The 57,661-nt window shown below is 40.1% G+C and overlaps 1 protein-coding gene across 2 annotated transcripts; it reads right to left on the reverse strand.

Moving 5' to 3' along the window:
* Positions 1-36,628: 36,628 nt before the first annotated feature.
* Positions 36,629-50,895, reverse strand: MCUR1 (mitochondrial calcium uniporter regulator 1). 2 transcript variants are annotated; one of them, XM_018077697.2, is made up of 8 exons: positions 50,804-50,895; positions 49,278-49,381; positions 47,721-47,822; positions 46,963-47,004; positions 44,664-44,735; positions 41,154-41,207; positions 40,007-40,121; positions 36,629-38,117 (listed from the first exon to the last, which is right to left on the reverse strand). In XM_018077697.2, the coding sequence occupies exons 2-8, from the start codon at positions 49,329-49,331 to the stop codon at positions 38,062-38,064; spliced, it is 495 nt and encodes a 164-aa protein (XP_017933186.1). In that variant the 5' UTR covers positions 49,332-49,381; positions 50,804-50,895; the 3' UTR covers positions 36,629-38,061. The 2 variants fall into 2 exon arrangements, with proteins under 2 accessions (XP_017933186.1, XP_017933187.1); XM_018077698.2 differs by lacking the exon at positions 49,278-49,381 and having other exon boundaries at positions 50,782-50,895.
* Positions 50,896-57,661: the final 6,766 nt, after the last annotated feature.

Consider the following 57,661-nt stretch of genomic DNA (forward strand, 5'->3'; position numbering starts at 1 on the left):
CCTCAACAATTCCTGGATCTCTTGATTGTTTTCATCAAACCAGTTTTTGTTCTTCTTGAAGGAGAACCCTAAGGATTCTTCAGAGGACTGCAGGATGCTATTTTTAATATGTTGCCAAAGTGTTTCAGAAGGATCTATAGAATGATTTTCAAGCCTATCCACATATATATGTGTATATATATATATATATATATACACATCTCAGTCATACAGTGTTGTTTCACTCTAATCATCCCAAGAATGTCAGTTACCCTCCCTTCGGGGGCAGGTTGAAACATTAAATTGGAGAAGAATTGAAGGAGAAGGAGGTGTCATGATGGACTCTGCCACCATTGGTGATGGTGATGGGGAAAACAGATGTCAACGGGCCAGTGTGGCACCTGGGAGGTGCCACCTCTGACAGGTGCGGCACGCCTCTGCTGCCCACACCTTAAGTCCAGTCTCACATAAGGGTAAGGAGAAGTGCCACTGAGAGCGTTCCCTAGAGGCAGGAAAGCTTGGGAATGACTCAGCTGACAAGGGCAGGAGGAGCAGTACAGTGTTCCTGGAGCAATGGCCGTAAACGAAACAAGAAGTTTCACCTCAACATGAGGAAGAACTTCTTTACATTGAGAGTAGCACAGCATTGGAACAGGCTGCCCAGGGAAGTTGTGGAATCTCCCGCTCTGGAGACATTCAAAGCCACCTGGATGTGTTCCTGTGTTACCTGCTGTCGGTTACCCTGCCTTGACAGGGAGGTTGAACTAGATGATCTCCAGAGGTCCCTTCCAACCCTAATGATTCTGTGCTTCTGTGAACCTGAAATGTTGGGCGCTTCACAAACCCATTTCCAGCTGTCAACATGTTGGAGAATAAATACAGAAGCAGGAAGTAGAGAAGGTTAATTATGCTTCACCTGTGTGAAATGGTGGGTGAGGTAATGCAGGTGTGACACTCACAAAGGCTTGTATGAAGCTAAACACTTCTCACCTATGGTTACCACAATATCCTGTCACTGCTCCGTGATGATTAGTAGCATCTATGGCTGGACAAAATGCACTTATCTAAAAACACCCTATCAAAAGGAGCTGCAAATTATACAGGAGTAGAAGTGCCTAGGATGGATGTCAAAACACATTCTAAATTGTGCCTGAGAATCAATTACCCTGGCACTGGTAGGCTATCTCCCACTATATGTAAGTTTGCTTTCTAGTGTCTAGAGGTTGTCGTAAACCATGATGCTTAATGATTTAATTTTTTTTAAAAAAATACAGTATTTGCCAACTATAGGCATTGGGAAATATATTCATTATGTTTGTAAGTGTAGATGTGTCTTAACTCTTTCTTACATTTCAATACATTTTCTGCCATATCCACTTCCTGAGTCATGGCTCACTTTTAGCATTTGTGCCTTTCTGACACTTCATGTCACCCATTTCGAGATTGCCACCACAAAGTTCCTATTTCTTGTACAGTAAGACAGGAGAGCAGGTGTTTCTGTGCTTACTTCTTGACATTATTCCCTACTTCACTACTCTGGTTGATTTTATCCCATCTTTTACCACGTTCCAAGAATAAATAATCCAAGTGTAACAAAACACTGGTTTTTATAGAAATCTTTTCCCCCAAACATACCCCCAGACAGAACCATTCACATCACTTTTTTTGAGTAAGGCTTATACTGTACACTATGCCAGAGGTTTTGTAGAGGTATTCTAACACTTGATATTCACCAGTATGTTATTTATTCCTCTTGCCTTCTATTATTTTCTGACTACAGCTTCTGAAGGATTAGAGATAGCACATAGATATTGACATAAAGGCCCAGTTTCTACTTCCCGGATGATGTAAACGAATTGGAGCTTGTCAGATTTAGAAGCAGTACTCATGTTCCTCCCTAATGTGCGTCGTTTTCCATTTTCAACATTGAACTTAATTCACCATTACATGATCCATTCCGTTTTGTTAGGACTTCCTCATCATCACAGTCCCCCTCTTGTCTTGCTTAGCTGAAATAATTATGACAGCTGCAAATGTTGCCATCTCACAATACAGCCCTCTTTCTAGATCAGTGGTAAATACAGCAGCAATATGAGACTTGCTATGGAGCTCTGAAGAAAGCTGTCCTTAACCTTCCTCCATCGCAGAAACTCACAGTTGAATTCTGCTCTTTGTTTTCCATCTCCCAGTTTTTGAGCCGTGATAGTACTTTTCTTTTTGCCCAGTGATTCCTCAGATGCTTGAGTAGTCTCTGGCTTAGGAATTTAGTCAAAGGCCTTCTGAACCACTGTAAAACATTAACTAGCCCACTAAAATCCCTTTGGGTTTTTTGGGTGGGTTTTTTTGACACTCTCAAAGAATTTCAGTAGATGGATCAACAAGAAATTATTTTGCTTTGCAGGCAAGCCTTGTTAGGCCTAATTTCATATGCAGACATTCTCTTCTGTATGCATGGGTTTTATCTATGTTTACTTTTTAGTGACCATTTCAACCAAATAAAATGCAATGCAAGTATTCCAGACACTGAGGGTATTTGTTTAGCCTCTTGTTGAGCATATTAATAGTGAGTCAATGTGTCATACATAGGTTTTGAAGTGAGTGCAGGTGATCACACCATCAATCCAGTCCTCTAGGCAGGTGAGCTGCATGGGCATCAGCTCACTGCTGTCATGCCCATCGCTCTCCTTGGGGAACCCAGAGCCAGAGGAGAGGGGAGAGCAACCCCCAACTGACACCTTACAGGCAGCATCAATAAGAATAAAGCTCTCCCAACTGCACAAACCCATCTTCTTCTCACAAGTGAGCGTTGTGCATGGCCCCAAAGTTGCAGAGGTTAATTTAGCTCCTGGATCCCGTGTTGGCTGCTCTCTGTGTTTTCATTAAGAGTGAGTAAGTGGGCTATGGCCATCTGTGCCAGTGATGCCGATAGCATTCTGTCTGTCAACAAGAAACAGAGGCGGGATTCTCTTTGGGAGTTTATTTCTGTGTGTGTCTTTTGTCCCCTCCGTGGGACAAATCCTCCTAGTTACACATGAATTTAATGTGTGTTCTATGGCTGCCAGCCTGACAACTTTCCAGTCACTTCTCTGAAATTTAATATCTCCCGTTTGTAGTTATGGTAACTGTTTACTGTTCTTTGTTTAGTACTTCTCCCAGTTAAGTTTTTCCAATGCATAGTTTCTTTGTAACTGTTTTGGAATTAATTTTCCCTGCTTCAAGAAGCTGCTTGGAAATCAGCGGTGTGCTATTTATTGTTGTGCCTATTGAGCTGAATTTCTGCTCCTAGTAAGAAAAGAAAGCTACTAAGAAGTAGGCGATGATATTTCACCAGTATGAAGGATAGATCTCTTCAAACTACCTGGAGGATTTTTTTTGCTGAGCCCTTTGCTATTTAGACTATTTTTTCCCCTGCTAATTTAATTGCTTATATATAGGATAGACTTGATGAACTGACAAATGGAAGACTTGCCAAAATGAATCATATATGAATTATAGGCAATCATCAGCTTGGTTGAATCAAATGGTTATCCGGTTGCAATTTACAGTATTACTATATTGCTGCTCACACACAACACAGTGCTCCTGCTTTTATAAAGCTGAGCAATCTGCTAATGGAAATAATTTTGTTGTATGAGTCAGCTATATGTGTGCTGTCTTAGAGCAAGAACGATTAGAAATCTCACTTGTTTGCCAATGCTTTAGGTGGTATTTATATATATAACAATATGTAGGGAGAGATATAGATATAGATATAAATCTATATATATAGTTTTGGTAGTTGAACACCAGAATGTATGGAGAGCTGGGAACAGGCTTGTTCTTTTTATTCTGTTTTACCTTTCTGGTCTGTACATGAGCACTGTGATCTACAGGCAAACCAAGTTTTACAGAAGTATGATTCACTCTTTGTACGAAATCTTACGAAATTTAATCTCTACAGTCCATTAAAAAAAATTCTTTGCATTTTGTTATTGAGTTTAGAGAGTTTATTCATAGTTAACTTCATGCTTTTCTTCCAAAGTTACTATTCATAGCTATTTACCATATCCTCTTAATACATTGAAGAACAATTATTTTTGGTCATTTTCTGGTGCATAGAGTTGAGATATTTTTTTAATATTAAAAGGTAATTTAAGGAAAAGTGAAAATCTGTTCATTGGGATAGGTCATAAACAGAAGATTTTATAGTCTCTGCTGCCTGGGCTACTGTACAAGCATCGTATGCTAATTAAATGTCAAAATATGCACAGAAATAAAATGCCCTCCAAGCTGAATAGAATCTGTTTTATTCACAACACAAATATATGTGGGGGCAGGATAGAAAATATGATGAGACACATTGATTTATTCTCTTCGTGAAAACAGATATCAAACCACAGCACTATTAGAGAAGTGATTCCCAGTTAGTGGGTCAAGATCCATTTCTGAGTCATCATGAATTTCTGCCGAGGGTGGAAGCAAATTGCATGATTTAAATGTTGAAATATAAGAAAAATTATTGAAGAGTGACTAAAAAAAACCACGGTGACCAAAATTTCTACAGGAAAAGAGTTTGTTTGGCCAGATCAACCAGGACTAAAAAATCCTATTGTGGTATGTAACCAAGTGAAGTGAGGCTGAAGGACAGGAAAAGATGAAATGAAAGAAGAGCTCACCATGCAGCCTTCTTGGACTAATGGATGGAAACACTCTGCGTTCCCTTTTCTCTTACCCTGGCTGGGAGCATCAGCAGCCTGACTCCTGCACGTGGCTGGAAGAGTTCCAGCACCCTTTTAGCTAACAGGGGGCAGGTAGGTCACAAAGCTGCCACGTTTGGAAACTGTCCTGTGACCAGGCACCATAAGACATCCTCTATATGATATTTAGGATGGAAATTTAAAAGTTATGTGCTTTTGGTAAACATTTTAAAGCTCCCCTGGCAAACCAGGCAGTGTTTTGTTTCCAGTCCGTGCATTGGTAGGGTGCCCATTACCATAGATGAGCAAGCTCAAAGACTGCAGGCTTTCAGAAACACATGGGATGTGTCAAGCTGACCCACTTCTTGAAAGCCAGGCTAGGCCTTTGTGAAATGTCCTGTACTTGTTAGATGTTAGGATGTCAAGAATGTTTAAGTCTCCACTGACGCAATAATTATTGTTATGGTGTTTATAGAGGTGGGAGGGCCCTAAGGGAAAGGAGGCCAAAAAGAAGAATAAGGAAGTGAGATGAGTAAGGCTCCAGGAATTGCATGCAGATAGAGTTTTGTCATGCTTTTTTCTTTAACTCCCTTGGCTCTTCAGTAAAATAGATGCTTATATATGAGAAACTACTTTTTTCGTCTCTGCATCTGTCACACAAATTCAAATGCTCCACGTGTTAATCTTAGTAGCAAAAGTAGGTTTTAAACGGACTTTAGCAGTGTGAAATTGTCAGGTCAAAACACAGAGTTCTAATAATTTTTAGTTATTGTAGCTCTTCCCAGTCCTACTATCAATCTGTAGTTTGCCTCTTTCACGTCTGTTCCAGGGAAACAAGTTAACATCGAATTCTGAATGTCTGCTGAAATCCTGAAAATCTGCTGCCCTTGTTAGATTGTAGTATTTTATTGTGCATGACTGATCATTATGTTATGATTTATGGAATACATTAAATATACAAGAAGCCTGTAGGATGTACACACAGTTGCCTCCTTTTGTTTTGAGAGTATAAAAACATATGTCTACAGAGCATATTGTCTGACAAAATGCAAAATATTTTTCTGACTTTAGTCATAGTAACCTTGGAGAATACTTGCATGACAAAGCAATTAAAATATTTCAAACAAGGTCATGATTTTGCAGGTGATTGTTTTTAAGATTAACTTGCCATTATGTATGCTGTCATGATTGCAATGTATATGCTCAGAGGCTTGGAGGAAGAGTAGCTTCCTGTTCCAGTACATATTATGATGATGATGATGATGATGATCAGCAATTATTGTTGTTTGCCGAGCCATGCCTATACTAACCTCTGTCATCAACAATATCATTTAATCAACTTAAAAATACCTGAATCTTATCTACTTGACAATTTCTTTTAGCTTACCTTATGAATTTACCTGTGTAAGGATGCTGTGGAGCATGATATAAAAATCTTCAGTATATAAAAGTCACAGTCTCATCACTGATTTGTTACAGCTGCATGGTACTGCTTCCCTTGGAAGCATGTCAGTAATAAAGTCAGTTTTCCTTTCTAAGATTCAAAATGCTGAGAAAGACTGACAGATTATCTGACCTCCTCTCGCCACCATGAGCATTCCTTACAGGCACTTGCTTAAACTCTTCATTAAACCTCCTGTGACGGAGACACTAAGAGCTTTCTCCTGTGTTTTGACTAGTAACAATGCCAATGACTGGAAAATACATGTTTAATTTGGATAGTCTGAAAATTAAATGGAAATACAAGCATTTCTGTTGCTTTAAAATTTTTTCAACAGTGCGTTTGGAAGCATAAAATATAAGTTTTGATTCAGATTTGCATTGCCACAGTAAGTGTTCAAAACTCATGAGTCAATGCCCACCCACAAATGAATCTGGCTTAAAAGCCCAGTTTCTTAAAAATAAGGCATTTAGAGAGGATGGGTAGGTGGTTGGTTATTTACCATCTGTTTTATGAACTTTCAGGAGACCTTCCTTTCATATTTATGAGCTTTGACATACAGAAAAATTAAAAACTTGCTTAAAAAATATGAAAGCTGGGATTCTTACTGCAGTCTCTTGACTTTGACAGCTTAAAAAACCCAAAAAAACTAAACCAACAACAGAAAACCCCCAGCATATTGAAGGATTTGCTATGAAATAATGAAAATCAGGAACAGCTAATTTGACCTGACAGCATCTTTCTCCGTGTTACAGCTTTGTAGAGAAGCAAACAGTGTATATGGGTCTCCTCATGTTTAATATATTCGGTATATTTTGAGAAAGGTTGAGGAAAAGCGTGGAGTGCAAATCTTTTCTGTCTCAAAACGCTCTCCATTGTAGATTGCTAACTTCAGTTCACCTTTCTGTTTCTTAAGGCAATTAATGTATAATAACGCTTGTTAATAGGCAAATGCTGTCTATACTCCCAACTCTTAGTAAGTTAAGTCTCATGGTAGAGAGGAATTTATTTTAAAATGTAAAGTTTGCAGTAAAACTAACAATTCAGTGTTGTCACGGATTTTTCACACTTGGCTTGTTCTTGGTAATTAAAGGAAGGTTTTGATAAACAAGTCATTTACTTAACTTTAATGGTCTGTGGCTAGGAGTTCTAAACTTGCTTGTTAGAGATTCTGCATTTCTTCCAGTGAATATATTGTGTCATTATGTTAGAGAGTCCTTACTTCTTCTAGTGAATATGTTACATTGTTGACGTGCCAAGCAACTTTGACTAAGCTCTGTGAATGCAAACACCTCCTTTTGTATTAGGCCTTGCAGTGAGTTTGCTGGACTTTCTGAGAGCACAGTTCTAGCAACTCGCAAGTTTACTGAAGTGCCGTATTAAATTCATATGACCAGTAGCATTTATTCCATGCTCTGAACTAACCCTTGTGAAAGTGCAGTCTGTAGGAGGCTGTATGTTGTGGAGAAGGTCATTCCCTCTAACACTAACCAACATCGTGAAGTTGTATTGGAGAACCAGCTCATTAGTGAGAGCAATGCAAATCCCATATGAAAATGCTATCCTTAGGTTAAGTTGGATTTTTCTTGTCTGATGCAACAACCAGCCTCGACTTTTAACTTAGGGTCCATGCTAATTAAAAAATAATGAAGTTCATTTGAGACTCTGAAGAACCTGAAAATGCATTTTCAGAAGTTGTTGCCATACTGCAGGAAGGTACAAACTGGTGCAGAGAGAGACATGTTTCCGTTCTGATTGACATAAGGTTCCTGGGTCATCCAGGCCTCTTAGCCATTGAGTGACACACTGTAGAAGCGCACCAGAAAACGTCAAGCACTGTCCAAAGGCTTGCGCTGGTCATGGATCAGCTGGTGGTGAGCTTTACTGGGAATAAATCCAGTATGCTCAGTAAGAGTGCTCTGTGTCAGTACCAGAAACATGAGTCACTTCACTGACCAGTGCCTGAAGTATCTCACCTGACTTCTCACCTCAGCTCTGTCAGCAGTTAATGGAGAAAGGCGGGTACCTGGAGACATCCTTCCATTCCAGTTCATTTGACAAAAACAGATGAACCAGTTCTGGCTTAATCAAGCATTCTATGTTCTTTAATAAGTTACATGTGATCATACAAATTAAGACTACCAGGATGCAAGTGCACTCAGAATTAAAGCTGCAAAGCTTCATCCAAATTAACATGTTTCTAAATGTTATGGGTGCTTGACTTTGAAACCTTTATAATGTCTTACAATATTTTTACAAGCATGAGATACTTACTTTAAACTCACTGTATAGGAAATTTTAATCAATGCTGTTTTAAATAGTTTATTTTGGGGGAGGGGAGGTGTTTGCTTTTAGTGATTTCTCTTAGTACATATTTGGTTTCTAGAGACAGCATATTGTTCAAACTGTGTTTTTGTTCTCCAAGTCCTCTGCCTGCAACATGTATTCCTTTATTTGATGCAATTCAACACAAGGGTCTTTACCCGGCCCCTGTAAGTCCCATATGAGGTGCCATCAAGCAGCCTGGTCAGCACAAAGACAAGCTGTGTGAGTAGACCAGCCCAGCACACATGTGACCCAGCAGAAAAAGCAGCAGTGGATATGGGCTAGCTCGCTCTCCCACTTCTCTGCCTGAGCTTTGTGTCCGAGCAAGGAGAACAGGAGGTACCACTGGCAAAAATGCTGAAGATGTAATGCAGCTGAGATGTGACTCAGTGAGATGTCAACCTTGGCTCATAGAAAGAGGTGAGACAAAGCTTAGGCAAGAGGAAATACACTGACAAAATTAAACATTTCATAAAAAAAGTAACCTTTTCTTCTCTGTTCCTAACATCCCAATTTTCACCGCTCATCCGGGAATTACTGTATGTATTATGAGACATTAATGCTGGCCCTAATTCTGTTGACTGTGCCTGATCTCTAGAATAAGATTTGACCTTTTGAAGACTTGCTACTTCTTTGCAGCATTTTCTCTCTGCCCTCCAAACCTCAGTCTGTTTTCTGCATTGAACTTTTCTGCTCTGTATCTTTTCAGCTCTTTTTATGCAGAAGTAAAAGTTCCTTGTGGGCAGAGATGCTTATTTGTCTGTTATAATTTATCTACTGTATGGGAATCACGAAGTTATATAAAGCAGTAATACTATTAATAGTAGAGAAGGCAGCAACTTCTCTTTCAAACTTCTAATACAAGTTCTCTATCAACTTAAATGGAAGCACAATCCATGATTAAAGTGGCACAGTCTAATGTACAGAAATATTGAATCACAGTGAAAAATACAGGAAAAGGAACTGTATCTACTCACAGAGAATATAAATGCAGCCCCACAAATCTTTTAAATGTTCCTTGATCAGGTATGTGCTTACAGCTTGGAATTGGCTCAGGCAGGATTAATGTGAACTGTAAAACAAAACCAGCAAACATTGTTGGAGCAACAGTGCAGGAAAAGCTTAGGCCATGCCCCCAGTGTAACAAGAAACTGACCATTCCTCATTAATGAACCGCTGGAAATAAATGTGTGTGAAAGCAGCAGTTAAAAATTGGCCAGCAAGAAGTGCCAAGCGATGGTTATCTGAGCTTATACTTTCTGATTTTGGCAACCAAGGGTTCTCTGCATTTCTGAAGAAATGAATGCTGCTGATTACATATCCAGCAGCATCTTTTCAGGAGGTATAATGAAGATGGACGTTGATGCTACATGAAGAATAACTCTTTTTGCTTTTAGTATGGATCCTAAAAGCAAGGGAAGGTGGGAAGAGGAAGAAGAGCTGTATACCATGAGAATTAGCCCTGCATTTTATCAAAACTCTTTATAGTTTCTGTGTCTGTACAAGAATGACCTTTAATTTTTAACTGAGAAGAAAGGGCCTACTGTACAGGTATAATATCTAGTCTCCAATGTTTAGTGCAGAACTTTAAAAGCATGGTAGGAAAGGGCTAGGTGTCTACTACTGTATTGAATTTAAAGACATTGTTAAATTAACAAGGCCAGAATTGCTATTCTATTTATTTACTCATCATTAAGTGAGAGAACATTCTCTTCCACATCCTGAAGGTCATTACCACAGTATATTAGTTTTGGCTCCTCAATGATGTCAAACATCCAGTACTATGCCTTTTACAAACACATACATGAAAGAAATTCACTGTATCATGCTCCTTCTGTGCTGCCAAGGACACAACAAAGTGTAACCAAGCTGCATATGATTTGACTGTGGTAAAATGTCTGCACCCTGCATACACTACAGGTGCAGCTCTACTGGAAGAAATATTCCAACTAGATTTCAAGGGTTGAATAAAATACTCCTAGAGGAACTTGAGTGCCTGGTAGAAGAGATGTCCTCAGCTGGCTCCAGTTTGATTCCTCTCTCTCATATCACGCTTAAATGAGAGTTACATTCATTGTTGTGGTGCACAATTCTGCTCCACTTACATGTTTTCCTCCCACAGTTATGAAGTTGTAGGGAAAATAATTTAACCAACAGTGCTTTAGTTACAAAATAAACAGATGCGTGACTTGACTTTGGCACTGCAAGATGATACGCTTAAAATAAACATCAAAATATTAGGCACTGCACAGTTTTGCCTTTTTTTACTAGGGTTTAGATGATGGACAAAGCATCGACTCTAATACTGAAAAAATCTTTGACCAGCAGCTCCAAAACAACAGTCCTAGTCCTGGTCCTCCAATCTCTCTTGTGGATTCTCACTGGTAAATCAAGCTTCACATTGGTGTGCGGCGTATCAGGTATCAAAGCCAGGCCCCATATCCAAAGAGGAATGGAAATGTTTGCTATGAAGGGGCACGCAATGTTTGAACTATGCAGTGTGTAACTGAGGAAATAAAGATGAGGTAACAGACAAAAGGCAAGCCAGTAGTAATCTGATTAATATCCCCCTTCAGGAGGATGGTTTTTTTTGATATGCAGTTGAACTCCAAATGTGAACTTTGGAGGTAAGATACCCTGATTGCTATATAAGACTATTACAGTATCGTGATTATATGTGTTATAAAGAACCTTTCCAGTAGTTGATGCTTTGTAAGAAAATGTATTTAGTACTAATTGACTTATTTAAAGAGAGAGTCACGCAAAAGGGCAAGAGAGGAAACATCTTTTAAAATTAACTGATGCATCTCTAGCCAAATTACTTGGCTGCTGCGCTTGCATCTCTTTAGAGACTCTGTCTGAGGACATGAAAGTCACTGTAAGACGGATTTAATCTGGCTTCTGGGTACTTTTTTGAAGGAGCAGAGAGACTACAGGAAACTTTCCTAAGTTGACACAACTTCTATGTGGACTTCAGTGAACTCTCAGGCAGGACTGAAAAGTAAGTGTCACAGAGAAGCTTTCAGATTTAAGCAGCTCTTCCCTACTATGTCCTGGTGCTGCTGCAATTTAAGCAGCATCCCTGCCTGGCTGAGCCAAGGGTGCACATAGTTACGGGTATAAGAAAGGTTGCATTTGTTCCCCTCGCCACCTTAAGAAAAAAATCCAAAACAATGAGCAAAGTCTGCACTGATTGTACATGTTCCAAATAGGCCACAAACGTCTAATTTAAAAGCTTGTCTCTATTACTGTTGTGCCTGTTTTAAGCAGGCTGAGGAAAAGAAACACTCAGTGATTGTCTGTTTTTGTCAGTTCTGTTGTATGTTAATAAGCACTTTGACAGGTGCTGGTCTTCGAGTTTTCATCTGTTAAAAACAAAACAAAATGAAAGAAAATTCTGTACATAAGTCTGCTACATCAGTGAAGTCATTGCTGTAAACAGAGATTATAAACTATATAGCATTTCATCTGCAGAACTCCATGTGCTTTCAGAAAGGGTTATTACCCCACTCTTACTCCTGGGAAAACAGTGATGAAGAGATGCAGTGACTTGGCCAGAAGTCACCCAGCTGGTCAGTGTCAAAACTGTGGATAAATCCCAGGACTAATTCTTTATCCTAGAAGCTGCCTCAGAATAAGTAATACAGAGAATTGTGCAATGGAGAGTACTCTTGGGAACAATGGCAGAACATGAAATGAAAATACATACAACAAATTGAAATACTGTGAAGTAATTAGATTTAAGACAAGAAAATAAATATGGAAGCATGGGTGAGATTAAACATTATGTGGTAAAGGAACTTTGCTTTGACCAGGCAAAATTTTTATTATTAGAACAACATATTTTCTAGATTATGTCTCTATGTCATGTCTTTTCTTTTTTTTTTCTTTTTTTTTTTTTTTTTAAATGATCAAAGGTAGCAACAAGAGCTACAGCCCTGGAAAGATAATTTCCTGAAACACAGTTTCTGAAAGTAGAATAGATATATATTTGCAGACCCTGAATGTAACTGATGGGTTTGACTTGTGTGTACTAGCTAATGAGTTCTGAATCTTGTTTCATCAAGTTTTTCCATGCTCTCACCAATGGAGCATTCAGGTGGAAGTTAACCACTGCAGCAGGCACTATGGCATACAGCCCTCTTGATCTACAGGCGCCTTGGGGCATCCACAACCCAGCTGACATCCCCAGGCCCTTGTGTTTGCAAACTACTATGTACACATGCACTTCAGCTCTTTGCTCTGCCTATGCCATGTGGATGACCACACAGTCCCAGGACTAATGTTTGATAGGTTTCTCACAAGCTTATTTTGTAGCTTTGGTATTTTGAGTACTCTCAACTTCATTCACCCCTTCAGAAAATCAGTGGAAGCAGTCAGTCCCAGAGGAGTTAGCTCCTTCAGCCCTTGCCAGTAGAAGAAATGCATGGATAAAGTAATTAACATCTACTTTCATTTGTCTCTCCTGTTTTTAATTTTTTCCTCATGCTTATCACCATAGTTTTCCATAAGATTATCTTGCAAACTCCACTGCATTTAGGCTACTGCACACAACTGCAAATCGCAGTCTCTGATGTTCATCCTGTTTCTTCTGTTTTTCTTTCAAACAGCTCTCAAGATTTTCTACTTGTCTCTTCAGGCCAGTCATACCTTTAAAATAACCTCATCATGTGGCTGAAATTCCTCAATATGGAATATGTTGCTTAGCTACCTCCAAGCTGAAGGTCAGGCTTAAAAACTACTTTGCCCTGGGTTGCAGCTGCCTACCTTTTGGGTTCTGTGTGAACAGATCATTAAGGTTTAACAACACCTCTGCACTTGGAAATCCAACCCAGTAGGAGGTTGTACGCCAAGAGCAGAGTCACTCCAAGCAGAGTCTACCTCACACACACAGAGGTATGAAGGTCTGAATACTGAAGAGACTGGGATGGATTCATCAAATCATTGCACGTGTTATCCCAGGGTGTGGAGCCAGGTCCTTCAGTGACTCTCCCCCACAGCAGCATCATTATGAAGCACAAGTCTCCCAGGGCTACACTCCCCAGCCCTGTGCTGCACAGGGACACCAGTCTCTCTCAGAGGCAGTGGGATGGCCCTGCGGCCAGCCTGGGCACTGCGAGGTTACCTGGGTGAAAGAGGGCCAGTTGCTGCCCACGTCTTGCCGAGGAAGCCAGGCCTCTCCCTTGCAGGAGAGCCAGGGATCCCACTCCAGTGCGCACGTTCCCTGGGACGCCAGATGAATTATGGATGAGTCAGCCAGAATTTTTCCATGCGCTTCCGCTGCTGCACAGCACCGATCACCAACTGAACTGTGGTTTTCAACTGCTGTCTGGTCCTAATGCTTCTAACACTAACAAAAAAAAAAGTCTCTGTTTTCTGACAGGATGCTCCATGGCGGGACACAGGGAATCCCAAAGCTTGTGCAGTGTCAGTACCCCACATGCATAACATTTTGCTGAATAGCCTCGCACGTGTTAGAAATCATTTGGTCCTTTCTGCCTGCTTTGCTCCTCTGTCCCTCCCACGAGCTAGGAGTATCGACAGAGTCAATTAGAAGAGACAGCAGCAATGCTGAAACTGATTTGAATTTCAACCAGGACCTGCTAGCAACTACGGCTTTGTACAGAGAGCTGAGGGCAGGCAGTTACCAAGGACCTGGTGACCGCCCGTAAATGCTAGAAGTTTTTTCTTTTAAATTTTATTTCAGTCATTACCTAGATTCAGATTAGTTGCTATTTAGCAAATGTTGACTTCTTTTGCTCTTCTTTGAGCACGTGATCATGGAAAAAAAGCAGTTGACTTTCAGAAATATTTTCTATGAGACAAAGCGTAAAATCCTCCTGCCACAGCATTTGACGAGTCCTCTCAGAAAGACTGTAGCTTTATAAATGCTCACAGTAATAAAGCAGCACTGATGTCAAACTACACAGCATGGGAGACTAAGCATTAATTCAAGCCTTATTATAAATTTCTATTATCTGCATTCAAGTTGCATCTAGAACTCCCAATCAAGACAGGCTTCAGCTGTGCTAAACACTACATCCATAGAAATGACAATTTGTGCTTTAAAGTACTTAGCATCTAAATAGACAACATGAAATAAATTGGTGTGAAGTCAAAGACATGAAAGAAAGATCCCCACTGGCTCTTTACCTAGGCACAATCAGTAGGCTACTTGCTTCATTCAGGGAAGACTGAACTCTGTGTCTGTCTTTCAACAGCCTGAAAACTCATTGGTTTTAATGGGAGAGAAGCATAGGAGTCTTTTTCCCTGAATACACGAATAGCCCCTGAATCCAGCACTGAGGAGGAATTTGAGGATGAATGACTTAGTGTTTTACAGGCTAACATGGCAGAGATGGCACAGGAACAAATACAAGACAATCATGCTTTTGGGAAGGCCATAAGAAGTGTCTCCTGGAGTTGTCCGTAGCAGCAAAAGAGTCCTTGATTTGCACAATCCCCCCTTAAGAGCTATTCAAATGCAGATGTCCCAGTCAGTCTTTTTGAGTTCTGGGAAGGGAAGTTTTATTTGGCCCTATTTACACAGCTTATCATCTCAATTATTAATGCACACATTTCATGACACCTTTGCCATATTAATTAAAAGGGCTCCTGTGGCTGTTAAACCAGAATATAATCCAAGAACAATACTGTGCTGACATTAACTGATCTTTACCCTGAACTACTCTATCCAGTTTATTTCTAGCTTTCACCTCCTGCCATGGGATGTGGCTGTGTCTTTGTCAGTAGGAGGACAGAGCCCCTTGCAGTTAAGAACCTGCACAGCTTGCTGTTCATCATCAGGTTCCCTCTTAGTCTTCTTTTCAATAAACTAAAGAGACTGATTGTAAGTCTTTTACAACAAATCAGCTTTGCTTAGATATCATGTAACTCTTATTGCTCCTTTGTGAAGCCTGAATTGTCAACATAATTTTTCTCAAGCGTGGGCACCAGAACAAGACACATAATTCCCTTAATGTTACTGTAATATCACCTCTTTACTCCTACGGAAGGTATTCTACATCCAGGGATCACATCAACCTCCTTAGTCACCACTTTGTTCTGGCAGCTCCTGTGCTGCGGGTTGCCCACGTGACAAAGTTTGTTGCTAATTCTTGGAATCCTGTGATTCATTCAAAGCTGTCTGTGCTACTGCGGTGAGCAGAAAGAGAAGAAGTCACTTTAAGTCACCTAGCACCTGCTGAGGTGGCCACAGGCAGAAAGGCGTGCAGCGATTCCTCTGCAGACCACTATTTAAACATTCCTGTCATCCTATTAAAAAAACCCGCACATTTAGTCACGTGCAAATAGTCACTGAGCAAATTTCTGTGTTGGTCTGAAATACATCCATTTTGCCACTCTGCGAAGGCCCCAGAGCCCAAGGTTTCCTGGGGGACACAGTAATCGCGTAACTTCCTCGTAGAGGGGGAGGATCTTTTCTTTAGAGATATGAGTATATTTCTAAGTAAATAAACAGAGTTAAAAGGTGATGATTAAAGAATAGTTGTCTATTTTCCTTTCCAAATGAATGTACAGTGCTATGTTTAGAAACCTATGTAACAGCGTATGGTTTCTGTACGCACATTTATTTACCCAGAAGATTTTGTTGTATTATTTAAAGTCTAGACAATAAACAAACAAAACAATTACAGAGGCAGTTGTGCTGTATGGTACAGGTATTACAGCACTATTATATAAGCCAATACAATAGAATGCCTTTAGTTCCACAAATTAGTTTTTAATTATCAGATTTGAAGGCAAAATAGTTGTTCTCATTTCTCAAATATTGTATCTGATTTTTCTATCTTAGTCTATGTGGGATCTGAGTAACATGATTTATACTAACGCATTTTATAAATATATTGCAAAAGACTAGAGTGTGCAATGCTTTTCACTTTTCTTGTCTGATGTTACAGAGCCAGGATCCACAAAATTAAAAATTAACAGTAAAAAGATGGTAAGTTGGCTGTTTAGCCCTGGAAACACGTTGATGAAATTTGGATTTAGCTCTGTGCCAACTGGTAAAGCATGAAGGAAAAGAAAAAAGAAAGACACACAGAAAAAATATATCAATGTAGTGTATCTGCAAGCCAGAGCAGCGAGTGACAAAAATTTTCTAGGGGAACTTTGTTCAAAGGTTTAAACCATATGACTTTATTTACACCAATAAGTCAGAACACAACATATGGCATATTTTACATATTTTAATTTTAATAATAGTGCTGGAAACTGAAACATATGTCAGTCTCAATATAAAATAGACATAAATTAATCTCCATTCAGTATCTGCTTATCCCTGTTCTGGTACCAGAGCCAATATAATCAGGAACAAACAAATAACACATGCTCTGGGTCAATGTGTAAGTTTTTCATCATGCCTGACTGTGACAATCTGGAATCTGTACCTATGTGTAATTTTTTGCATTCTGATTTAAGCTAAGAAGTTGCTGATTTACTGACTGTATTGGTGGATGAGAAGTCAAACTACCAGGCCCTTGTCACACGTCTTCCAGAGATGAGAAAGCAGAGATTTACTGAAATTGAATTGATCCTATTTAAAATAGGAACATCTTTGGAAAGTCAGATAGCTGGAGGATCAATCAGTCTTGCCAAGTTGGCCTGATGTCCAGGAGTCAGGAATGGAAGAATTTTCTCAGATGTGGAGCATGGACTAGCATGGATTTTTTAATGCTGTGGGATATGGCGTGATGATGCAGCCAAGCCTCTCTGACAGTTGTCTGACAACCAGTGGCACAGTCCTGCCTCCCCCAGATTGTGTTCGTTCGATCCTATGGTGGGATGGTTCATCTAGGCAATCCAGCAAAAATACTGCTCATGGTCTGTGGCAGAGTTAGTTTTTGTCCGCACTGGGTCCCTTGAAATCCTTGCTGTGAGACTAGATGAGCTCCAGTGCCACAGAAAGGGAAGCTGCTGGGGTACACGGCTAGGGAGGAGGTGGAGTGGGATCACCCCTCTTGGCAGCGAGTAATTATTGGATCAGGTGAGACGAGCTTCTAATCCCACAGTGGGCCTGACAGGCTGGGGGTGCACTCAGAGGCAAGGAAAGCTTGAGCAGGAGAACAGAAAAGACAACACTCCTTTCATAACACATTGGTTCAGCTGTGAGATCCAACTCACAACTCAAGAAAAGGTTTTCTGTGACTTGGGCGAGAGCAGAAAGTTTCAAAGTCCCTGATCCCAGCCCCCAGGAAAGATCAGAAGCCTCTGGCGAGGTATAACACATAGATACTGATTAGTTTGCACACAACTGTATGTTACTTGAGCTGCCTCAGTGAAGCACGTTCTGTGCTAGCACCCCTCAAATGCGTGTGCCTGATTGCTTCCACAACCAAAAGGCCATGAAGAGATTCTCTGTACTCAGTAGCTCTGTGTTACTCTATAAGAAGGGAGAGACAAAAGCTGTGCTTGAGCTAATGGGAAGCGTGGAGTAAAGGGAGGAGCAACTATGTTTTGGGAGATTAGAGGAGCCAAGCTGCAAAAGGTCTCACTTCTACAGAGGGCTAACAGAGGTTTTCTGTGCAAGAAACCAAGGATAGAGCCAACTCTGTGAGCTTCTCAAATTAAACATAGTGAGGGAACACATGGACCCAATACAGCAGGCACCACCTAGGAGCAGGACTATGTGACAACCACATGGCCTATCCCCACCTCTTCTTTCACAAAATTTTTCCTTGGTAGAGTATTTAAAATCTTTTTGGTCCAGCCTACATCTGTATTTCCTGACTGAAATGAAATATGACACTCCCTGCCAAGCCCCCCCACCTGCAGTGCCTCATTTACTTTACGGGGAAAAATTATTTGCAGTCACTGACCCTATTTTTCTGGTTACAAAATCATTTATCAGTATGCTAGATTTTGTCTGCTGAGTTAGTCCACACTAATAAAGCAAAATGCAAATTATGTGCTCGTCTTTTCTGACCCTGACTTCGAAAATTGGTTTTTCTTTTTCTACCTCTCATCTTTGACAAAAAAAAGACAGGCATAAGCTTAAAAGTCAGCAGGTACATCCACCTGTCTGTCAAGTAACCCAAATCCTGCTTGCCATTACACAGACTTACAATGAATACTGAGAATGGGTGATGCTATAGGAAACAATAGATGATGGATGCCAACTAGGTTAATTAGATAGTTCCATATTCCTCAACCAAAATCTTTCCCTCCTTTCTCTTAATTCTCTTTTCTTATGGTTAATTCTTCCCTTCCATCTTGCTGGTTTGTCTGCAAGCCAGCCTTGATGCACATCCATCAGGTTTCAGACGGTGGAAAGAAAAGCCTCTGAAAATATCTTCCCTACCCATCCTGGCAAACTTTCTCCTATGACTTCTCCTTTTCGCAGTGAAAGACTGCATAAACCAATTCTTAAAGATTCTAAGACTCACACCACTTCTCTTCCACATGGTCTTAACACTTGTCTCTCTCATTCCCCCTGTCCTTCAGAGGCTTCACTAACTTTCCTGTAGTGTGCACACTGTTCTTATTCTCAATAATCATAACATTTCCTCATCTCCTTGGCGCAACTCTCACCAAGACTCATGCACAGAGAGTCTTTTCTAAGCCTCTTTTCTACTCTGTCTTGCATATTTGACATTCTACTCTCAATGCACCACTGAAATTGCTCGTGACTTCTGCTTCTTGAAATGATGTTGCCTTTATTTATATCTTCACCGATCCCTGTCTCTTACTTCTGTCATCTCTCTGCCAACTTTATCTTTCCTCTCAACACTTTCTCTCCTTGGCTTTCACAACTCCTTCTTCACTTCTCCCTTTTGACAGCTGAGTCTTCCTTTTCCATTCCCATTTACTGTGGAAATCTCAGCAGGCTTTCACTCTTCTGCCTTTCCCTGTGTATCAGTACCCAGTCACGTTGGCAGCATTCTGCATCAGTGACATGTACATTTATCTTGGTCTTTTCATCCATCCAGTACTACATTTTAGCCACTATGTCTTCTTGGGTAAGTGTCTTTGCTAATTCAACTTCCACATGGCTGCTACTGAACTTCCAAAGAGCCCCTTGAGATGCTACTCCAAATCCTCTAGTCTCTTTATAAGCATTTTCCTTCCTTTTGTCCTATCTTGTTGCTTGGACTAATCAGGGCTAGTCCTACCTCAAAGCAGATGGAGCATGCCCAGGATTTGCAACATTTTCTCTCAAAGTCACAGTGCTCTTCTATGTTCTCTGCATTTTCTTTTCTACTCTATCCAAATGGGGACATCTATAATTGCCCCTTCCCCCCTATTACAAACAGAAGTCAGTACAATCATTCTTGCTTATTTTCTCATCTGTTTAAATCTTTTCCCTCTCTCTTTTACCATCATTCAACTTCTACATTCCTTTCTCCTTCAGAGTCACAGCTTTTGCTGACCACTTTTACTTCTTATCATGCACGTCTCTCTTCTTCTGCTTTATCAGTGATGCTAACACTAATCCTTGTAAAATCTGTTGCCACTCCTTTTTAAATACTTCCTTCCTTTCTACTTGAATAGCTATAATACAAATAATAAAACTTGGGCAATCTCTCTTCCCCCTCCACCCTGTCCCTTTCAGGTAAACTTGAAGAAACTAGCAAGGAAACTGGATTTTTTTAGCAGCCAAAAAGAAAGAAAAAATGTCCAAAAGTGATTAAAGGACAACTTGATAAACTGAAAGAAATGGTTTTAGTGGTTGTTGATTTTTTTCCTTCCCTCCACTAAGGTATTAAAAATTACAATGAACAAATAAGTGTAAGTTGATGAAAGCCAAGCAATCATAAATGTAAGAATCTATTAACTGCCTGAAGTGCACTGAAACAAATACTAAAATATTTTAAAGGCCAATGTGGGGCATAGAAATTGTGGTTGCACTGCACTGAGAAAGGAAGGAAATAAATCTGATGGACTTAGGAGGCTAACAGTTTTTTTACCCAGTCCAGCAATTCCATAGCCCGTTTGACTTTCTACCTAACGCTTTCTAATTTAGGGCTTCATCCTCTGAACAGTGCTTAGCTCTGTCAATGTCCATAGACTCACAGAATGGTTTGGGTTGGAAGAGATCTGAACAAAGTAATTTTGCAAGTTTGGAGCCCTAGAGCCTGATACTCTGTAGGTGCAGCTCTGCTGTAAGCCATATGAATTCTTATATTTGTGGGGTATAACCAGTCCCATAAAAACTCTACTGACAGTTCTGCCTAATATTCAAAGCAATGAGTAAGGCTAAACACAAGTTTAGGCAAACTTGAAGATGAGTTTTCTCTCCTTCAGATTTTTAAATCGATATCACATCTGAATTCTGAGCAGAACAAGTGAGTTGTAAAACGTATTAATACAGAACATATCTGTAAACAAACATCACCTTGGGCACTGCTCTTTGTGCCAGTGAAGCACATAGTCTGAATGATGGACATGACAGCCTGGAGATACTTGAGGAAAGGGGAGCAGCAGAGGAGGCTTGAATTTTAGAAATACAACTATCTAGTTACTCATTCTTAATCACACATGGAGCTAGATCATGGGCTGGTTTGGGCTGAAAGGGACCTTAAAGATCACTGAATTTCAAACCCCCTGCCATGGGCATGGATATCTTCCACTAGAACAGGTTGTTCCAAACCATATCCAACCTGGCCTTGAACACTGCCAGGGATGGGGCATCCACCACTTCTCTGGGCAACCTGTGCCAGTGCCTCACCACCCTCACAGTGATTTCTTCTTATATCTAAATTACATCTAAAGGAAGATATCCTTATATCTTCCTTATATCTAATGTAAATCTACCCTCTTTCTGTTTAAAGCCATTCCTCCTTGTCCTGTCACTGCATGCCCTTGTAAAGAGTCCCTCTCCAGCTCTCTTTCAGGCCCCCTTTAGGTACTGGAAGGCTGCTATAAGGTCTCCCCAGAGCCTTCTCTTCTCCAGGCTGAACAATCCCAGCACTCTCAGAACTGTCTTCATAGGAGGGGTGCTCCAACCCTCTGATCATCTTTGTGATCACTCTGACAGTTTATGTCCCTCTTGTGCTGAAGATCCCTAAAGAGGCCAAACTTTGCTCTCCTGAACTCCAGGGATGCAAGCTTGCTGTGTGCTCTCCTTGCTGCCCTAAGGATCTTGAACTCCACCAGCTGGTCATTGACGTAGAGGGTGACACTCTCTCCTCGTCTCCCCTGCCTGTCCTTCCTAAAGAATCTGTATACTTCCATTTCAACACTCCAGTTGCAGGATCCATCCCACCATGTCTCAGTGATGCCAATAAGATCATAGCCCTACAGGCATTCACACACCTCTGACTCCTCTTGTTTATTCCCCATGCTACATGCATTTGCATAGAAGCATTTAACTTGGGCTCCTATGAAGCTGACTTACTGTCTGGGGTGGCTGGAATTCCTTTGTGTTGCTCTTTAGGTTCTTCCTGCTGGCCTGTACTCCCTCTCCAGGTTCAGAGCATCTGTTGCTGGCACTGGCATCAAAGTGGTAGAGGTGGGAGGGATTGAGGTTCCTCTCCCCAAAGAGCGTTAGTTTAAAGCTTTCCTCACCAGCTTGGCAAGCCTATGGCTGAAGATGCTCTTCCCCCTCTCTGACGGACGGACCCCATCAGTCCCCAGTAGACCAGGTTTCTTGGAGTGAGTCCTGTGGTTGGTAGGTTTTTTCATGAGCAACCACTCTTGTCAAATGACAAATCAGCCCATTGTAAACCAGAGCTTCTCTTTTGTACAGAGAATCACAGGACACCTGAAACAGAAGTTATGCATGTGAAGGTTTTTCTCAATCTGGCCTTTAAGATTTCTCTTATCTAGGGGATTTTTCTTATTATAATTTTACATGGAGAACTATGTATTGCTGCAACTACATCAATATAATTAAAACACTATGAGTAAATTCCCTATTAGGGAGTCTGATAAGCTGTATAAAAGGACTTACACCAGCTTATTCACATTGTATGTAGTATCACTGTAACAGGATATATAATATACACATTTTTATAGATATGTAATGCTCTACTTGGGGCTCAAAGATAAAACAGGAAAATCAAACACTGCCTCAGCAGGGGCTGATAGCGTTGCAATGCCTGCAGGGAGAAGAAAGCTGCTCTCCCTGGAAAAGAGGGCTCCCAGCAGCGCCGAGAGGTTCCCCTTTACCAGGGGGCTTGGGGAGGCCCCAGATAGCTCTTGCAGAGGGAAGTCCCAGCCCAGAGATGGTGGAGTGGGAAGCAGGGGGCCCCTGCTGTCAGCCACATCAGAAGCTGGATCCCAGGGAAAAGCTATCTCACCCAACATTAGTGGAGAAGCTAAAAAGTCTGGAGGGCTTGCAGGGCACTGCCTGAAGGTAAGGGAGATCTGGAGAGGTTTGGCTAGAGAACAGTGGCTGATGGCATAGAGAAGGCTAAAAGGAAAAAATTCCTTTTAACTCTCCAAGTTAGCTATGAGGGGTGGCTCAGGGAACCAAGACACTCCCTGGCAACTTTACAACTATTTTGGTCATTAAAACTAAATCTTAGCCACCCTCTCCCTATGACGTAGGCCAAGGCAAAGTGACTCAGTCTCACTCTACGGTAGATCTCAAAGCAAAGCATAATCTCATTACCACAATAACCTAGGTTACTCATGCACACTTTCTGCAGCCTCCTTCCAGACCTCCTACTCTCCCTGGTGTGCCATTTATTTAGTCCAAAAATGCTTTACTCTAAATTCTCACTTCTGTCACAGCTATTCAGGAGAGTTTATCTCCCCAGAGTTTGCATTCCTGGATTGAAAATTGCTGCAAGTCAGCCTTTCTCCCCTTGTGAGCAAGGGGAAAGGTTTCAGCTCATGCCATTCAATAACTACTTTCTTATTTCTCACTAGGCCCATGCCATGACAGAAAAATGTAGTTACTTGAACCACATAGGGAAGGGGTGGGAAGATTCTGAAGCTCTGCGCTGCACTCAGCAATATATATTACTAAATGAACATATAGTATATGCGAGTAATCTTAAGCAGTTTAATCTGAATTCCAGACAAGAAGGTCTCTGAAGGCCACTCTACTTTTTCCACCTTGATACTTTCTGATAACAATTCTAGCACAACTGAGAATCAGCATAGTAAAAAATAAAGACAACCCCCTGCAAAAAAAAAAAAAGAAACAGAGAAAGGATTATTTACAGATGATGGGCAGGAGACAATGTAAACCAGTTTGACTAGGTGTGACTGAACATACAGCAACAGACTATAGCAAGTTACTGCAAAAATTGTATGAGGCAAAACCCATCCCCTTTGATACTGCTCTGGGCAAAGTGTTGCTTTTAGCAGGATCCCCTTGACTCAGCCTAAGACTCACGTGGCCACATTACTGGGATGTAGGCCTTACCCAGTGGGTGTATTTTAGCCTTTTAATGACACATTTGAGGTGTTTGTTTTGAAAGCAGATCTGAGCTGCAAGATTGTGAGTGTACCAATGTGTTAGGTTTGACCCAGTGTAAAGTTCCTTAGCAGTTAAGCTGGTGACAGCAGCAAATTCATTAGCCACCCTACAAAGCAACACAAGCTTTATTTTAGCCTTGGAACACATAAAGGCAAGGTGGGCAAAATCAGAAAGTCTTAAAATTTGGCCTCTCTGTTCCTCCACCAGACATGCCCAACTAAATTAAACCAACAATGTACCAGGAACAAAAGACTGTTTTTCATCCCCATTTTTTGTCGAAGATACCTTGGAATACTAATCCGTATCATGTAGAAAGAGCCTGTAAAAACTTCCTTCTAAAATTATAACAACAGAAGAAATTAGGTCAGCAACTAAACAGTAGGTTGGATATAATCAAGCTATAGTGCCCTTGGGACACAAAAGGTAGTGCTTTTTGCATTTGCATTTTGTCAACTTACGCAGCTTATTGCTGTGGGAGGAGTTCAAGGCAAATAACACTAAGACAGGATTTGCCAAAACGTTGGAAAACTGTTTGATCATTAATCGCATTTGCTAAGACTGTGATTAGGGTAATTGCTCTGTATTTCTTTTCACAAACCCGTTGTCCATGGGGGATCAGGAAGGACTATCCTCAACACCCATGAAGTTCAGCACAGCTCAGCTGGCTCTTTGTGCCTTTTTTTTCCCCCTGAAGTATCAAATACTTGCCCGTGAAAAGGCACAATACCAACTGTTGGATACTGAGTGGCCTAGTGTTAGCATCTACTGAAGTAATTTCTGTTTCATTGGAGTTGTATCTTGTTTGCTTTCTAGGTGACTCGTTTTTCCTTGGAGTGAATTTTCAAAGTGGTTAGTTAGCAGTGGGAACATGGAGCTGGGGTTTGAATGGACTGCCATAAAAACTGAGTTTCCATAACGCTGTGTAGTGTTTGAAAACACTTCCTCAGTGGTGGCTACTGGTAACAATACTGCATGAGGCATGAGGTTTCATACTGTGTCAGTGGCTGTGTAGTGCATTAAGGCCGCCCCCAAGTTTGCCTCTAGCTTCCTTTTTTTTTTTTTTAATTACGCAACTGCATAAAAAGGTTCTTGTCTGAATCTGAAGCAATATTTTAAAACTGTGTTTTAATTACTAGCACATGCATTTCTGTGACACATATCCCTCTGGAATCTGGGTATTGCCACTTTAATTTAGAAACACTGATATCATTATAATGAGCATAATACAGACCTTAGACTACGTAAGACAGAAAGAAAAGCATAGCTCCTATTCTCTCTCCCTGCAGATTAAAACCTCCCTTGGATACTACAGCGTTCTTTTGTACAGTGGCTGTTAAAGTTTTCTTGTGTTTTGTTTTTTTTTCCCTGCTTATTATTTCAACAAGTATGTATAAATTGTGTTCAGTTCTAAAGAAAATAAAAAATTCTGTTTTTCCTTCAGTACTACAGGCTGATCCCTATGCTTCAGAAATCCATTGGATTCTTTCCCTCTCAGATCATCAGCTACAAGGGTTCTGTAGGATAAGTTTACGTCTTGCTTGCATTGCACAACAGTGCTGTCTCCAGGTTCTGCTCTCAGTGTGTGTGCACAAAATGGAATTGCATCCAGCTCATTTGCTCTCTCTCTGTTATGTTGTTTCTGAAGAGCCAAGAGGATTAAAAAAAAAAGCAGTAAACATTTGATGTGGTTATTAAGCCCAGTTCATCTGACTTTAAGTAAACAAAGTAATAAATCTATTAAGAAATAGGATGCAACTTTTACAGTTACTTTCCAGGAGAAACCCATGCCTTAAGGAAGAAAGAGAAATGAGGAGTTCTGTGCTGGAGGCATTCCTGAGAAAGGTAAGGAGGTATGCAAATAGAAATCTAATCTGGCTCTGACGTATGTGCTTGGGCAGAAAGCTATTGTTAGACAAACATGTTGTTCCTGAGCAGCAGAACTAACGAAGCTTGATTTCCTACGGATTTGTGTCCTTTGTCCCACATCTCTTTCTCTTCACCACAATAATCCCAGCTCTCCTCATGCCTTCAGTAACGCTGCCACTACCAAGAGACAACAAACTGGGAATGGTCTGGAGCTATAAAAATAGTCATTGTCGACACGTGTGTGCTGACTGGCCAGCTGGCTGGAAGCAACATATAATAGCTGAGATCCTTTTCTTTGGTCAAGGCAGTAACTTGACTCTCTGTCCCTTATCCTGCTGCCAGACTTCATGAAATGTTTAAAAAAACATAATCATGTCCAACACTATCACTCTTTCAACTTGAGTCCAAACCTGATTTGCCAGAGGGTTACAAAAATTATTAGGTACAGGACAAACACCGATTGCGTAAGCTTTGTTTCCACAGGAAAATGGATTCAGAAGGTTAGCTACTTTCCTCTTCTTAAAAACCAAAAAAAACCAACAGGGCTAATTAGAAAGTTTTCCCACAGTCATTTTCAGCTGCAATACTTCGTGTAAGAAATAGTAACTGACCTGCTCTAATGGTTAATGTCTGATTAATTTTTATTCATACATAAATTTGCGAAAGCTTCTATTCTGCTTCTAACACTGAGACCTTTTATATGACTAAATATTTCCAGCCTACTGTACAATCATTATTGATCCTTTCCAAAGGAAAACATACTGCCTCCTCTGTGGTCTGCTCTATGTGCACCTCTTGTTTCCCAGCTTCAGGAGAGCTGCATTGGACTGCATTCTCACGCTGTCTGGGCTTTAGGCTACATTGAGCAATAAACATTGTCTGCTCTGAGTGTTCCCTCTGGCATATTTACTTGAATTGTGACCTTATGTTTTGGTTTTGTTGTTTATTCCAGTTTCTTCAATACACACTCCCACTGCTTCTTTACCAAGCTGCCAACTAAGAACCTGCTTTAAAGGACCTTATCTATTTCTCCTCAGGAAGCCTAAACAAAGAAGTAAATAACTGAGCACAGGCGAGCTGAAAACTTGCACCTCCCAAGTCACTTAATTTCCTGTCCCCATCACACCTGAACACCTCCTTTACGGCAACTCTTCTGTTGGTGAAAGAGGGCAGGATGACAGTCCCAGAGGAACAGAAGTGTGTCATTTCGCCAGAGGCAAAACACGGGATTTCCAGCAGCAGCGTGAGGCTATGGAACAAAGGATGGGAACACAGAGGCTTGCAGTCCAGTGTTGCAACATCTTAGAGCTGGATGGTGACCCGCAGCTGTAGTTGGTGAACAGAAAAGGAGCAGAGGTTACTTGAGTCATCAAGACACCAGGAAAGGCTTCCAATTTATCTGTTCTCAAAATGCCTGCAACTTCATATCTATCTCAGCTGGGCTGAGGCTAGCTATTGGAATACTACTCCAGCAAAAGGCGGTGCGGGACCAGGACAGCAGGGAGCAGCAGAGGTACCCCTGTGAGGTGCCCGGACTGAAGCAGGGCAAGGCACCAAGGCTGTGGTGAAATGAGCCTTCTGCGGTTTGGGGTTGAATAGGGAACAGAAGGTACAGGTCATAGAAGGAGATCAAGAAGACTGTAAAACAAACAAATTGATTGTGGGCCTTGGATTCTGACACTCAAAGAAATGACTTTTCATAGCAATGTGGGAAACTTGTTTTTTCATAGCAGAGCTGTGTGTACAGACATAACTGTGCATAAACACTTGGACTGGGCACAGTGAATGTAAAACAGGGCAGACGTGTCCTTCTCTGCCCTCCCTGCACATGTGCACATGTATTACACAGTTATATACATATACACATATGTATATACATATATATATACATACATACACACATTTACCCTTTTTCACCTTTGGACTTCTGGGAGCAGGAGAGAAGATCCATCAATGTGTGGTGAGATAGAGAGTACCCAGCTGAAGATTCTTTTTGGGTTTGTTCATCTGCTGAGGACCTAGCAGGAAGGGAGTATAATTGAAGTACAAATTATCTTTAGCTATAATTAGATGTGCACATATATTACAAATATCTTTTAAGAAATTTAGAAAATGATTTCAAGATGAAAATAAGGCGTAGCACACTTCAGAATCTAGATGTTTCCCTTTTCAAACTCACGTTATACTGAGGGGAATAGCCCTTTAGTGATGCTTTGAGTTTCATAGTAAATTATCTCAGATGCACTGGTAGAAGATTAGAAGACTAAAAAAACCCAAGCCTTTAAAAAACTGCATTTTTCATATTCATTGAACACTAGGGCATGACATGTGTTTTTTGATCTACTGAAATTACTTTAAAAAATGCTGACATAGACCTGACACTTGAACCAGTGGATATAATGTTGTAGTTACAACTCTGGTAAAAGTTTCCAGATAGCCAAAAAATAAAAAGTGTTTCCCTCCAGTGTTTATATAAACCTACAACAGAGGTAAGTTCCCTGTGGAGTTCCCTTTGCTAACATAAGCAGCACACAGTATAACATGACTCTGTTGGTTCATACTAGTTTTTCAACTACATTTCTTCTTGCTGCTTCTACTGGACTCCTATTCCAAACCCTAAATTATTTGGTGGCCAGGAACATCTTTATAATTTCCATCCTAAATGTACTTATGGCAAGTCTGTGTCCTTCACCTTAGATAATTCTTTCCTTTTTCTAGTGCTTGCTACTAATGTAGCACCCTTGAGAGCATTCCTAGAGTCAGCTTGGCTTCAGTTTTTATTTGTTAGGCTAAATGAATTATATTTCTGAACATCCTAGCAGCCCTTCAGAACACTTAGAGTTTGAATTGGTCTTTCTTGAACACCAGTGAACAGAACTCTTTTTGTCTTGCCATCATGAGGTAACTTCTTAACAGCATTATCTTTGTGTCTTCTTTGAGTTAGATTATGGAACCTGAAGATCTATTAGATCTATTGTGTTTCTCTTGCCTAGAAAGTCTGTTATACTGTTACTACCGAAGAAAGCTGCCACATTAGTCTGGCACAATCTACCCTTGGTAAAACTATACCTTTTGTGCAATTTTCCTTTTATGTTTCCAAGTGTTCTTTCTTTCGTATTAATTGAAAAGCCCCCTGTACTAGTGGAGGTAGCAATCCACAGTAAATTAAATTAGATGTACTAGGGAAAGAGCTCAAAGAATCATAATTGTCATACAGATCAAATGTGATTTTGCAAGTCTGGCTAGCTGGCTAACATTTATCACATACCAAAAAGACTGAAATCAAGATTCTGGCAACAGCCTGTGTCAGTCCACTGCATCAGTGCAAGGAACAAAGTCTCTGTAATACATAGCTGTACTTAGCCATATTTATCAATCTCCATCACAAATGACAGTTACATATTTGATAAGCAATTTCATCGATCTGAGCTCTGTAGTAACAGAGACCACAAATAAAAAAAACGCAACCCACATACAGCTCTCTTGGGACAAGGTTTAAATAGAGCGAATCTATTAAGCTGGCTAGCTAGGGACTCATTACTAAATTCACTATTCTTTGTCTCTGGAAAGGCTAGAATCCATTCTGGGAGAAAAGCCCTTCAGCCCTTGGGATCCCAGCAAAAGATTAGAGTCTCTTTTTATCATTCAACAGCCCTATTTCATCCCCACTGCAGAAAAGATTATGCCAGGGGCCATTGTTTCCCATCCTCAGGCAGGCTGGGAACTCTTCTGAGAGGGCAGAATTTTTAAGGGCTTGCAGCCCTGGTAGGAAGTGCTGTGAAAAATAGTCAGGAACTACCTCCCTGCTCCCAAAAGCTGGATTTTCCTGTATAATTATCTTAGTAGGAGCTGGAATTTGAAAAACTCATCTGAGTGTGGGACAGGGTGAGGCACAAAGGCTGGTGCTGTCCCCCTCCCCCAGACCTACATGGAACAGAAAGCAAGGCAGCTCCTTTCCCTGGCAGCCCAGGGAATTCTGTTCCTTACCAGCAACAGAATCACTGTACTCTGTGTGTGATGATCTGATGCCATAATGCTTCCATATAATCTCTGACCATGGGAACTTCGGCATAGACCCGTTAAACCATCCTTGCCTACATAGCTGCTGTCCAAAATTGCCTTGTAACTTAGCAACTAACTTGCTACCTGCTATCAGGTCTTCTTTAACATTACTATTTCTTGAACTTTTCCATTTCATTATGTATATGTATTTCAAGTATTCCTCCCCTTGAGGCAGTGCTTCAAGAAGCAACTCACTTTTCTTGGTTTTGGCCCTTTATGGGCTATCTCTCTCTAATATCTCTAAAGAAATCTCACCAGCATGGCTACAGCTCATTCTGGCTTAGATATATCACCCCATCACCTAGCCCATCCCTTACTTCAGTAAGAGTAATCAGCAAGGAACAATCATCCTTTAGCAGCTAGGAATCAGGATCCAAACACAGTGTGCTAGAACAATATAGATAAAAGATCTAAAAAACAACCAACACCCACCACCACACATTTAAGTTATGATTTTCACACCAAATCTAATGCAGTTTATATAAAACGTCGTGTATTTGCAATAAAGTTTTTCATCCCAGGACAACAGAAAAGCACACAAAATAAGCTTCCATTTTAATAGACTCATAGACTGGTTTGGGTTGGAAGGAACCTTAAAGATCATCTAGTTCCAAACTCTTTGCTGTGGACAGGGACACCTTCCACGAGACCAAGTTGCTCAGAGCACCATCCAAACTGGCCTTAAACGCTTAAAGGGATGAGGCATCCACGACCTCTCTGGACAACCTGTTCCAGTGCCTCACCACCCTCATAGTAAAAAGATTTCTGGATTAATACACCGCTACCACCAGTTAAAGGAATAGTCAGCTACATTTGCTGCAAAGGCAGTTGTTAAACAGCCACCTCTCTCCATCGCTGTGTTTTGTCCAAGAGCAAAGAGGAACTGCATGCCTTAACCTTCATTTATGGACTGAAGAGACTGGCTTTGCTTATGTTCTCTTTTGGTGTTGCTACAGTCATATCTATTTGGAGTCTTAGATATTTGTACAGTATACATACTTCTAGCACCTTGCAATTTCTTCCCCCCTATATTTGTATCTGTTTATATGTGATCCTGTGGCTTGTTTTATTCAGAGATATTTGAGTACCTCAGGGTCTTGTGGTTTTGCTGCATGTGGTGATGTACTAACAGTGTACAAAAATATTTAAATTGCTACTTGAAATACAATTTGTACAAAAACTTAAACAAGCATCAATCAGAAGACTGATATGAAACCTTCATGTAAATAAGCCTTTAATTTTAGTGAACAAGTAAAGGCTTGCAAGAGAGCCTTTGGTCATATTTTAAAGCATTGAATACGGTTTTATTAAGAAATACATTAAACCCCTTATGAAGAACACACTGAAAGCCAACCCCTCCCTCCTCCAAATCTTTCCACATCTGTGGTGAGGGGGCAAGAAAGCTTGGAAACAACGTTGAAACTAAAAATGGCATATAAAAGGATCCAAAATAATTTATTAAATGACATATTGAAAATTCAAAGTTAGGAACTGCAAAGGACAGTGAGCTAAGAGTGCCCAAGTACAGAACCATGGTTTTTTTTGTTTGTTTTCTGATAGGTAACAGCAGAAAAAGAAAATACCTTTCAAAACATTGGCCTTTATGTAAATGGCGACGAGGTTTCTATTAAACATTTACCTTTCACAGTGAGCATAGTTTTGCTTTGTTAGCTGATGACTACCACTGTTTATCAAACAGGATTAGCTTCCTTAGAAATTCCCAACCCCCCAGTTAACAGTACCTTATGAATCATCAAATTTATAACTTGTCAGGCGTGGCCTGATACCTTAGGGCAAACTGGGACCCTGTTGAAAACAAGACACATTAACTGCTTAACAGCTCACCAGACAATACAATGCTAAATTTGCCGAACTCCTGAATGCATTTTTACTGAATAGTAAAAAGAGAGAATAATATCTTAGCATAACTTTTTTTGAGAGCTGTGGTCATGAATCAGATAATTAAAAATGAAACAATTTTCATGCAGCAGCATGCTGCAATCTATAGACTGAAAAGTGTCTAGGAGGATTAAAAAAAAAAATCAACTCAGAAGTTTCTATAAAAAAGCTTTATTTTTAAGCAAGGTTCCTTTTTAGAGGGAATAAAAATACTAACATATCTGATGATCTTCCTGTGGCCTTTTGGAAGTGTAAGCCTTATTTTGCACTTCTTCCCCCTCAACTTCCATAGTATTTCAGCTTCTTCTTAAAAGCTTTCCAGAATCCAGTACTTTTGAATGGTGCTATAACCTGAAAAGGTAACTAACTACATCAAAGAAAAATACTGAACGAAAATGTAAAACCCACGTGCACGGTCCACACTAGGCATGCTCAGTCTCGTGTGTGCATCAGCAGTGGTTATTTTTTTTAGAATAGGCTCATGCCTGTTGCTTTATTTGGTCTCAAAACTCTGAAGAGCTCAGCAGCTCAGAGAAGAGGTGGTTAGTTCCTTGGCTTAGCTGGCATCAAGGAACACAAGGGAACTCTGCACGTAAATCACGAGACATTGGAATTGACTTCTTGTAAAAGATTTTTTAAATCTTTCGCCCATATCTGGTTGTGGTAAGTAGCCTTTAAAGGGAGCTTCTGAAATAGCCTTTGTATTTATTCATTCTATGCGTCACTAGAAGAACTTGTAAGTGTATAATGCATAGTGCACCTCTGCCACAAGAAAACAGATCCTGGGTAAAGACAGAATCAAAAGACAGGAAAATTACTTAAGTGACACAAATTACTCTGGACAAAATCACAGTCAAAAGTGGCACATTTAACAGCTGCCTATTCATGGAGTAACATGCATTGCCAACAGTAAAATCTTAAGAGGTCTACAAGATTTCTACAAGAAAGACCAAAGAATGCTGGAGATTAAAGTATAAGCAACATAAATGCCGAGTTTTGCCTTCATGCTGAGAAACCTGCCCTGCTTCCTTTCCCAACCCCTGCCAAGATAACTATTACTGTCTCTATCAATTCTGAGCAAACCCTGGAGCCCTGTATACAAGTTTTATTTGACCAAATTCAGCTGCTTGCTATAAATATGCCACTGTTATATCCATGTACCACACAGTTCTGTTTAAAGTTCTCACAGAACATGTGCCACTTACCCGCAGGGAAGAAAAACAAACCACAATCAAAACAACACACCACCCTTCTTTTTTTCCCTCACTACATTTTTACTCGTGCAACAAGAAGAGACTATTCACGAGTAGTATTAGTCATGACTCGAATCAAGCTGGTATAATTTCAGAATACAACGGGGAACCTAGTGAACTTCTAAGAGGGTGCACACTGGAACAGAAAAGGGACATGGGATATTTGAAATACTACACCACATTACCACGTCTCACTACAGGGATAAACACTGGCCCAAGGCTGATATTTGCTGCAATATTTTGTTACTCACTTCCAGTATTTTGTTTTTGATACCAGCGGGCACCCTCCCAAGAAAACTGAAATCTTCTTCCTTGGAATCGACAGATTTCAAAGAAACACTATGCAAGCACTGGCTAATCTTCCTCTCTGTAGTTACAAAACCCCATGTTGAGGATAAGAGAGAGGCAATTGCTCTGACATAGAATTTAAGTGTAAAATAAAGAATCAACACTACTGCTTTAAAATATTTGGCAATAGGGTAAAAAATATGTTTTAAGCCAAAGGAAGCTTTCCTAACAAAGACACAGCAGGCCATCTAACTCCAAGGGTGTGCATATTTGTTTCAGATTGAAGCAATCCCCAATATTCCAGGCACATATTTGATTGTAAATGAACTTTCTATCTAGACACTAAAGGAAATAAATTGCCTATACAGAAAGCTTTATTCTAAAATTAAAAAAACCCCTAAGAACAACAAAAACCCAACAAAAAGAAGCCCTAAAAGTTCAAGATTCAAATAACTAAAGGAAAAACAGTTAAAAAGAAAACATAATTTTCAAACCAATAAATAATATATTAAAACATTAAAAATATAATTTTACTGTGTACTTATTCCATGAAGAGAGACTTTTTATAGCAGTTTTGTTAAATATTAAATTGTCTTGTAATTTTGATAATTTTTAGAAATCATAACAAAGGTAGTTTATTCGTTTTCTGAAAACTCAGTGGGAGATGCAAAACTGCTCACATCTTGCAGTAGTTCAAATGAACTAGTCACAGGAATTTACCTAACTTTGCTGATAAAAAACTCCAAAGAACCCAACCACATGAAAAAACTTCACTGGTTTTTCTGTGTGATGTCTGCAGATGGTAGCAAAAGTAAGAAGAGAACATTTCACTGAAGTAGTATGACTCAAAACATCTTGAAGGTAAAAGCAAGCCAGCCTTCTCCAAAGTCAATAGGAACTGTTAATAGCTGCACAGAGCTAGGATTTCACCATTTTTGGAGAGGTCAGTTAAGTGAACATTCACAAGTAGGAGAAGGTTTATTCTAGTAAACCAAAACATCTGTGGTTAGTAAAATTGAAGCAGATTTCGTACCTACATTAAAAATATGTTTCCATTTGTCAACTTGTGGTTTTAAGTACAACTCGGCAACATTCTGGGAAATGAATGATGCAATCAACACTTCCAATAGAGAAGGGGCTAGACAGCATGTGATTTAATAGCAATAACATACTTGAAGCAAACAATTTAGCTAATACATACCAGTGAATGGGAGACTGCTCCTTTAAGGATTTTTGCTGAAAACAAGAGGAAAAGCAAGATAGACAAGCAGTTAAACTCAGGATACTCCCAATAATACATGGCAAGTAAATACAGTCTTGTAAGAACTCTGAATCTCGATTTGGATTTCGGCAAAACACAAAGACGTTTTGGAGCAACTAAGGTCTGATTCTAAATTTCCTTCACCAAAAGGAAACAAATCCTTAAAGAACTTTCTGTCTTTCCTGTGTGAATGGGGAAATTCACAGGAAAACCTCCCAGCTAGTGTTAGTGTAGACAGACTGTTACTCTTACATAGTCTCAATAGAAATGGGCTTTTCCCAAAAGAAAGTTAGGGATGGAGCTCATCCTTAGATTGCAAATTGACTTAGAGAGCTGAGAGATCTAACAACTTTAATTCTTTTTCCTTTTATCCTTTATTTCCTGCCAGGCAGGAAATGAACAGATACATTTCTGAATCAATGGGGAGCTACTGCAGATTTTCACAGCTGAAACAGTTTTATGGCAAAACAGCCTAATTTATTTTTCGCTTGCATGTTTCAAAAGAGCTCTGCAAATTAAAAATCAAACTATGAAGTCAGAGAACTGGAAAGTATCTCTCTACATTCAGAGTTGCTACTGATTCCAATTAGAAACAATATACAGCATCGATACAGAGAAGAGACTTACAGAAACAAATTGGGAGAATTGCCAGCTTAGGTCTCCTGTTTATGAATTTAGTGATCATTTGACACTCAACTGTTTCTTTTCAAGAGACATGCACTTCTAGCCCAGAAAGCCAACTGTATCCTGAGCTGCATCAAAAGCAGCATGGCCAGCAGGTCGAGGAAGGTGATTCTGCCCCTCTACTCTGCTCTGATGACACCCCACCTCTACTGCATCCAGCTCTGGGGTCCAAGCATATGATGGACATAGGCCTGGTCCAGCAGGTCCAGAGGACCACAAGGATGATCAGAGGGCAGGGCCACCTCTCCTATGAAGATGGGCTAAGAGTGTTGGGGTTGTTCAGTCTGGAGATGGCTCTAGGGAGACCTTAGAGCAGCTTTCCAGTACCTAAAGGGGCTGCAAGAATGCTGGAGAGGTACTTTTTACAGGAGCATGCAGTGACAGGACAAAAGGGAATGGCTTTAAACTGAGAAAGGGTCAGTTTAGGTATTGGGAAGAAATTCTTTATTGTGAGGGTGGGGAGGCACCAGAGAAGCCGTGGATGCCCCGTCCCTGGAAGTGTTCAAGGCCAGGTTGGATGGGGCTTTGAGCAACCTGGTCTAGTGGAAGGTGTTCCTGCCCATGGCAGGGGGGTTGGAACAAGATGGTCTTTGAGGTCCCTGCCAATCCAAATAATTCTGTGATTTAATATTTAGTAGCACATCCTGATATAATAGATTCTCACCTGTTCCAAAAGGCTCATTCCTAGAGTTTAAATCTGTCAGATTTGTATTTCAAAATATATAGAGGATTTTCTAAATTTCTGGAATGCCACTAAATACATGTGGTACATATGATGATACTGTGTTAGAAAGACAGAGGAAATGGGAGATTTTGTGTCTCTGCACACAGGAGTAGCAAACTTTTGCACGACACTTAAAGACTTTTTGGGCTAGGGGATAATAATTATGTTCTCTTTATAGTGTATTTTTCCCAAAGGACACATTAACTTTATTCCTTGCTTAAAACCACTCACCAAGTGCTGGTTTGCTGACACTGCTAATTCCAAGACAACACTTCTCTATAATCTTTCACTTCCTCTTTCCACCTGCCCAAAATAGAAATTTACTTGCACAGTATCTGTTCTTAGCAGGATAGAACCTATATTTAAAATTAGTCTTAAATAGTTATTTGTCAGATGCTCAGGCCTACAAGCAAACATGTACTGATTACATAGAGAGATACAGAATCCCCTGCCCTGGGAAGTTAAGACCAACAGCAAAGTCATTCTAAAAACTGAATTATCGCTTGTCTTAACTGAAGAAAGTGTCAAATCCTGTAAGTTAGTGCAAAAAATATTTTTTAAACAAAAAACTGAAGTTCTTGAATAAAGATTCATTAATTTAGAGGGGCTGTTAAGTTAGAGTGCATTAACAGTTTTCTTTACGTTATTCCTCTTCAATGTCTTGGAGGGGCTGTTGACTTTGCAAATTCCTAGCCTAAAAGATGTGCTATTAGCAGTGACTTACCTTCAACCAAAGAGATTAATTTCAAATTAAAAAGTTGCATTTATAATGAAAACTCGTGTTTTATGAAATATTCAAAATTCTTTATTTCAGGTCAGTATTTTTACAGGCATCCATCTTTTCCTCCATGCTTGTACATGATCAAAGTCTAGCACTCCCAACCACAAAAAAAGTTAAATGATCATTACAGTATAGGCACAAAGTAGCCAAAAAGCTTTACTTTCATTAAGCAAAGCTGTGATTGTGCTCTAACAGCATTTATCATCAGTGCATAAACTGATTTCCCCTCCTAAAAGCAAGCAGGAAAGGGAAATTTCCCTTAACTGAAGGAACACAGATGGCAGCTCTGCTACTAAAGCAGTCACTTCGTCAGTGGAAGAATGATAGATATCTGGATACACTGGACACCTTTCTTCATTGCTTCCAGTCGCTCTTACTGGTTCAGGTGGGCTTGTTCAGAACTGGATTAAACATCTTACAGGGGTCCATTACTGCTTTCATTATTATAATCACTATCAAGGTTCCACATTTGAACAATCAACATGATTTTTTTAAAAAATAAAGCCATAAAACCCCCAGAAGTCTGTTGGTACTGCAGTTTTCTTGCAAAGACCCTGCTTCATAACTATTTAAAATCTCTTTCCTTTCTAGAAACATCAATTTCCTTTCCCCCAAGAAGGCAGCACCAGAGACACTTTGTATCACTTAAACACAAATTAACACAACTAGCGTATTTTACTGCATTTCAAACTTCCAGTTATAGTGGTAAGGTTAGCAATGAGCATATGGAATGAGTATCTGATACTTACATGTACCAAAGGCAAGTTAGTCACAAAAATCTCTACAAATATCTTACAAACAAAACCAGCAGCAAACTCTGCTATCATTACACGGTACTCGTTAATGAAACACGAGTGATTGGGCAGCCATCTGGAAAACAAGCTGATAGCTATGTTATAAAAATAGCAAAACAAATATTTGATCATAGTAACTGTATGAACAAGTGTTAGCAGGAGGGAAGTGAGCATGATTCAGTTAGCACAAACTCTAGTTATACAACAGTGCCTCCAAGCCACAAAACATGTAGTTTCAGTTTTACATTAACAACCAACACTTCAGTCCGACACATGCAACCGACTCTGGCAAGCTTGTCCAAAGAGGCAATGGAACATAATTCTACTGGTTCTTCAGGCCCATCCGATTGGCACGAGTGCCAGTCTTTGCTTCTGTATGACACTTGGCAGTGGCAAGGTGCACTACAGCTCAGAACAGAGGGAAATGGCAGAAGTGCTGCTGTCAGAGGTAATATTCAACACATACATGATATGTGTACAGTTTGTTTCTAGGCACATCTTTGGTTACATTCTCAGTACAGTCTGTTTTATAAAATAATAAATAAAACAGTCAAGACTTGGTTAAAATCCAGGCAAAGATTAAAATCGTCTTTTCTTTCAGAAACCAAGACAGTAGAAGTCCCTTTAAATTCATGTCTTGTTATATCCATAAGCGGTAAAATCCCAGTGCTACAGTAAGGCATGTAAATACTGAACCTGAAAGGAAATAAAAATGGGGAGGAAAATGGCATTAACATTGACATTAAATCATTAGCTCTCAGAACATCTCTCGTGTTATACTACAAAACTAAAAGTGCAACCACCACCCCTTCCCCATGCGAGAAAATAAGGATTTTGGTTTGCAACAATTTCAAGGTAGGAGGAGTCTAAAAATGACAAATAAGAAGGAAGGAAGGAAGGAAAAAAAAAAAGAATGCAGAGAAACTGGGCTGGAAAACTCTTGAAAGGTTGAAAGAAACCCTTACTTGCTTACCATTCAAAAAAAATCAATATGGCAAGTTACAGATGCAAAATGAGGAAATAAATAACAAGATTAATAAATCGCAGTCAAGTATTCAGCAAACAAATAAATGAAAGCCATCTTTAACAAGGGTTATCAGTTTTCAATTTTTAAAATTTCTATTTAAATGAAATCAACTTTTGATTTCTAGATAGAAACACAAAAGATTTTTGCCATTCTTTGCAATAGGAGCACTTCAAACACAATGCAAATGATTTTTAATTACTTTTTCTTCCATGTAGATTTCAATGTCTACTCTCTTACACAGATCCGAATCATGGCTCATCTACCACCACCACCTGCGTCTCCTAGAACAGTTCCATCAACGCTGTCTCCATACAATCCTAAACATCCACTGGTCAGATTATGTGACCAATACATCTGTTCTAGAACAGGCAGCAGTCACAAGTATTGAGGCCATATTACTGAGAACACAGCTGCGCTGGGCAGGGAACGTCTCCAGGATGAAGGACCACCACCTCCCTAAGATCTTGCTCTATGGTGAACTTGCCACCGGCTGCTGCACAAGAGGAGCCCCGAAGAAAAGACACGAGGACTCCCTGAAACAACATCTCAGCCTTGGCCATATTGATCAACATCACTGGTCTACTCTGGCCTCCAGTCAGGAGGCCTGGAGACACACCATCTATAACGCTGATGATGCCTTTGAGAACACTCTCGAGGAGAAAAGGTAACGCAGAAAGAATCATGTCTTGCAGAATTTACCACCTAAGGAGTCTTTCTGCTGTGCCTTTTGCAACCTGGACATGCCTGTCTCATATTGGTCAGCATGCTTGTAACAAACGTGGGTAGAGCCCTTCCCAAATCTTCGTTCGCGAAGCCCAGCCATGATGATGATGATGAGTAGGAATGGTAGGGAAAAGAATTTCTTCTCATTTTAATAAAGCACCTTTTACTTTCCATTTTATTGGTTCTCTCTAAAGGGTATGTCACAAATACAGCACTATGAATAGGCTTAAGTGATTTTACTTGTGACAAAACCCATTGTGAAAGAATAATCAGAAAATCTAAATCAGAAGAATAATTTTCTACTCATTTAACAGTAATGCACACTCAGTAGCAAAATGTCAACATATTAAAGTTACCACAGGCCATAATGCAGGCACACATATGCTTCAAGGCATATGTAAAAAGGGAAGTTTAAAGAATATGTAGAGCTGAACAGTCAGAAAAGCTGAAATGTTCCATTTTGCACATAGATCTCCATCAGATAGATGAAGAAATCCTAGTAATGCGCACAGCAGGCTGCTTTTATAAATTAAGTCAGGCACCGAAGAACTTTTTGGTCCTTGTTAATATGCAGTCTTTTAGATTTCTCATACACATTATTATTACAGTATAAAGCAGGGCAAAACCTGGAAAAAAGCCCATGCAAAATAAAGTTGCAAATCATAGGAAACTTTGGGTTAAGTACACAAATAAGGCTGCAAATCTTGCCTGAGACTATTTCAAGTATTTTTATTTTTTTTTAATTGGGGCCTTTATGAATACAGCTCATCTAGAGTTTGCCAAATATTTAACAATGTTTAACAGTTTCACCCTCAGAAACTATCAGATTCCTTACCTGCTAGGTACTTAATATTATCAAGTTTGTGTGATTCGAGCATTGTTTTCAGATCTGCAACTTCTGTATCTATTTTTCTGTCTGTTTGGGTCAGAGCCCGATCTTGCTGTGCATGCTAAAAAACAAAGCAACAAAATGATGTAATTTTATCACTTTCCAGTTTATTTAGAAATTCAACCCATCCCTTCAAGTTTTTTGCTTTCTCCTTAAATGCATGTTAATTTGCATTCAAAGAGAGTAAGTTCCTTCTTAGCTGATTATATCCAAGGAATTGAATAATTTGGTGAACTTGGGAGATTTGTGATTACATGGTCCTTAACACATAATCTAGAAACTGGCAGAACTGGATGCCTTCTTATCTCAATCTAACAGCATAAACATTAACTTAGTCTGTTGCTCGGCCCACTGATACTAAAGTCACTGCTGAATTTTAAGAGCTACTGAGAAGTCAAAGAACCTCTTGTGACAAAATCATACTGGAGCATAAGGATTTATGGATCATTAGAAAAACAGAGAATTGGCCTTCTATTGTAGAAAAGCATGTCTTCATCTTGTAATGAATTCTACCACAAAAACAGCTCCAAATTCAGAATCTGATTATGACAGAAGACAGGACTTCTGTTAAAAAATATGGTATAGAATTATTACTCAGAAGAGATTGAAAAATCCAACTTGTAAACTGAGAACAACAGCTGCTGAGCTGCTGATATTTTCAAATCAGCACTACTGAAACATTGTGAATCAGTTAATGATTTACTGCTAGACATAATCCCAGAAATAATTCCCTATACTACAGAAAGGAAACAAAAGGAAGTAGTAGTGCTTGGTAAAAACTTCCTCTAAAATGAAGACAAATCAATCTAACAATAAGTTTCTCACTGAATGTGGGGGGGAAGAATTAATTTCACATTAAGAGTAGAATTTCATCTAGAGAAAATATGACATGGATCAAGTCTCAAGACAAAGTGACTACTGGATAGTTCATATATACGTGCAGAAGGTCTAATAATATATACGGAAGCCTTTTTATTCTGTAGGCATTTACATTACAGTGCTTGAAGACATGAACAAGTCCAAAAAGAATACCAGGTCTATAACACAAGTACAAAAAGATTTGCTGTGTAATAATCAGCTATCAAGTTCTTACCAATTCCACTATTTCTGTCCTCATTTCAAGTAGTTTTCTTTCATTAAGCGAATACTAGAGGAGGGGAAAAAAAAAAGTTAAACATGATACTGTCCTTAAACTCCCCCCCCCTTTTTTCCACTTCTAAGTATGTTTATTTGTTTCCAAATTATGCAGAACACATAATCTGGACAAAACTATTGACTGACAACACTTGGGAGACAGCATTGTAGGATAACTGCTGTCCTTTTGAAAAGCACTATACAGACTGGTGTTCATCCACACCTCTGAAATGTAAAGTGCAACGAGTTCATCAGACACTCATCTTCTGCAAAAGCTACATATTAGTGAGCAGCTGGAAGACAGGCTGGCAGATTTGCAGTTCTGAAAAACAAGGGCCTATGATTCTAAACAGTAACTCTGGAACAGTTACCTAATCCATTGAGCATACAAGCACAACTAAGAGTGAACCACCTACTTCCTTCAGGAAGGGAGAACAGTTTTAAAATATCGTATCAAACTCAGTTATCAAAGAAATGTTTAGCCAGCACTGTATAACCCACCATTTGAGTTGTTCTGACCATCATTTAATGATATATTTGTTAAAACCAGAACATTTGTATTGCATGTTAAGCCATTAATCTGTGGATCCTCAGAAGGGGTGGCTTATTTTTAAGTTACAGCTATTGGGTTCAAGGAAAGTTAAACCCAAATTAAAGAAGCATACCTTTAAAGCAGGCTACCTTTCTGACTCATGAACAGGCATGATTTACCTTGACATCTATAATGGTTCCTGTCCCACTACTGGAGCAAATTATTCATTTATTATTAAATTATTCATAGACAGTTGCTAAACCAACAGTAAATGGCACAGAGTATTAAGGTCATCAGGCACCCATCTCAGAATCCTCAGTTACACAGCAATAACCTCATCTGTTGACATTCTCACATGGAAGTCACCTTATTTTTCCTCCACTCTGGAAGCTTATTTCGTTTTAATATTAAAATCAGATTAATCTACATAAGTGCCTCAGCATTGAAAAACCCTCATGAAAGATCTAGAGCTCTATTTGGATCTTTGACTGATCTGAAGTTGAAGCTAAAAGACAGCAGGCTGCTACAAATGTAGAAAATTACATAAAGAAAACTAACAGTATGTCTACAATTAATGAAAGAGTCAGTAGGTTCTGTAAAAGGAAAAAAAGGATAAAAAAAGAAATTCACGCATTTTATATAAAGCGACATTTTTTAAAGTGGCAAGATGGCAGAATATTTATAAAAGAATCTAATTAAAATTATGTTTTGGTAGAAATGTAAGAATTGGACCCCACATTGATAAACTGATCATCACTATCAAAAGAACCATGACAAAATAATTTTATGGACTGAAATAGTTCACCTGTTTTTCTTTAAACAGATGCAGTTAGCCAAATACACATCTTCTGAATAATTTATATTCTACAAACTTCTTTCTGGATGCTTCTTAAAGTTTTGTTTTGTGGCTGGAACTCTCTAGGTCAGACCCAAGGATTTTAATCTTAGGTTTAAGACAGTGAAATTGGCCTTTTACTGGAAGGCATTACAACACATTTGTAACAACAACAGTGCATTAAAAAACAAAAAAAGAAGGAAATACAAGGCTAAACTGCCCCCCCCCCCAAATTCAACAGGAAGATTTAAGTTCACATTTTTCACAGTGCAGAGAAAATTTATTTTTGTCAGATGCATCTTGAGTTTTTTAACACCAAGCTTATAGGCCCTGTGATGCATTAACACACAATAGATATGCATTTTTGTACTGTACTTCAAGTTTCTAAATCACATCTGTACACTGCAGATGTAAATCACAGCATAAGGAGATGTGCATTGAGTAATGTAGGATTCTGTGAGAAATAAAGAATAATTAAATAATAAAGCATTCAGAGTTTGAAACATTAAAGACTGCCCACATCAGTGTTGACACAGTAAGATTCTCTATCAGTACTTATTCCAAAGAAAACTGAACAATAAGAACATTTTACTTTGTGCTTCAAGTTAAAGCAATTTAAATGTTTTTCTCTTCTGAACAGTTACTTAGTAAGAATGCACAGTAACCTTCAATTATCCTGAGTTTTATTCTCAGAAAGCTGGATATTCAGTCCTTAGTCACATTACAATTGAAGTAAATATACCAATGATGCTCTGCCTACTATAGAAAATACCAGATAACGTCTCTTCCCCAACTCAGTGTATGCCTTACAACCTGCTCTGCATTCATCTGCCTTTTTCCTTTTCTGTTCATGCATGGCAGAGCTGACATTAAAGTGGGGGAGTGGGAGGAGTAAAAAAAGAGAAGAGCAGTTTCCATAGAAACTATGAAATTATTGTTGCACAACAGACTACAAAGTTGGTTAACTTTTTTAAGAGAAAGTTGACATGCATAGTTTGCTTTTCCTGCGAGGCAGTCAAAATAATGTTGTGTTCTGCACAACAGACAAGAGTCCAGATTCCAGGATCCTACATAAATATACAAGAAAACATTGGTGCCTAATTTATCACTGGTGCAGTGGTTTTATATAGGTCTTGTAAGCCCAAAATATTGCAAAGCTTATGATCTATACAAGGAGTACATTTCATACGATGCTTTTTTAAAAACAACAGCGTGAAGTATTAACCTTTAAACAAGAATTCTACCTGCTGAAATTGTACTTTATTCAAGCATCTACCATGAGCTAGCAGACTGTTAGTCTTTATACTGAAACAACACCAACACAGCTGTTACCTAAACTAATCACATGGAAAAATGTCAAGGGGCACACACAGAAGATAAATGACATCTACTTGAGCAGTTCTTATTGCCAGGATTGGAGATAAATATTACGTCTTCATTACACACCTGGGAAAAAGGACTGAATAAGAAATAATACTAATAGAAAAAATGTAATTAAAAGATCTTTCAATTTAGAAAATGCAATTTCATAGAGATCCTAAAAGTTACTGAAAAAAAAAATCTATGAGAACAGAACTCTAAATAAAGTGCTACAGATAATGCAAAAACTTGTTAAAATTCTACATCTACATTACTCTAATTTAAGATTACATCAATTCAGATCTACCAGATATTTCAAAGCTCAAAACAATCTGAACCAGCATCATTTACAATTAAAAAAATAATACAGGGAAATGAAACATCTTCAAGGATGATAAATTTGAGGAATGTGTAAACTTCATTAAGCCTGAAAACAGAGAGATCTACTAATAAAATAGAACACCTCTAGGCAGCCGGTCAACATGTTGAATTAAATAATATATTTAAGTGTAATGTGTTAATCCCAATATTAAAACAATATCAAAATAGATAAGATATATAAACCTAAACAAGGCACCTTGCACTATACCAGCATAAGGATGAATAACTTAGATTAATACCCTCTTGAAGCTGAGTGATACTATAGCTTAGTATGAAAATGCTCCTTGGGTGAGATGCTCTTACCCAAATTTGGAAATTACTCAGTGTTGACATGCTTCTGGAAGAAAGTTAACAAAACTTACCAGTTCTTTTACTCTGCTCTTCTCTAGGTTTAGGTTTAACTTGTTATCTGCTCGAACTTTGGTAATTTCATCCTAATGGGAAAAAATGATAAAGCAGCAAGATTTTCTGTTTAATCATAAACAGAAAGAATGAGATAAATATATTGTATCTTACTTTACATATCTCATTAATAAAGTTTCTCTCCAATTAGTGTATATAATTTTCAAAAGTATAAGTATTTCTAATCTTCCCCTGGGAAATACTGATGTTCTACTGTATGAGTTGGATCTCAGAATCAAAAACTAACAACTACTTTTAACACTGAAAACAGCACTTCATTGAGAACACATCCTTCTATAATTGCAGGGAATGTTTCCTGTATCCCGTAACTCTGATTTCTAGAAACCAATGCCTAGGTACACCAGTAAGTTGGATTTCTTCTATGAAGCAATCTTGATGCTCAAAATAACTTTAAAAGCAGTTTCCAACCTTCCATTGTAAAACAAAATCTGTTTCTAAAGACTACATCTAAGGCTTTCAGAAAAAGCTAGAGACATTTTAGAAGTCAGGAAACATTTATCAGATTTTTAAGCACCTAACTTTTAAAAACTACCATAAGCTGTACACTTGCATTTTACTTTATCAATAGCTGTAAGTGATTCCTGCTTTTCTCAGTGACACCTGCCATTTTAGTGCAACCTCCTGGCAGGAATTCCAGCCAGCTGACAGTTTGTCATGCAGCAAACTGCTGATCAGATGAATGTGTGGGAGAAGCAAAAGATGGCTGATGTTCTGGGAAATTCTAGTTCGAACCAGATAAGCATTTCTCAAGTAGGCCAATGTCTACTAGTTAAGAGTTGATTAAGTTAGTATGAACAATAATTAGATTCAATTTCTGTGTTTGAATTTTGAACTTGAATTGGTTCATCATTAGTTGTCATTGCAACAGAATACATTACAATTTAATAAATAAAAAATTAGAAATAATTTTTCTTGAACTTTTATATTGCCTTTTTGTATGAGCAAACATAAAACAACTTGCCCTTGTGAGAATTACATTTACAGTTAAAAGTAAAATTTAAAGACATTTAGCTTTTAAGAAAAGATGACTCAGATCCTTGATGCTCTACCAGTGGATTACACTAGCTCACTTACATGCAACTAAAACTCTAAAATAAGTTACAATTCAAAAATTAGATGCCAAATGCATTTTAAAATGGTATTCTGAAAACCCAGATGCATTAAGCACTTCATAACAGTGTGAAACACATGGGATTAGGCTTGAAAAATTTATGCTTTCCTTTTGGAGATGACGGTGCAAAAAGAAACATAAGAGAATAGGAAAGAAATGGTAAGGAGGCACTAAACTGAGTTTGAGCACACTGTCAGCTAGCTCAACAAGTCCAACAGTCTGATAGTTTCATGGAAAAATCCTAGGGAAGGAAGAGTGCTCCATCCTTTCAACTAAGAAGGACATCTCAGCAGCCAACAGCAGTTAGGTCAGATGTCTGTACTCCCTACAAACAGTTAATGTTTCCCAGTTTCCAATCTTAATCACTCTTTCCAGAATGTATGTTTCTGTGTAAAGCCTGCTTATGCCTCCACACCAATTGAAGTGACAGATTTAAGAGGATATTGGTTTTCATGGTAGAAGTGAAGTGTGCTTGGAGTGCTCTGCAAGACACACAAAGCATAAAGAACAGAAACAGCACTGATGCTTAAACCTGATAAGAATCTTGTATGATAACTTAACAGAGCAAGTTTTCTACACAGAGCCTGTTTTCTTGGAGTGGTCATTTACTCCCAAACAAATGGGACAAAACAAAATGGTCCCAATTGGTGGCCTAAAAAGGCCATTTAAAGACTATTTTAAGTTCTGGACAGTTAACTAGTAAGTCTTCAGAGAAAAAAACAAAACAAACCCAAAAAACCCTCAACAATCAGAAAACCACAATTAGGAAGTGCTGTAATTTTAAAAGCATGTTGCATTGTTAATGTAGAGGCAGCCTTAAATGCAGAACTTCACTCAGCCTTAACCATCATATGGCAGCCACTTTCTGAATCTGAATTAAGGACAGGTAAGTAAAAATGCCTTCACTTATATTTTTCTTCAGGCCTTGTACTACTCACAGTTCCTTGTCCCCATAAATGAAGTATGCATGAACTGCCTTTGCTGCAGCCCTCAGTGTACTATCAACAGCAATTTCAGTATCCTATGTATCACAACAACTAAGCACCACTTTGAAAATAAAACTTTGAAAGTAACACCTTTTATTTTTTCAAGCAAACTAGACAGGTGTTAATTCTTAATTATCTTACCATGACTTGCTTCTTTATCTGCTGGAGTTCAAGTTTTATTTTCTGGAAGAGTAGGAAAAAAAATGTGCACTTTATTACTGTATATAAAACCATATAATCTAGAAATCATACTGAATTTACATGATCAGTAACAGTGGCTATAATCCCTAATGTGAAAAGGCAGGCAAATCAAGCATGACTATGTCCTCAGTATGTGTATAGATACATACACATGCATGTTTACTCAGTACTGTGCACTTCCAAACAACAGCACAAGGCAGAAATTAGCAATGTCCCACTGGCTGCCCTCCTAACACAGCCCAGGAGGTTGTCGGCTGCTTTTGCCACAAGGGCTCATTCCTGGCTCGTGGTCAACTTGGTGTTTACCAGGATCCTTAGGGCCTTTCCTGCCAAGCTGCTTTCCATTTGGTCACCCCCAGCCTGTCCTGGTGCCTGAGGCTATTCTTCCCCAGGGGCAGGACTGGGCATTTCCATTTCTTCAGCTTCATGAGATTACTGTCATCCCATTTCTCCAGCTTGCTGATATCCCCATGAATGGCAGCACAACTGCCTGGTGTGTCAGCCACTGCTCCCCGCTTTGTATCATCTGCAGACTTGCTGAGGGTGCACTTTGCTCCATGACAAGGTCATTAGTGAAGGTGCTAAACCATCCCAGCCCCACAGTCATCCCCTTGGCTACAACATGCTTTTTAACATCATTAGAAAAAAAAAACAAGCAAGTGATAGAATAGCACTTTCCAAGATAGTGATTTTTTTACCTCATTTTCTGAACGAAGTGCTGAAAATTCACTTTTTTCCAAAATAATCATATCCTTTTTCACACCACCAATATGGGACATTACTTGCTGAAGTGCAATTTCCTTTAAAAGAAGGAAGAAAAACCTCAGGACATAGCATAACTATGATGCTTTTTCTCATCTGTGCCTACAAGTATGATAGGTTATTTTGGTACCCTGAAATTTTTAATTCAGCCATTTCAGGTTGATTATCCGAGTTTTCAGAAGGCAAGATAAAGTGACAGTGACAAAATAAGCAAGTTAAGTTCAAATGTTGGTAACATTTAACAAAATCAGCAGTGCTAACACAGATCAGAATAATTCAATTAATAACCTAGGAAACAGTTTCTTCCAAGTCTTCAAATTATTAAGCTAGCAAAGGCTTTAAGGGAGAAGTGTCTCTGAGCTAAATAAGCAAAGCTGGCTTTCAGACCAAAACTCCTCAGCACAACCATGCTCTGTAACTGCCTCCTTTTTTACCTCTCCCTGCAAGGGAGTCACTGTGTTTCACTTCTCAGAATCATGTGCTAATACTTTTAATTGCTCTTCTCAGTCCATTACACTGGACTGACAGAAGGCAAACAAAAATCCTCTGTAACTTTCAAGGATGGAAAAGTTTGCAGACACTGTTCTAGATCCTACACTATCCACACATGCAAACAGGGGCTGCCTTCTCTTCTCTGAAGACCTTCCTCTACTAAGTAGTCCCTTACTTTTGATGCTGGACTAAGAGCCCTACAAATCTGACACAGCACTCTAACTTCAGTTTTGTCATGAAATGCTATTCTAACTTACAGCATTGTATTTCTAAGTGGCATTGGAAGATGCCTCTCCAGGCTGACCATAAGACTTAGAAAAACGGGTCAGAGTACTGGACACATTAGAAAAACCCTACAGAAGCAGTGCTGCATGGACACCTCTTTTCTTACTCCCTGGTGTCTCCAGCTTGTTCTTGCTCTCTCTTGTCTTCAGTGAACTCAGCAAACAGAAAACAGAATCTTCCATATTCTTTCTCTTCTTCACCTCTACATATACACACACGTGTATCTGTTTTTCCCTAAGGTGTTATCTAACCAATGTAATATTTCATCTTTTACATATCCAACTATGGCCTAATGATAATAGCTCATTCACAACATTCCAAATCTTTCTTCCAATTCTTCATTCTCTTTTTGCACAAGCCCTTGTGCAATCAAAGACCATAAGGATATACAGGTTTATCACCTTGCCCACAGTTCATGGGCTTCCTAAGCTGCTGTACAAATACCGAATCTTAATGGCAGAAAGTCACCTGAGGGGTCAAATCCAACAGTCTCAGAAAACATCTACCACCAGCAGCAACATTTTAATTCAATAAAAAAAAAAAGAAAAGATGTTTACTTTCATTCAAAAAAGCTGGGCATAGGAGGCTGAGATTGCTTGCTGTAAACAACCATGGGAGAAAAGGACCCTCTAACATAATACATAGCAACACATATTTCATTAGCAAGCATATTAGACTTTTATTTACTTTAACCCCACCATTGTCTCTGATCTAACCTGCTGTACTTTGGTGACCATGTCCTTGTAAATCATATCCAGGTTGGTGTTCATGATTTTCACTAATGCAGATACAATGACCTCTGACTGCTGAGTAGTGAACCCTGAGCAAAACAAAATGCAACAACATTCAGAGAGAGATACAAATCTGGACAGTTTACAGAAATACCACTCGCTGATACTCAGCACCGAGGTAAAACAAATGCCAGTTATTCAAGACAATACAACATATACCTCTTGATCCAGCACTAACAAAAGAACACAACCAATCAGTACAGCCAAGTTTCCCCACCCCAAAATTACGTCTGTGACATAGTATGGCTGCTTCTGTAGCAGAGCACTATCAGCAGGATAAACACTGGGAGCTTTCTAGGGTTATTATGGAACATCATCTCTCACATGTGGCTACTTCCATGAGCAAAAATTCTGACCCTGAAAAGCAGATACTGAGTTCTTTATACTATAAAACTTCAGTGTCACTGAAGATATACAAAACTCAACTCAAAACAAAGCCAACTGCCCTGACTTTAGGTCTACCAGCTTCTGAGTGCCTATTAGAATAAACTGAATATACTGGCAACTATAGTAAAACACTGTCCCTAAAAACACTCTCACCTTTTCCACTTTGAAAATGCAGGAGTAAGATTGTCATGAGCAAGATTTAACCATTATGAAAAGAAACACTGGCAAAAGCACGATTGTTTCATAGTAACCAGCAGTTGAGCATCAGAAATCATACCTGAGAGGAAGCTGCTTTCAATAGCTGAGCTGACATAATAGTTTACTACCACCAAAAGGCTCCCTCTCCCCTTATCCCTCCTCCTGACACTTTGAGCTGGTGCTCACTCAGCTGTTCCATGAGCTCATTAAACTAGCATCTCAGAATACCAATCAAGCAAAAAAAACTGGAGAGGTGACCTCCCCTTTTCAGGAATGGAAAGCTGTTACAAGTCAATTCAGCTGTACTGAACTTCACCTTAAGGTACCTCCCTCCCACCAGCAAAAGTAATATAATCCATAATAATCTATTCCCTTATCTATGTTTTAGCATAAGAGCAGCCATATTTTATATGGCATTCTATGTTGTATCCTAAAAGCTGCATTTTACAAAGTAGCCCATATTCAATCCTATTGTGATACATTGTTGCATATTCAAAGTCCAATATCCTAAATACTCAGGAATCCAAAAAATACATTTTCAACCACTACCTTGAAAACTCTAGGGTTTTTTAATTCTCAGTTCTTAAAATTTCATTTTTCTTTAGCATTTTTAAGTGCCAGTAGGGTAATAAATTATTCCAAACAAAGTTGTATAAGCTTACTGTTTCCTTTTTGAAGAGAAGACAACCCTGTATGTTCTTACTCAGTATAGAGAAAAGCCCTCCAAAACTCCATAAAACTGAAACTGTAACATCGTGTGTCTAGGAAAAATAACAAACTTTGTAAAGTAAAAAACCACTCAGGACATGACATTAAAAACTGCTACTTGTTTCAAACAAATTACCATTTTCTTCCAAGAGGCATACCAGCGCATGAGTGTCAAAAAAAAGCCTCCTATTTCCCAGTAAGGATATATTCCCTTTGCTTTGCGAAGATGGTGATGCAGAGACGCTTACATCTGGAAAAAAAAAAAAAGTAAACCTAAGTTATTTTTAAAGAAAGAATATTTAACCAACGTGTTTGCTTTCCAGGAGTTTCCTTACTACCCCAAATGTTTCTCATTTATGACAAAATATTTTGTGTTGAGATTATCACAGCTTGCTTGGAAATGAAAAGGCATCCCACTAACAAGTTCTATGCCCTAGAGCTGGAAAGCAGAACACTTTGCCACTGCTGCCCTTCTGAGATGCCCTCCAAGAATATAATCTTCTAGGAAAAATCCCACCAAGGACTAGGGTCCTAAATCTGTTCCTTTACCGTAATCACCATGGCTGGTGGGAGCTGTGAGGGTTAAATCCACACACTGTTAAAGAAGCGAACCTTCATCACTTGCCCTTTAGACGAAAAATAATCACTCATAATTTGCCATTTACTGGTTTTGCAGATAATACTCCAAACACTGAATGCCAGATTAAGACAGGGAGTAATTTCCATTGGGAGAGGTGGTGTATAAACCATCCTGACAGAACGAACGCGAGGTGGGGCATGAGGTGATTCGTCAGGAGGCAGAATCACTTGGGTTGGAGAAGAGCTCTGAGATCATCGAGTCCAACCTTTGACCCCAAACCACCCTGTCAACTGGAACATGGCACTAAGTGCCAAGTCCAGTCTTTCCTTAAACACCTCCAGGGACGGTGACTGCACCACCTCCCTGGGCAGCCCATTCCACTGTCTAATCACCCTTTCTGTGAAGAAATTTCTCCTGATGTCCAGCCTGAACCTCCCCTGGCACAGCTTAAGGCCATGTCCTTTGGCCCTGCCGCTTGTTACCCGAGAGAAGAGACCGACCCCCTCCTGGTTACGACCTCCTTTCAGGCAGCTGTAGAGAGTGATAAGGGTCCCTCCATTTCTCCAGGCTAAGCACCCCCAGCTCCCTCAGCCGCCCCTCACGGCACTTGCGCTGCCACCCCCTCCCCAGCTGCGCTGCCCGACCTCCCTGTCCCCTCAGACGGTGTATTTCAGAGCGCTCACCCCTCTCCCCGCGGTGCCGCCGGCTCCCCGCCGCGCGCTCCCGCCGCACCTTCCCCACACGGCGCCGCCGCCGGGGCCGGGGGGGCGCTGCGGGCGGGCGCCCACAGTCCCGAGCAGCGACGCGGGGGGGACGGGGTCGCGCGGCGGTCACGTGAGGCGCCGTCGGGCCGCGCGGCCGCAGCAGCAGCAGCAGCAGCGCGCGCCTCCCGCGCTCGCGCGCCGTGGCCGCCTGGCCCCGGCCATGGCCCGCCGCCCGGTCCCGACCACGGAAAAGGGGGGGGAGGGGGGAAGGGCCACCGCTACTGGGATGCCATCGCTGCGCCACACGCCGCCCCGGGTGCCTCGCTTCCGCCGCAGGCGCCGTTCCCGCTTCCGTTCCGGCTCGTAAGTGAACACGGCCGCTGACGCCGCGAGCCACGGCGATAAATTCTCTGGCTCACGCGGCGGGCCGCGGCGAGAAGAGCGGCGCGGGCGCGGCCGGCCGGGCGCGGCCTCTGGGACGGTGCTTGCGAGGGCGGTGCGGACACGGCACGGCGGGGGTGGAGACTCTCCTGGCCTCATAATGAAGGAGTCGCGGGATCCTCAAGGTCGGGGGAGACCTTTACAGTCATGCAATCCAGCCGTCAACCCAGCAGTACCACCGTAACCCCTAAACCACTAAACCACATCACCCAGCGCCAGGTCCCGGCGCCTCTTAAACACCTCCAGGGATGGTGGTTGCACTGCCTCCCTGGGCAGCCTCTTCCAATGCCTGACCACCCTAACAGTGAACATTTTTTTTTTAGTATCTAATCTGAATCTCCCCTGTCTCGGTTTAAGGCCGTTGCCCCGTGTTATAGGTAAATGAAAATAGACTGAAGTATAGCAGCAAACATTAATTAAAGATTTATATAAAATGCAAATAAGCAAAACAGCGCACTGGGCTGCCGGGGAGACCCCTGCTCCACTCACAGCCAGCAAATGCAGTGGGCAAACCCAGTAATCTTTATACTATTGTCAGTTCCCTTTCCATAGTCACTTGTTATCCTTCTATTGGATCCAAGTTCGCAAGTCTGGATCTGGTTGGTTCTTTTCAGGCTCGCTGCAGTTGCCAGGTGCATTAGTTCATCCGTCCTTGAGGCCTAGTGTGTAGGCCTCTCCAGATGTTCATTTTAGATTCCCTTTATCGTACCCTTTGATCCTTGTCCTTCTCTTCGTTACTTTAGGCGTACACTTTTAGACAATATACAAAAGACTTATTCAGTAAGGCATAATAATTTGTCTTTTCGGCGTAAGAACTGCAAGCTGCAGGACTATCAGCCTATAATACTGACAGGTTAATTGCCCATTCTGCAGCTTGTAGTTCTCCAACCTTAACAGAACATTGATTACAATAACATATATATAGGAATATAACATGTAATATAATTAAATGAGTAAATTACTTTACTACTACTACTTATTACACCCCACATCCTCTCCTTGGTGCCCGCTGCCCTGCGGTGTGCTGGGCTGCCAGGAGTTAGCCAGGAATGGCACTGGCTCTGCTGGGCTACTCCAATCCCTAATTTTAGGGGGAGAAAATAGAGCATTTTGGCAGGGAGGTTTGTCCCAGTGCTGCAGGACAGGAATGATCCAGTGCCTCCTATCTGACCCCTGACTCCTTCCTGAGTAACGTTTCTCTTCCTTCTGGGCAAAGACAGATGTTCAGCAGAGAAAAGCGCATTTCATAGAATCACCAAGGTTGGAAGAGACCTTTAAGATCATCAAGTCCAACCGTCAGCCGAGCACTACCACTGTAACCCCTAAACTGCTAAACCAGACACAAACAAAACAGAGACAAAACCTGTTGCTCTGAAATGGGAATGAGATTTCAGGGCTCAAAGTTATTAACCAAGTAATGTGCAGCATTGGGCAACTCAGTGGGTCTGGGAGTCTGGAGCCTTAATCATTGAACAGTTACCCTAAGCATTAGAGTAGATCAACTGTGCTATGTGTTTGGTTCTGCCAAAAAGACATGTTTCCAGAAAATACAAGAAAAATCATATGTTTTCCTTATGGGCTGTTGTTAAGATACGTGTACTTAATGTTTGTAGGAAATTAATAGAAGAAATCAGTTCATCCCACTGATGTTTTCTCCAGGAAGCATTTATTTTAGAGCAAGTTGATTTTTTCTGTTAAATACATATTCACACACACAAAAAAAGCCCAAACCACCAAAAACCACTTCTTCCTACCAGAATCAATAATTACAATAAATCACTAACATCAGTAAAACAGATGGAATCATTCAGGTGTATCTATATAAATGTAAAGGTGAGTGACCCACCACAGGACATAGCAGTGCCACAGCAGCACAGCTTGTCATTGCAGCTGGGACAGTGCATCTACACAAAGCCAGCGTCTGCAGCAGCACCTCCCTCCAGCTGCTGTGGTGATAAAGCAGAACAGTAGAAGCCATGACTGTTTTTACAAAATAATCTATAAATATTACTCCAGTATATCGCAAAGATATTATTATATTCTCACACTATCCGAACAGCCATTTCTCAAACCACTTCCACCATAAACGTTCAGGGACGTCGGTCCCTGCACAGCTGTGTTTGTTCTCATGGCAAGTAAAAGCAGAAACTTATCTAACGTGCCTTGCATGTGCTTGGCTGTTGTACGCACATTGCCTCGCATTACCACGGCAGTAATGCTGACGTTCGTGAGCCCGCAGGCAGTTGTCTTTTTCATCTGTGAACGATTCAGAAACTAGTGCAGTGTATTTTCTTTGATACTTTCTTCAATGATCCCTTTCAAAGTCCTGTGCTTGCTATGGCAATTGAAAGGCAAAACTATGGCTACTGAAGTGTCTTCTTTTTTATCGTCTGCCACTCTGCATTTTGCAGTTGTCTTCTGTGTTTGGACACAATGGCAGATAATGTGTGCAACAAGTACCATACAGATGGAGGCTCTAACTGCAACTGGAGCCAGCCCATTCAGGGTCAAATGCGCCCACACATGCTGGTTATCACACAGTGCCCCTTTTCATCTTCTCTGTTGAAAGCAAAGTCACTATTATGAGCTAGAGAGACCTTCTAGTGCCACTGACTTTCTATCTTTGTGTCAGAGATCAACTTTTTTTCTCTTTCCAGTGTAATGTTGCCAGGTTAAGGGAGGTGATTTGCCCCCTCTATTCGACTCTCATGAGACCCCACCTGTAGTACTGCATCCAGCTCAAGGGCCCTAAACATAAGAAGGACATGGACTTGCTGGAGTGGGTCCAGATGAGAGCCATGAACATGATCATAGGGCTGGATCAGTCCTCCTACAGGAGAACAGGCTGAGAGAATTGGGATTGTTCAGTCTGGAGGAGAGAAGGCTCCAGTGAGACCTTATAGCACCTTCAAGTACCTAAAGGGGGCCTACAAGAAAGACGAAGAGAGTCTATTTACAAGGACATGTAGTGACAGGACAAGGGGTAATGGCTGTAAACTTGAAAGCAGGTTGGTTTAGATTAGATATTAGGAAGAAATTCTTTACTGTGAGGGTGTTAAGACACTGGAACAGATTGCCCATAGAAGCTGCGGACGCCCCATCCCTGGAAGTGTTCAAGGACATGTTGGATGGGGCTTTGAGCAGCCTGGTGGAAGGTGTCCCTGCCCATGGAGTGGAACTAGATGGCCTTTAAGGTCCCTTTCAACCCAAGCCATTTTATGATTCTGTGATCTTCCAGATCCCATTTGGACCTTTTCCATGTCAAAGATTGTTATGTACTAACCAGCAGGTAGATTCACTGAGGTCTGAAAGCCCCTTTAGTAGGCTGCAGTAGCTTCAGGGCTATCCATTTCAGTAACTGGGCATCAGGGACTAATTTCTGCACAAAGAGGCACAAATGGTGTAGTAGCAAGCCAGGAGAGGACAGGACAAACAACTTTCTGCTATCTCATGATTCTAGGTTGCTTAATGCTTGGCTTTAATCTAGCCATTGCCCCTTGAAAGCCATTAGGCCCTGCCCAAAGACAATAAATGAAACAAATGCTTAGTGTCCTGAAAACTTGATCCCTGCAGGCACACAGTGTTCACTGATCTGCAGAGTTATAAGCCCCTTGGTTGTAACAGTGAGATCTGCAGAGAAAGATTAAGAAGTGGTGAATGACCTTAAAAACTGGGGTAACAGAAATGGCAAAGTAATGCAGAGTGCAAAACAAGGACTAATTACAATATCTGCTGTACTTTTAGGTGAAAAGTGACGGAGGGTAAAACGAGCTCTGGGACATTATTAGTTGACCCACCAATGTGCTATGGCTGCAAGGAGAGCAAATGTAACCCAAAGGTGTATCAAGTAGGATATTTTCAGTGGTTCATACAGAAAGTTTCATTGACCCTTGAGTATAGTGTAATTTTAAATGCAAAATACCGTTCTGGTCACTTCAATACGGTAACGTTGAATTCATATTCAAGCTGGAATCCTTGTGTAAACAGGAAAATGAAAGGGAGTGAAGTGTCTTTTCTGTTGCAGGTGATTAAAAAGAAACTGGCTCTAACAGCTTTCAAGTGAATATACAAATGATAGGGTGCATTTCGAGTAATTTCAGTGCTGTTATATCAAGGATGAGTGTGCCCCAATGGTTTTAAAGCCAAGGCAGCACCCTGCATACTGAAGGTGGAAAATAAGTTATGCCATTGTTTTCCTTGTCTACAACAGATAATAATTTTAAGTGTTCAAAATCTTCTCCCATTCTTTTCAGGGGGACGCATAGGTGAAGTCCTTCCTCTGTTATTTTGTTTTCTTTTTAGAGGAGAAATCAGTGATGAGTATGTAATTTCTTCCAGAATATTTGTTTACGCATGAGAACAGGTATATTGCTTGTAATGAAGAAAGAATTGCTGAGGAATAAAGCCAAAATGATCCTACCCATAGATGGCAGCAGTAACTGTCAGTGCCGCTCCAGTTCAGTCTTGGGACCCAGACAAGGTTTAAACCAATTGACCTGATCCTCTGAGTTGCTAAACAGCCATTCCAGAGATCTTAAAATGGGGTCATGCACTGAACTCCTTGAAGAAACCAACAGCAGAATGTATCTCACTGGAAGCTGTTTCAATTGCCAGAAATAACCCTGCTGTGAATTCTTGAAGGAAGGAGGTATAATATTTGTTCAAGTGCTATGGTTGACAGCAGTAAGAAATGGCATCTATATTAGAATATTAAATCTTGCTAGGTTCTCATCAGACATGTTTTTCCTGTCCAATAAACAGATAAATACCGTTTGCGTTTAAAGCTATCAAAACCGAGTGCCTTACAATGGAGGACAATTTGGACCAATATCCCTTTCTGCTAACCCAAGACTTACCTCGTATACAAAATATTTATGTATTCACTGCCTTTGGCTGAAAAAGTCAGGAGGAATCGTTGTCATGACACAGAAGGGCAGCAGCAGCTGCTTCAGATTGCTGTATGCAGGAAGACAGAAGGGAGGAAATTGTCCATAGGAGTTACTTATTTTTTATCTTTACACACAGGGCATCATATAAGTTATTAATAAGAATTTCATGTCCCCACAACCCTAGTTTTACTTCTTTCCTAAAGGAGTCCTGCAGTGGGATCGTCAGGCAGGACTTTCCATGCTGCATTTTAATTGCTTCTTGGAGATCTGACTCATACTGGCAGAAGATTCAGAAAAAAAAATATAATTTCCAAGCAAGTGAAAAGGGAAGGAGTAGATTGGAATTTGGGACTCACCTCTGCAGGAAAAAATCTTTTCTCCCCGAGGATGGTTGTGCATGGG

Source organism: Manacus vitellinus, unplaced genomic scaffold (assembly GCF_001715985.3).
Source record: "Manacus vitellinus isolate BGI_N305 unplaced genomic scaffold, ASM171598v3 scaffold_39_pilon, whole genome shotgun sequence".
Taxonomy (NCBI): Eukaryota; Metazoa; Chordata; class Aves; order Passeriformes; family Pipridae; genus Manacus; species Manacus vitellinus.

What these genes read in the sequence shown, in the direction of transcription:
- MCUR1 (XM_018077697.2), bottom strand. Translation starts at nt 49,331, where the DNA reads ATGAACACCAACCTGGATATGATTTACAAGGACATGGTCACCAAAGTA. An exon ending in CACTTCGTTCAGAAAATGAG is followed by an intron (nt 47,005 to 47,720) that starts GTAAAAAAATCA and finishes CTACTCTTCCAG; the next exon opens with AAAATAAAACTTGAACTCCA. An exon ending in TAATATTAAGTACCTAGCAG is followed by an intron (nt 38,118 to 40,006) that starts GTAAGGAATCTG and finishes ATTTCCTTTCAG; the next exon opens with GTTCAGTATTTACATGCCTT.